The sequence below is a fragment of the Melozone crissalis genome, unplaced genomic scaffold, assembly GCF_028551555.1.
Source record: "Melozone crissalis strain CALT ecotype California unplaced genomic scaffold, PUWL_Pcris_2 ptg000002l_1, whole genome shotgun sequence".
NCBI classification, from domain to species: Eukaryota; Metazoa; Chordata; class Aves; order Passeriformes; family Passerellidae; genus Melozone; species Melozone crissalis.
Window position 1 is genome coordinate 21,590,720 of NW_026535780.1, and position 62,554 is coordinate 21,653,273.

At 38.6% G+C, this 62,554-nt stretch overlaps 1 protein-coding gene across 2 annotated transcripts; it reads left to right on the top strand.

Annotated features, from left to right (window-relative positions):
• The first annotated feature begins 18,108 nt into the window (after positions 1–18,108).
• MTDH (metadherin) lies at positions 18,109–52,435 on the top strand. 2 transcript variants are annotated; one of them, XM_054294495.1, is made up of 13 exons: positions 18,109–18,694; positions 24,489–24,593; positions 28,805–28,886; positions 29,300–29,479; positions 30,856–30,924; positions 33,415–33,666; positions 35,968–36,054; positions 37,846–37,944; positions 40,000–40,124; positions 40,682–40,801; positions 43,165–43,284; positions 46,963–47,119; positions 48,721–52,434. In XM_054294495.1, exons 1-13 carry the CDS (start codon positions 18,290–18,292, stop codon positions 48,789–48,791), a joined length of 1,872 nt encoding a protein of 623 aa, XP_054150470.1. In that variant the 5' UTR covers positions 18,109–18,289; the 3' UTR covers positions 48,792–52,434. The 2 variants fall into 2 exon arrangements, with proteins under 2 accessions (XP_054150470.1, XP_054150550.1); XM_054294575.1 differs by lacking the exon at positions 43,165–43,284 and having other exon boundaries at positions 48,721–52,435.
• Positions 52,436–62,554: the final 10,119 nt, after the last annotated feature.

The window sequence follows — 62,554 nt, forward strand, 5'->3', positions numbered from 1 at the left end:
GGCATTATCTGTTTTTTGCCAAGAGACTTGTTATCATAATAAAGAAATGGAAGACCTGTTTACTTTGAAGTGTTCATGAAGCATTTGAATTTCTATTCAGAGAGCCATATTAAGCAAATAGGTAATATTTCACATTAAGAGTGAAGAGGATCCCTGTCCTGACAGAAGCTGATCATTGTCTAAAGAGTGTTTCACAGAAGAAAAGATAGAAACAGGACAGAGGAAATTTTAAAATAAAATACTGGAAAGAAATGGCTTCCTAATATACCATATAAACAAAATAACCCAGCCAGCTAGGGAAAAAGAAGCCCAAATCCCACGAGACAAAACAAAAAGAAAAAAGGGGGTTACAAAACTCACTAGTGTCCTTTGCAGAACTTTTTTAAGGTACCAAAGAAGAACAGTTTCGATCTTCCCAGCTGAACAGCTAATAAAGAAAATACAAGATGGTACAGCATCTCCTGTGTGGGAGTTTGAGAGATTTGATTCAGAAAGTATCAAAGAAAAATAAGAATGGAATTCAAATGTCATATAATTTATAAGTAAAAAGGTCTTTCATACCAGAGCTCAGATCTGGAAAATAACTCAGGCTGTGACTTTTTGCAATGATCAAGCTATTTCCTACTATTTCCTTTGTCTTGTCTTTTCCCAGTTGGACCATTTTTCTTAAACAGTAGACAAATAATAACAGAATGGAGCACATTGTAGTGAAATTAGAGTTCTCCATCAGCTAGTCTATTTTATGTTTCTTACACCATGAGGTGAACTTTACTGTAACTTCTCTGGCTCTATGAACTTCTATAAAGGAAAGAGGGAGCTAATGAGAACAGTAGGATGAATGGCAGTAAAAATAGAGCAAATGTCAAGATTCATTGTAAAGCATACCATGGCTTTAAATCTATCCCAAATTTTCCAGACTTGGATGAGTTTCTCCTGTTACAAAAGGCCTAAAAGACTTCAACACTGAAAGAAGAATTCTAATTGATTGATTCACATTAGCAGTGGCTATTCATGTGAGACAGTAAAAGGAAATATTAGTACTCAAACATCATAACACTTGCTCAAATTAGACCAGTTTCTGCTATTGTTGAACTGCTAGGTCCCTAACCATTATTTTACTCAATTTTTTTTTCAAAAAATACTCCATAATGAAAGAAAAGCATACACTAGGAATTATGTACTAACGAAATGGGTAAAAAATAAGACAAACTTTAGTAATGCTACCTAAGATTTTTTGAAATGTCTGTGTCTTGAGAATCAGTTATTCAGCTTTTAGCTCCTGCTTTTCTTGATGTTCCCAGTCCCATGGCTGCAGTACTGATCAGGATGACAGGATTACATTGGATAAGCAATACCTGCCATCTGCTGGAAGGATATTTTCTAGCACTGATGAGGCTGGCATTGTTTGGGTAGGTGGCCAAATACAAAGAAATTGAATTAACAGCATTCTAGAAATTGTTGAGAAATTGAAATTCAATCTGCAGTAATAAAGACCTTCACATGTTGTTTACTGTTGGAGAAATGAGTCACAGCAAAAATGATTTCCAGACCAATCTAATGGAACAGGACTAGAGACTTCATCAAAGTACTAATCCCCTTCTCAGTATGGTATCCCACAATTCTACCACTGCTACTACAGAAAAAGAGAAAAAAAAAAGGCAAAAAAAGAGGGGGAGGGAATGTTAGTAAACCCCACTAAACCCTATTTTCTATTCAAAGCATTTCAAAAATGCAATTTTCCTCTATCCACTCTGTAATCATTTGCCAGAAACACAGAATACAGCAGTACTGCATACTTGAACAGAAAAGGGTCTTGGTCTTCTTATTTTACACAAGTAAAGCATTTCAGTTAACCATGACGATGAAACATTTTAGAAAGGGAATCAAACTCAGTGATCCTGTAATCATATTACAGACATGGATGTCTACTGTCACATACATGTATTGCATACAGATAAACCTCCACAATATATATCTTTGGGATTTGACAAAACACTGCTATTTGTCTGTGCTTTTTAATGCCCTTAAAAGTATTCCATTAGGCTTCAAACTGACATTTCCATGATGTGAATGAGTGGAGTGAAATGCTATAATTACCCGAGCTAACAGAAATTGCACACTGCCTTTGCTACTCTTTGGTAGCAGCAGTACATTACCTGTTTAATACATTAGTGTGCTGTAGTAGGACTTGTAGTACTATTATGACAATTATCAATCACTTCTGAACCCAATTCCCTCTTATCAGCAGCATATAATCTTGCCATACATTAATAGCTCAGTCTGGAATTTTCCATGCTGGATGTTTGCCTCAGGACAATTTTGTAGAGAACTTCAGTCAAAAGATTTCAGCTGTTTCTGAAAACACAATTAAGGAGAAAAAAAACCCCCAAAAAAACAAAAACCAAAACCAACACACTGTTTTGAGCATGTTAAAATATCCTGGCAGCCTTTTCTTTTAGTAGCTATTGTACATTCATCCTTTGGTACAGGGACTTCCGGTTTGCAAGGTGGGTGGCCTATTTATCAAAGGTAAACTTCTTGCTATCTTCACAAAATTTTATCAAAGTTATAAACCTTTTTATTAATTTTATCAAAGTTATAAACCTTGAAGCCTTTGTATAACATGTTTCCAGCAGATATGGCAGTACATCCACTCACTCCAGCCTTGGGCTGCACACTACTTTCACAGCCTTTCAGGCTCCAAGCTGACATCATGGCTGGCTGGTCCTGGCCTGTGATCTGAAACCAAGCATACAATTTAAACAGTCTCCACACTGAGTCCTGGTGGTATGGGACAGAAAAAAGGGACCTGGCCAAAACAGAAATGCTATGGTAATTGTGGGTGGCGTGGCATGGCATGGCGTGGTGTGTGGCATGGTGTGGTGTGTGGTGCAGAAGGTGCAGCATGAGAGGAAAGTTGGGATGGATTACCAAGGCACTGAGAGTGGTGGAATGGGAGCAACCAAGAGAAAAGAAAAAGTTGGTGTGGTTGTCTTAGACCTAGTTCAAGGTGGGGTTGAGATGAAGATCTAGAGGAGCGTGAAAGTGAACAAATAGGTTGGTAGGAAGGAGATATGAAAGAGAGATGGATTCAATTAGTGATCAGATACGTTGGAAATAGTGGCAAATGTCTAGGAAAAGACACTAGAACAAGTAGTCAAGAGCAGATGACAATCTAAAGGAGAAGATTGGAAATCATTGTGAATGGGGAAGCTGAGAAAGAAAGACTACAGGAGGAGTTAGGAGAGAAGAAAAAGTATTGGTAAGACAAACATGAAAACATAAACTGAGGAATGAAAGGAGGCCAGTCACTGAGACAGGGGGGAGTAGAGCCGGGATTTAGTTGGAGCAGAGATTAGTACTGGCTTGAGAAGTCTGTCAGACTGAGTATTCTCAGCCATCATTTATTTCAAGACTCCTTGGTCAATATGGGACATATGTCTCAGTGGACTTTCTAAGGCATGCACTGTAGGCTGGGCATCCCCAAGTGATGTCATTACACATTATCTTTTGCTCCTGTTTTATTCACTCATCTGCTCTCATGATGCATTTACTACTAGTATAGTAAAGGAAACAGACTCTTTTTTAGCTAAAATGTGCTTTTAACAGAGATGAATGAAGAATTTAATTCAGTAAACTTACCACCTATCAAAGACAGTCTGTTTTTACCATTGCTATATCCAGGTATTTCCACAGCCCTTAGGAAGGCTCTGCATGTGTGTGTATGCATGCATTTCTCTTAGGTTACCTTTCCTTCACAGAGTAGGAGAGAGGCATGAAGGAAGAGACAGTGATCTATCATCTCAAACTGTTTTTAGACATGCCATCCTCATTATTGCATGGTGCTTTAAAAATGAACCTCAAGTTTTTTCATATTTCTTCTGTTGTGAAGAGAGCTGAAAAGTATAAACTCACATTTGGAGAGCCAGCACATTGAGAAACACAGACTGGAGAGGACAAGATGCATGGGCAGAGCTGTGGGCAGCTGGCAGTGAGCACAGGCTGACTGGAAGTTGCTGCATTTCTTGCACTGGATAATATGAGGAATCCCATTCAGTTCCTGGCCATGCACGTACCTTGCTGAGAAAAGAAATCTGAAGAGCTCCCCCCCTCCCAGTTTACTCATAATTTTTGAAGACTGCATTGGTCTCAGGGACACTCTACTGATAAACCATTAGTAATTAATTATTTTCAGATTTTAATAACAATGATTAGAATATCAGTTATTTTGTGACTGCAGAAATAGAGAGATATAATTTTCTCATGCAGCTGAGGAATGGAGAGAAAGTAATGCAGACACACTGCACAATGCCCCTATCCACTGAAGACTGTAATGAAAACGCTCATCTCCATGAGAGTAAGAGGAGAAAATATACATGAGATTAAAGGATACTTGGTCATGTGTATAACATTATGGATGAGTGGGTTTAGAATAGATAGGTATCCATTGCTCCCTGAAAAGCTGCATATGAAATATTTAATGTCCTATAGAATGTATGTTTTGCCAACTATTTAAAATATTTCAAATACCTAAAATACTTGTATCTAGAGTATAGCTTCTATACTTTTAAGAGAGCCTTATTACCACAACTGATCTTTATAGCCTTTCCACTGGATTCAAAGCAAATGTGAAAGAACAACCAATGTTATTCAGTGACAGACAAGGCAGTATTTTGAGCTATGTGGGTGATGTGTGTACTTAAAGCCTTCCATTGCTTTCTGGTAGCAAAGGTTCCTGGGCATCAAACCTTTCCCAAGTGGTCAAAACCAGAGTTTTATAAATGTCCTCTATGTTCTAAGCTATTTTCTTTCTTCTTTCTTAGTCCATGCATGCCTGTTCCTGTCTTGGGTTCAGGTGAGTGCAGACCCATGTGGTATTGCTGCCTAGTACTCAGAAAGAGCTGTGCTCTGTCTTATGTGCTGCAGCTAATTAGTGTCAAAACAAAAAGAGGAACAAAACCAAAAAGAAAAATAATTACATCCTGAAAATATTCTTACAATTTTTTATTGTTTTTGGTAGGATCAAAAAATAATTCACTCTCCTGGACCAGTGTCAGGAAAACAGAATCCAAATCACACAAATACCCTTCAAATGTGGGGTGATGTATAAAATGCATAAAATTTCTCCCCTTTCACCTCCTAGCTGGCACCATTGAGGCAGAGGAAAAAAAAACCTTTTTAGAGTCACTTGGAACTTGCTGCTTCTTCTCTGTAGCCCAGTTTCTGGATGTTTGAGCTTAAATTCACAGACACATGCCAATACAAAACCCCATATTGAGTTCAATGGGATCATTTGTGACATTTTTCTTCTTGGTATGATTTCATGCTTTTGGCAAGTCTTTTTGCCTCTCTCCCCATTAAGAAGCATTTCAAGTCCCTGGTCTCTGGGTAGTTCATCTTTGTTGTAAACTCCTCCCACTTTTTACAATAAGGCCAAATTTTCAAAGCCACCAAAGTGTTCAAGTTAGGAGAGAGGCACAAAAGGGGTAAGGGCATGGCAAATATATTTCTGGAAGACAGCACCAAGTACCTGTGTAGAGAACTGACTGCATGTGCACAGGATTCAAGATTTCTGAATGTTGTGCCTGGGACCAAGGATAACATGACAAAGGATTATTTGCTCAATAAATATTTCTGAACCAAGCAAAGGTGATAGGAGATATCCACCAATATTCCTCTTAAAGGAAGTATGGTCTCATGGACAGAAACTGTCCCATTTTTTCTGTTTGTACATTACATATACTATTGGGTTTCTCAAGGGAATTCAATCAGCAATACAAAAAATAAGCAGTTGAAGAATTTAGATGATACAAAGTTCATTTAAGTAAATTGTAGCCTCCTTTTTGTTCCTTTTTAAATTCTGCACTTGCAAGGAATGTTCAGCAACACGTAATGTTCAAGATGTGCAAGTCTAACGTGAATTCTACCTAAAGACAACTTGAATTGAAAAGACTACATTTTTAACACTGTCAGATTGTTAGTCCTGAGTAAAAATGCAAATGCAATCAGCACATTCCTCAGAAAACAAAAAGTGTGAAGTCCTGCTATTCTTTTTGTTGGCTTATGACTGAGGGGGTTAATGCAAGGAAGGTGTGATGAACTACACCAGTCCAACACTTGGTCTTTTTTCTCTCGTCTCTTTTCACCTGGTTTTTCTACTTGATTCCACAGTGCAAAGCTTTCTAGGTGACCCATATCATTCTTCAATGCTGGATAAAGCTGCTGACTGTCTTAGAGCAGACAAAATTCATTAAATGGATTCAAGTTGGTAAATCCTATTTTCTAATGCTTTGCTGCAGCATCTTAACAACATATCCAGTGTTCCTAATCAGTTACTTCTTATTAAAATGTCACTTAATTGATTAGGAATCATGATAATAAAAGGAAATAAGCTATTTTTCATGTCATTATTACTCTAAATGCAGGTCTCACTTTTCCCTTATACCCTAGTATATTGCTACCATGGTTGGTGAAGTGTGCCCAAGGGATTAGATCAAAGTTTTTCTTTTTAAGCTATCCCACACAATTTTCCAACACTGCAACTCTCTGACTACTCTTTATTCTCCTGATCGGTCCTTTTCCAGTACCACAGCATCTTCTCCCCACTCCTGAGTATTAAACTACTCTCGTTCTCCACTTCTTCAGAAGACAGTTCCAAAAGCTGCATTTCTGCTGTAATTTTATTGAGGCTTGGATAGTTATCAGTCTAGACAGACTATTTAATCAGGATGGAAATGTGCCAAGTACTCCCTAGGAGCCAAGACTGATATGAGAGCTCTAAAGAGGAGCCAAAAATGGAGTACATTGAGACAATTTTTTTTCCTTATTTCAGGATGTCGTTCTTCTTTAAATCATATAACAGATGGAGCCTCTTTCTTCCTTTCCTCAGCCAGCCTGATCCATTCAAGTGTTTGGGTCCTCTGTACAACTGTAACAAAAAGCAATTTTGCAGTGGTGTCCCAGAAGGGATGCATAAAGGGGATGCCAGTGTACCTAACCCCACCACAAAAAAAATTAAATAATACATCAAAAGAGGTATTGACCTGCCCTGAACACTTTGCACTTGTTCCATTAAGAGTATAGAAATTTGACAGAAAATAAACCCTTTGTGTTCCAGCTGGTTCTCAGAGATCAGGGAGGCTGGGTGTTGCTGGGTTTAATTTCTGATTATAACCAGTTCAGCACTCTACATTTGGTCATGTTCAGTAAGAATTTGATGAGCACAGGTTCACAAGTAGTGCAACTGCAACAGTATGAGTTGAGTCTAATCAATAACAATGTGTGTGAGCAAGATTCAGGAATCGTGTGATTTACCACTCTGATACTGGAGGTCTGGCCAAGTTCAGTAAGAGCTTACTTGATGCAGAGTTACAAATAGAATGGTTTATTGAAGAAACAGGAAAACAAGTTTTGAATTGACAGTGGTAAATGCACTAATTGCAGAGAGTTAGTATGTATAGCAACCAAAGGTACAGTAACAGGGATCTATTATAAATATGTATATGTATATATATATATAGATGTAAATAAATATTCCTGGAACTGCTCCCATACAGATGTTCACCTAAATGCTTCCCTTTGGGAAGGAGGAGAGACACAGTCCATTGACTGATCCCAGACAAGCAGAGGTGTTTTCCCCCCTCTCTTATATTTTTTCCTTTTTTTTTCTGCCTCAAACCCCTCTTCTTTTATACAATAAGTTTTAGCCCAAAAGGAAGGAACAATTGCATGTTACAGGTGAGGATTGGTGACTGTAACAACACATGTAAGGCATGTTCTCTTTTCACTTGCATTCTTACTGGGTGAAAGTTAATAAGCAAACCAGGCTCCATGGCAGTTCTGGCTACTTTCACTCAGAATTCTTAGTTGACAGAAAGAGTAAAATAAACACTTTAGTCTTCCTCCACCTACAAAAGAGGCAGTAAAGGCTGTCTGACATTTTACCAGAGAGCTTTTTCATGAATACTTATTTCCTTAAAGAACCAGATTTGTAGCAAGTCTTGTTTGACACTGTGAAAGGAAAGGTGAAGCCAATGGCTGGTCTGGAGGCACGGGTGTTCTTCTGTGCTTCAGAAGTGAGGTCTCCACTTTGCTCTGAGCATCGTTCAGTTGTTAGGCCTTACTTGAGCCAGGTGCTCAGCTCATGGTTTTCCCAACCAGCCTCAGCAATCCTTCACCAGCTTAAGGCAAGTCTTGTAGCAGGTCTGATGATTTATGATAACACAGGTAGGATGAAAACTAGATGTAACATGCACATGGAGTAACACTAGAAAAGGCTACCAAACTTTCAAACTATCTTATTTAGGGTTTTATTCAGTTATATTATATATTATAGCATTATATCTTTCATAACAAGAAGTAGCTGCGAATGAATTACAGGAGCTATGGAATTAGAAAAGTGCAAGAGTGCAGGCATAACCCTGGAATGAAAAACATGGCAGGGTCATAGGGAACTGAAAGGTCTAGGAGGAAGGTAAGTCAGAGGATAAACAGATGAGGTTGCAGAAACGGCAGTAAAAGAAACAGGACCAACAAGAAAGGAAAAACTCCTACTATCAACTCCAGAGCATGCGGCATGTTATTTGTGCCTTGTAGAATAAATGAACAATCTGTTGGCCTTTTAAAAAAATGTCTCTCCATTATTGTTCAAATGCTACTGCAAGAAATGCAGTATTTCAGGATTTATCAGAGAAAACATTGAGAAAAATGGCCACCATTAATATAACTACTCTAAAAACTGTAACTGTTGGAAGCACTTTGGCACCTGCATAACAACCACCTTGGATTTTAATAGGAATCCATTGTCTTGTAAAGAAATGTTATTTCTTCCCTAATGCACACAGACTGCTGATGTACTGAGAATATTTTCTTACTGTTTCTGAGTGGAATTCCCAAAAGAATATCCTACACTTCATGAGAGGATTTGAGAGTATGTTTTTAATACAGGAAACAGAATGATTATTTTAGACACAGTAAAAAAGGAGAAGCAATTGTTGAATAGTCTGCACAAATGACACATAATAAACCTAATTATCATAAAAGTTATTCCTTAGGTTAGAGGATTACTTTCTTTTTTTATTTACTTCAAAGGGACTTTATAAATAGAATGAAAAGAAAGAAGGAAAGGGGATGAGCAGAATTTTCTTAAGGTCAAAGGCCATAAGGAAGATGTTCTGATGGCACAGAGACAGCACAGCTGCAGGCAGAAAGTTGGAATGCTGCTCAGAAATACAGTGTACAGTCGTCAGTGATTGCATGATCATGGAAATGCCTTGAAAAAATACTGGAATTCAACACTTGTGACTTTTTAGGTCTTCATTTTTTTTAATGAAACATGCCTGTTCATCTTTCAGAAGCTATAAAATGTTTCTTAAAGCTCAACACACAGAAAAATTAATTAATAGTGAATATGGTAAAATGGAACTAAAGGGAAGTGTTTATGAATTTGGGTCAAACTTATGACTAAAGGTTTCAGTTGCAAGACAGGGTGGAAAATCCATATAGATTGAAAAAGTTAAGCTTCTTTGCAATAAAAATATTTCTGTTCAGATATGCGAAAAGTTTGAAAATAAAAACTTTTTTTTCAAAATAAAATTTTCTCTTTTTAAAAACTAGAAGAAGAAAAACACTAAGCAAAAAAAAAATAATTCTAAAAACACATAAATAACACTAAAAATACATAAATTCTAAAATTTCTTTGCAGAAAGGAAGTCTTGCTTTTGTCCAGGTTTAGTTTTCAGCCCCAAGTATCTGTTTTGGTCTCAGCTTTCTTTTCTTTTCTTTCCTTTTTTTTTTTTTTTTTTTTTTTTTTTTGTTTACATGCTGGTTTCAGGCTCTAAAATCTATTTTCTCAGTGTAAAATTTACTGCTTTCTCAATATTTTTCCATACTTACAGGCCTGGGTCATATGCTTTAAAAGAAGAGTCAGTTTTGGTTAGCCTGGAAAAGAGAAGGCTGAGAGGAAATTAACTACCATCTTCAGCTAACTAAAGAGTTGCAGAGAAAATAGCCATAGACTCTTCTCAGATGGGCAAAACATAAGAGGCTGCAAGCCACATCACAGGACATTCCAGCTGGAGATAAAGATAATAATTTTCACATGAACGTGGACAAGTACTGGCACATGAAGCTAGAGAACCTGAAGAATCTCCATTCTTGGAGACTTTCAAAACCTGATTGGGCAAGCCTGAGCACCCTGATCAAACTTCAGAATTAGCCCTACTTCTTGCAGGCAATGGGAATTCATCAATTTAATTTACTCTGTTTTTCTAAAAGTGAATGTTTTGCACAGTAGTGCTCTGGGTTAGATCAAAACAATACACAGAATGATTGAGTAACAGCTACATGACTACCAAAAAGCACTGGTCTGGCAGCTAGTGCACAGATTCCACAGAAATCCAAGTGGTATTTCATGCTCTACTTTAGACTCTCAGGCTGAGCTTGGCCAATTACGAGGAGGAAATTTGCATCCTGAGCTTGGTTTGGACCATACCAGCTAACTTTCCAACCAAAGCTCAGGCAGCATGCTCAGGATATTTTACATTAAGCACTGTTGATGTGGTTTGGACCTACACAACCCTCATACATTGAAATATCTTCATAGACCCTTACATCACACAGCAAAGCGTGCAACCCTCAACCTCATTCTATAAAAACTTCTCTCTGGCAAGCTGCAACACAGGCCTCACATTGTGTCTGACAGCTTGACCTAAGAAAAAACCTACAAAAAAGTAGCAATTATCTCTCAGGGTCATAGGAACATCACATGGTACCCAAATGAAACCCAGAGGCACAACCTATTCAGTATGGACACAGTTCATCAGTTAAAGCAGTGTGAGTGCAAGCCATAGTGTGCCACCCCAGAGTCAGGAACTGAAACAATCCCTGGCATTGTTTTATTCAGCACCATAGACACATATATTATAGACACTACAGTCTTTCAGAGAGTCAGGTTTCAATTAGTTTTAAATGAGGCTGAAGTTTTTAATCTGTAAGGGAATAATGTCTCTCTGAAGCAGATTTTAAAATCAGGAGAACTTTTTTTTCTGTTTGATTTTCTAAAAAGTCTAATTTGTATGCAAATTTTTCAATTAAGAATAATTAAGAATGCCAAATCAAGTGCGCAGAAGTTAGGAAATACCATCTCTAGGATTGACGTTTCAGACTGAATTCACATATGTTCTATGTATTATTCATAGTTTCATTATTGACTGGGGGGTTTTTCCTTCTCCCATTAGACTATACAGCTTTCCATTGACTAAAAAAAGGAATGGAAAATACATGATACTCTACCTCAGGCAATGGGTTTGTTTTTCTGGGTTTCCAAGTTTACAGCTGCCAAGAACAGGTCTTTTCTGTGGTAGACCTCACAGCCAAGGGTGCCCAAGCTTTGCAGCATGCTGCTACATGAGCCATCAGGGAGAACAGGATGAGATTAGGCTTCCTTTGCATGCCTAGGGTGATGCCTCAGGTTTTAGCTTTAATATTTTTCAGATTCTGTACTGCTTTAGTGCATACTTCCCAGCTTCATATAAGGGGATAGTAAGCTCTCTTCACAGAGTAGGTAGGCAAAACAATTCCTTCTCTAGCTGGGGACCAAGAAGAACCTATCCAAATCTCAGGCCCAAGAGCATAAACAACAGTGGACTGAAGAGAGAAAAATAAGAAGGATGGGACTTCATGGGCTAAAGCTGTAACTGGACAATTAACTCCAATATGCTAATGGACCAGAACTTTAAAAAGTGTGAGATCCTGGGACTGGTTGTCCATTTTGTGACCATTTTGGGTTCATCTTGGTTGTAGCCTTGGCTGGGCTCTTGTGCTGCCCAAGGTGGATCTATTGAAGCCTCCTAATGAATATCCACTTTATTCTTTAGCTCCATGTAGTCTCTGTTCTAGGCCAGTCCACAAAAGTCATCAAAGGTGTGCTGCACTGAAAGCTCACTGAAAGAGACACATTTTCCTTTGTAATTGTAATTTCCCTGAGCTGATTTAGTATTTTGGAATATTTCCACCTACCTCTGGGACAGAATGGCAGAAAACAGTCCAAGCCTGTAACAAAATTATTTAGGGCAGGACATACCAAAAGAACTTGAATATGTCTGTACTGACATCTACACTGACATCCCAGCAGTTTTCTGACCCTTGCTAGCTCAGGTACTGACAGCACAGGACAGTGAGCAACACAGACTGCAGTGCTGCTGCAGGCTAAATGTATAAATGAGCCTGCATGCCTGGATTCTGTAACTGTATTGCTAATAAATGAACCACATGGTTTAAAGTTAATTTTAAACTGTGCCACTTCTATGAACAGCAACACTCTTGATTAAAATGCTGTATTAGGAAAACTATCTAGCCTATGGAAAAAAAAAAAAACAAACCTGTGAAAACTCTCCAAACACACATATTACAGGAGACATTTAATGTACACTTAATACAATTTTATACAACCAATGATATGAGCTAATAGGCCTATAATTCAGTGTTTGCTTCCCATTAATTCAAGGAGTTTTTTCTCAGGTGGGTAGCAAGTCTTTGCAATTTATTCTTCTCAGTGTTTAGGGCTGACAGAAATTTGAACATGAATAGTCTGCCAAAGTGTTCTTCACCTCCCAAGGACTGAGCTCTATCAGTCATAATGACAACTTAGCTTTGATGACTAAACACTACTTATGGCAAGGTTTAATGAGAACAGACTTATCCATTGTACAGGGAATTAAGTTTAGTATTTTTAGCAGAATGTTTCTGTATTTGAATTATATGATTATGTACAAGAATGTAAACTAAAATGAAAAATAATGTAAAATTGAGAAAGACTTTGAAGAACACATTACCCCTTAACAGTGAATTTTGATTTAGGATTCTGTCTCAGCTCAAAAAGCTGACCAGACCAACAGGAAAAAAAATAAGGTGAACTTTGAAGGTCAGAGAGGGACATGGTTTACTCATATAATGAGCTCTTCCTTTTCCCTTAGGAAAAAAATCCTTCCAAAAGCACTGCATCAGAAAAAATGTGACTGTTCTAAGTCTTGCTTTGACCACTCTGAGAAGATGATTGAGCACTAGCCCAGGTTCACCGGCCATGTCCCAGGTAAAAAAGCTCTCAGGGGACAAAATTTTTTTGCAACATGCACCTTCCTTCAGCAACCTCCTTCAAGCTTCTCTCCTAACTGAGCTCTGTGCTTTATCTCTCTCCCAACCCCAAATTTATGTGGGGACTTTGCCCCAACTACCCCAGATTCTGTGTTGGATGAGACCATGAGTTCCTAGCTATGACTCAGATAAACACGTCCTCATGTAAATTTAACACAGTTGTCTTGGGGTGATTTTATGATGATTAGTCTATTCCCTGATTGCATGCTTCATGACCAAAAATGGTTGCTCTAGCTTTAAGGTGGGTCTGGCGGGAGAAGGGAGCCTTGAAGCTCTTCAGTGGGCTTTTCCAAAGCCTCACCCCCAGGTGTCCCTGCCATGTGGTCTGGGTTTTTGCTTGCCTAGCGTGGATTTTTTTGTTAGGCCAGGCAAAAGTTTTTTTCTTTGTCCTTCCTGGACTTGGAGAGGCTGCAGCAGCAATTCTTCAGCAGCACTTCGAAGTGAACTGGATGGTTTGGTTTTGGTCTGAGATCAGAGACTAGTGGGAAAGATGAGGGGCCTCTCCATTTCAGGCTCACATCTTGGGAAAAGCTGAGACAGCAAGAGAAATCTCACCTGCTTCCTCTGCTGTGAAGAAGGGACTGATGTCAAAGACTCACCAGGTTTCACATCTGGTTTGCCTGAACTGCTGCTTGAATCTGCTGGAAGTTTTTCTTGTTTGTTTGTTTTCCCTGAAAACCCATGTCATTTTGTCACTAAGGGGCAAACTGTTGTTGGCTTTTTTCTTTCCCTGGCATTTTGGGTTTTTTTCCGATATATGTGTGTGTGTGTGTGTGTGTGTGTGCGTGTGTGCGTGTGTGTGCACGGTGGTGGAGGGGGCTAAGTTCTGACAATTCAATATCTAGCATTTATTTACTTTTTACTGTGCCAAATGAGCACTCTATTTGTCAATAAATGGTTGGGGGTTTCTTCACTTTCATCCACTTAGTATTCATTTCTTACTGACAGAAAGGGATTGTTGGAACCCTTTTGTTTTTTAGAGGAAACACTCATTCCAGAGTGTTTTTCCCCTAAACTTGTCTCTAAACCAAGACAACAGCACAAGACTTCAGGAGAGAATTCTTCTGATACTCTACTGTTCCCTTTGGCAACCTCTTTCCAGGCTTAACTGGACTAAACTGGAGCTTCTATTCTTTGTGTCTCATCCAACTCTAAACGCAAACCTAGGTGTCAGTTGAGATCCAGCTCAACATTCCCAAGCCATAGCCCAGGTGAACATGTCCTCAGGGAACAATTATGTTTGCCACCATCCCTTCCTTTGGAATCCCTTTTCAATCCCTGACCAAATGAAGTGCTAGGCTTTCTCCCTTTTCCCAAAGCTGAAGAGAACCAGATCCCTAATCACAGGTTCAGGCTGAGACAGCCCAAAGCCCCTAACCATCAACCAGATGGAAACTTCTCTCCTGCCCCACTCCAAGTGGGTATTCAAACTTGGCCTGTTTCCTATCCCTAAGCCTAATTGTAGCCACAATTCCAACACCTGGTACGTGCAGAGACCAACCAAAGTCCCCAAGCCACAGTCATGATGAACAAGTTATCCAAAGAGAATTCCTACAGCAGATCTTTTTATCAAAATGGAGCTCTTGGCTCTGCCCTGTAAAAAGTCTGACTTAGTCTGAATGCAAAGGACGGGTTGAGCCTTAGTTCCAGATCCTGACCTAGCACCCAGATTAGAAAGATTTCAGGGAAGAGGTGTTTTGCAGCCTACCCCTTACTCCAGCTGCTCCTTTTCTGCCCCACACCAACTGTAGCCCCAGGTTTTATCTCTCTCCCAACCAGGTATGTAATGTTAACATTAACCCTAATCCCAGGCATCAGCTGAGCCTTCTCCAACATGCCCAGCCACGGCCTGGATGAAAAATGTCACCAGGAAGAATTCTTTTAATGTTCTACCCCTTTTTGGCAGCTCTTGGTTACTCCATACCAAGTGCATTTCCAGGCATGATGAGCCTCATTCTCCTAATCCAGCGTTTAACTCTAAACCCATTCCTCAACCTGGGCTGAGCCCCTACAGACTACTCATCCCTTTTCCAGCTACTTGTTAACATTGCCAAGGATGGTGATTCTTGGATCAGGGATGTTCTTGTTGTTGTTGATCCCTCCTTCCAGAAAAATAATGGGTATTTGACTTAGTATTTTCAGTGAATTATGTACTGAGTTCACCTTATAGCAACTCAGAGTCACAATCCATATAAGACAGCAAAATTGCTTATTGTTCAAGACTTTTTCAATTTCCTGTCACAACAACCTTGAATGTGTTTTTATTGGGACTCTGCTTATTAACCTAATCAGAGGCTTTACCTGCTTCTGCCATATCCATCTGACTTCCAATCTAAAGAATGTCTACAGCTGCAAGACACATGGCTTCAATATTGTTCAAGATAATCATTAAAACCTCTTGAAACAGGTATTTTGAGACTGCAAAGCAATAGTTGGGTTTCCTTCATGCCATGGCAACCAGCCATGGAGCTTTAAATATGGTGGTAAGGTACTGTGTAAGGTATGTCCAATAGCTGTTGTGGTAAAACAAGGAACGTTTGCACAGTCAACAGAGCTGACATTTAAAAAATTAAGTTTACACTTTGTTTCCATTCTTTTTGGTTTTTCCATAATTTTCTCTTTTTTAGTGTGTCATGCGCAATGCGTCAATCTTATGCTGTAATCTTTGGGAGAATGGCATGAGAAAGATGGTATGATAGTTTAAATTGGCACTGATGGAAGAGTCCTTGGGTTAACTTTGATCACATCTATTAATATAGTTGAAAATTAATACTCGACTAATATGTGTCGAAATTAGTTTCAAATAAAATGTAGTATATTTGTTCCCAACTGTTTAAATGACTCACACAGACTTTCTTCAAAATATTTCAATTTGCTACAACTGTACGCCTATTTATGGCTATATGTCATTGCTTCAGAATAAAAATATATTTATTCATTTCAGATTAACTTACTTTACCAGCCGAATCAAACTGAAACTGGCTATTTCCAGGTGCGGAACCGCGCCCTTTGTTCTTTTTTAAGATAGAAATGTTTTTCCGACAAGAGCTCAGCTCTTCACGGTGCTGCCACTTGGTGGTGTCCCGGCGCCGCAGTGAAAACCATGTCAATCGCTTGGATTGTGGCAATCAGCTCCACCAGGTTCTTGCGATGCTTTCTTTAAAATTAACAATATTTACTGTTCTATGGCCTCTGTTTAATATCTATCTCTATATATATATGTACAGGTATATGTATAGGTATAGGTATAGGTATAGGTATGTATATATACACATATCTATATATATACAAAACACAAAATATTCATTGTAGCTGAATGATGCCTTCAAGTTTGTTAGACATATTTCTTTGATGTATTTAAAACTATAACTACATGATCACTGTTCTGTCACCTCTATCTATATAGTGCAACATCTTAAACTTCTTAGAATACTTAAAGAATACATTATTTGGGATGTTAGGGTGGCTCAAATGTGCAACCAGTTGCAACAACAACAGTTAATATTTTCTGGAAAGTGAAAACAGTCCACGCTAAACCATCCTTGACTAACTGCTGTCCTTCTATGACAAGGTGACCCACTTACTGGATGAGAGAAGGAAAGGGTATGGATGTTGCCTACCTGGACTCTGGTAAAGCCTTTGACACTGCACAGCCCTCTCCTGGCTGCTAACAATTTGGGTGAGGGCAGTGTTTGCTGGATGAAATACTGGCTCGATGTCAGGCCCAGAGAGTGGTGGTGAATGGAACTGATGCAGTTGGCAGCTGGTCACTGGCGGCGCTGCTCAGGGATCTGTACTGGCTCCAGTTCTGTTTAACATCTTTATCAATGACCTCGACAAGGGGATCAAGTTGACCCTCAGCAAGTTTGCAGCTGACACCAGGTTGTGTGGGAGTGTTGATCAGCTGGAGGATAAGAAGGCTGTGCAGAGGGATCTGGACAGGCCAGATCGATGGGCTGAGGCCAATTTTAAGAGGTTCAGTGAGACTGAGTGCTGGGTCCTGCACTTGGGTCACAGCAACCCCATGCCACACGCTTAGGGCGCAGTGTCTGGAAAGCTGCCCAGCGGAAAAGGAGCTGAGAGTGCTGGCTGACAGGAACTGAGCATGAGCCAATGTGTGCCCAGGTGGCCGGAGAAGGCTGAGGGCATCCTGGTCTGGATCAGAAATAGCTTGGTCAGTAGGACCACAAAAGTGACTGTCACCCTGCACTCAGCACTGGTGAGGCTGCACCTCAAACCCTGTGTTCAGCTCTGGGCCCCTCACTACAAGAAGGACATTGAGGTGCTGGAGCATGTCCAGAGAAAAGCAATGGAGCTGGTGAAGGGGCTGGTGCACAAGTCCTGTGTTTCTGAGGGAACTGTGGGTGTTTAGCTTGGAAAAAAATGAGGCTCAGGGGTCACTTTATCACCTTTAAGGCGGCTGTAGCCAGGTTGGGAAGGCGGGGGGGGGGGGGGGCCCTTCAAGGAAAACATTGACAGGACGAGAGGACATCAAGCTGCGCCGGAGTTGCTTCACTCTGGAGATTAGGAGGAATTTTTTCACGGAAAGAGTGGTCAGACATTGGAATGGGCTGCCCACTCCTGGAGGTGTCTAAGAAAAGACTGGACGTGGCACTTAGCGCCAAGGTCTAGCTGTTCGGTCATAGGTTGGATTTGATGACCTCAGATTCCAACCCCTCGGCTTCGGCCGCTCCCGCTCCGTTCGCTGCCTGCCACGTCGAGCGCGCAGCCTTCCCCGCCGGCACCGCCCTTGGTTGGGCCGTGCCGGGCCGGGCGCGCCGGGGAGGAGGAGGAGGCTGAGGAGGCGGCGGGAGGCGCGGCCCGCGGCCCCCGCCCCGCGCACGGCGCTGACGGCGCTGATGGCGCGCTGCGGCGGGCGCGCGGCGGGGCGGTGACGTCGCGCGTGAGGCGGAGGGCGGGGAGGAGGAAGAGGAGGAGACCCGGGCGGCCCCGAGGCTGAGGCAGCCGCGTCCAGCGGAGGCTCCGCTCCCGTCCCGTCCCGTCCCGTCCTACCCCCACCCCCGGTGCCTCCGGTTCGGGCGGGCCGGCGCGGCTCTCCCGAGGCCGCGATGCGCTCGGCCTGAGCGCGCCCTCGCCGCCCCGCTCGGTTCGGGCCTCTGCGAGGCCGGGGACCGCGATGGCTGCGGGAAGCTGGCAGGAGGCGGCGGCCGGGTGGGCTGAGGAGGCGGCGGCCCGGGTGCGGGACGCCTTGTCGGGCGGGCTGGGGCTGCTGCGTGCCGAACTGGGCCTCGAACTGGGCCTGGACCCGCAGGCGTTGCCCACCTGGCTCGCCTTGGCGGTCCCGGCCGCGCTGGGGTTCGTGCTGCTGGGGCTGCTGCTGGCCGCGGCCTGCGGGGGCGGCCTCCGCAAGAAGCCGGCGCGGAGCGCGGCCGTGAGGAAGGGTGACGAGGCGGTCGGCGCGGGCCTGGCGGCCGGCGGGGGCCAGGGCAAGTCGGCGGGCCCGGGCCCCGGGCAGCTGAACCTGAAAGGCGATGAGCAGAAGAAGCGAAACAGGAAGAAGCTGCCGGAGAAAGCGGCGCGGGTAAGAGGGGGTGAGGGCCGGGAGGGCAGCGGGGGTGAAACCGAGCTGACAGCGGCGGCACCGGGCGGGCTGTGGCACCCGGCCGGGTCCCGGTGGGGTCGCGTCTGCGAGCGGCCCGAGCCCGGCTGCCGCTCCCCGGGCCCTGCCGCGGTAGGAAGGATCCGGGTGCCGTAGAAGTTCCCCCGAGCCGCCGTGCGATACTTGCCTGTGAAAGGAAGTGTGGGGGTCCTGTCTGCTCTGGAGCCGTCTCAGGTCGCCTGGGTTACTTTGTTACTTTGAAAACCTGGAGGATCAGCGCTGCCACAAGTAAACTGCACGTTAATAACCCTGGGTGATGAGGAAAAGGCTGGCTTTTTGGAAGCGTTTTATTGTAAACAAAAATCGTATGAAAGCTGCTATTACTGTTGTTATTCACTGAATAATAGGGTTAGCAACCAGTAGTGGAGTCCTTAGCATGGCTTAGAGTTTCAAGCCAGGAGTTGTAGTCTAGGCAGGTAAAGACTATTGGAAGCAGCATTCTAAGCTCTGTGAATGCTGTGATGATTCAAACTCGAGTAAGGTTTTTGCTTTGTATTTTCAATGGAACATGTTAGTGTCAAATGTTGCTGTGAGCGTGCCTCAGTAGGAATGTGTCTGATTTAGTTATTACTGTAAGGATCATCTCCTTTAATAAGGAAATCTGTGTCTTAGCAGCCCCTTAAAAAGAGATCATTCCTGTAGTTTATATTTTTTAAATCCTTAATATGTGTGGGAACCTTCCAGCTTTTACAGTATGCATCCATCCACTTAAGAGAAAATTAGTAGAATGCAGAAATTGTCAACTGTCCTTTTAAAGCTTACAGTTGTCACAGTTTTGGGGCTTGAAGGGGATTGCTTCTATAGCTTTTATATTGTTAGGATGTTTGTAATCCTATTTATGTCCAAATAGATTATAGGAATGAAAGTGTAACAGATGTCCCCTGCCTATTACAACTGTGTCGTATAATTATATCTTGCTCTATAAAATCTGAATTGTTTCCCTAATGATGAGAGAAAGGAGACACATTGGGTTTGTATCTTCACTTGAGTCTGTGGCAGCATTAAGATTTGAGAGGTCTGGGAAACTTTTCAATGAGAGTGTATGTCACCAACCTGTCTCTGAACACTGAACTACTGAAGTTGTTTCTGGAAGTTGCAAGAGACTGAATGTTGAGCCCAAGAAGAGGAAACATGATTCAGAATCTTTCCAGTGTAGCTAGGTTCTCCATTTTGGAGAAAGTATGCTAAAGATGTATTTTTTTCCCCATCTTGAGAAGCAGATACTTCAGGGTCAAATAAATACGTTATGCTTTCTTGACAACAGAGACTAACCCTAGAAATTAAATCAAGTTTGCTTCATTTATTTTGTTGAAACTCCACTATGAAAAATAACAAGCTCATGCAAGTCATTGCCAAAGACATTAAAAATGCCTCTACAGAAGATTGAGTGAATAGGTGGATATCTCTCTTGACTTGACAGATTCACAAAAACAAACTTTAGTAATTTTATATAAAAAATAACTGACTTTTTTGTGAATGTAAATAATTGTACTCTATTGAGCTTGGTTTATGTAGGCATAGAATAGAGTTAAGGCAATGTAGGAGCAAATCTTTTTGTAATCAAAAGAGCAAAGTAGTTTTTAAGCTGTCTTTCTGTATCATTAGGATTTTAAAAGTTATTTTTATAGTACTTTGTATTCATTATTTCCATGGTGAGATAGAAAAAAATCCTACCTTCTTCCAAAAGGAAATGCACAAACTGAATCATTAACTGAAGTGCAAATAAGTTTATACCAGTGACAAAGTTTAATAGGCCTGCCTTGTGCTCATTTTCCAAGATAAGTTTAGAGACTAGTATTAGCATGTCCCAGTGTTTTCTGACTTATGTGAAAAATTCTCAAAATAGCATTGGAAACGTAAAGATGCAACAAAAGTTCTTACAGATTGCTGCCTGGTGATTTTCCTCGCGTGGCTTGTGTGCTGTGATTCTAATACTGAGGGCTGGGGGGAAAAGCCTATTACCAGTAGATTTACTACAGCCTTGCTATGCCAGGGTCTAGATTTCCATTGCAGGCAGTTCAGAAAGCTTAGAGCAGCTGCTCTGTGGCTTTAAGAACACACTACAGATGTCTAATTAAAAGCTGTAGGGTTACTTTAATACAGAATTCCTGAGCTCACTGTATGGCAGGTGATGTGTAACACTCATCAGTCAGGATCAGAAGTCTTCCTCACTGTGGCTTTTCTGAGGAGGAGTGTTGATTGTTTTTTTCCTTGCATGTGGCTTTATTCAGTACCTGTATAAGTAGGGTACAACTTACCCTATGTGTTCTTAGTAAAATAGGTTTCTTTGAATAGCACTGTGTTGACTGAATACAGTAGTACCTATGAGATTTTGTTTATTTACTCACTATGAACAGACTGAAAAAAATGGAGCTGAAACTGTGTAGCATTCATGAAGATTAAAGTTTACAGAGCCAGTTCTGGCTTTCAGGCTGCTTGGAGCAGGGTATCATGGTGTCTTTACATCTGATTCTGTGCAGTAAACCTGAAGCTGCTTTTTTTTTTTTTTTTTTGTTTTTATTTTAACTCCTGCAAGAGGCAAAGGTCTTTAGCCTCATTAAGAATTTTTTTTTTCTGTCCATAAAACTTTATAGTTAATTTTGATTCTTCCCCCTTCTGAATAATTACTGTGCCTCTCCTACTTCAGCAGAAAAAAAGTGAAGCTGTTCTTTATATGGTTTCTGTGCAATCTGCCAAGCACCACAGAAACTTGAGAGTAGCCATCTTCTGTGCTCTGCAACCACCAAAGGAAGCCATTCACACCATCCATTTGTAGATGTGGAAAATACCAAATTGACTTTGTACTTCCTGTTGTTTCTCATGCACCTGGAGAATAAATGTTACACATTCTAGTAAAAGTATTTGCATTCATTTGAGGAAGTTTCATATTTGAGCTTTTTGGGCTTATGGCTGTTTATTGCTTATTTGCACTTAGATTGTGTGAAGACTTTATACTTTCAGCTGATACTCAGGTGTTGGCTTGTGTATGTGTTAGTGCTCATATGGCAAAAGTAGGGCTGTAGGATTCTTTGGGCCTCATAGAGAAAATTGCTTCGTTTCTTTCTGAAGAGAAGCTTGCAGAAAACATTGGTTATCAGATTCTTTCTTTGGCCAAGATATTCTAAGCAGAGGTATCTTTCTAATGGGTAACTGAGATTTTGGCTAATACAGCATTGTAGATTGAGGTGATAGCAGTTTCATTAATACTGTTTGAAGCATGAAACTGAGCTATCCTTTGCCACTACCATGTTTAAAGAGTACTTTTTGTTTGTTTTGAAAGTCTAAGCAAAACCTTTTCTACATTTGGTATATCTTAACACCCTCAAATGAAGTGTGTGTGGAAAAAGGTTTATTTAAATGTTGGAATTTTAAGGTCCTTAGGCAAGAGAAGCATTCAGTAATCAATGCTGTTACTGACAGCATTACTTCTGCCTTGCTGCATCTTGCCTGGCAGCTTTAAGATGAGGGTAGAAAAGATGGCAAATAATAAATTGCACAATTTTGAGTTAATTTTGCCAGTGTGTGTTTAATTTATTACCCATAAAATTTTAAACTTTGGGCTGTGGTTGTCTTTTTAAAATTAAACATTTCTGAACACAGTAGAAAAACTTTCTTGTTTCTTGCTTCTGTTGCTTTCTTTGGTATGTCCAAAAATGGTCACATGGATTTTGGTTAAAATTCTATGATTCATCTATGGGCAGAAAATAAATGTGGAAAGCTTCCACTGAAAAGGAGGGTATTACAATTAAGGGATGTATTTCTCCCAAATGTATCAAAGTCCAAGTTTTCTAACATTTTTCTAAAGATTGTTGTTTACATGATCAGATGATCAGACAGCATTTTGAACAGTCATGTGGATGAATTTTTCCAGAGGGTTTTTAATGGATATGAATTCGTTTATTAGTTCAGAGAAAGAGCTGAAGTTCTTTTAAACTAAAAAATAAAACTTCTATTTATTGAATAGTTGGAAGGGATTAATAAAGTACTTTTCAATTTAAGGTACATATGTAATAGCTAAGAAGCAAGCTACAGAATTTAACAAGTTAGTTGGCTGTAAATTTTTTGGTACACACCCAATACAAGATGCATCAAATATGTTATCTAACTTTACTTCTAAGCAGTCCCTGGAGAAAGTAGAGAGGCACAAGAACTGACTTTTGACAATGAGTTATTTTCAAGATGAAATATCAGTTCTTTGGTGTCCCTGTGGAATATACCAATAAGGTGAACTTGGTTTAGAAGAACTTTTAGAGAGAGTTCCTAGGTCAGACTTGTAAAATATACTTTGTTTTCAGAATGCTGAGGGAAATGCACTGCATGTTAGATATGAGAAGTCTAGGTTAAAGCTGGTTGTTGAAGGAGAAGAGGGGTAGGTGACCTGATCTTTCAATTTCTATTTATAGTTACTTTGAAGAAGTTGGCATGCTTGCTGACTACAGTAAGCAATATTGTGTTATGCACTAGTGAAATCATGCTGGGGTGATTTGCAGGCATAGTACAATGTGGCAAGACTTAAATGCCTCTAACAGTTAAATTGAGGATCAGATCTAATATTTGAAGGAATAGGCCAAGCTAAGTTGTGATATGGCTTTTGTTTTATTTGGAGACAATTAGGTTTGTGTGAAGCAGAGTTATAATAGCTTTGTGTTTTTAATAGCAAAAAAAAAATAACTAAAAGTAATGGAGCTTGAAATTTCTTTTGAGAGAATTGCAGGATTTAAAGCAGCTTTGAAGTAGCTATTTATGCTTATTTAGTTTTCAGTCATTCATTTATCTGAGTCATTCTGAATGTGAACCAGTGATATTTGTGTGGACTCTATCAATTACTACTCTTAACAATTGTTTTCCATGTAGTGAAATTAATGTCTGACTGGTATAATATTTAGATCTTTTTTGCAGTTAAGCAGAGTAACTTCAGTCATAGCCTTTTGTTAGAAGTAAATGATTTCTAAATTACTACATTTCTGTAAGGGGAATATGTAGACTAAGGTGTATGCTTTTGCTGTCAAAAGTAATGTAAAGACTCATTTAATGATTGTCCAGAGTTTTAATTTTATATATTGAATAATACATGCTCATTTTCTTTCCTTCATTGTTTGAGGGAGAAATGGTAGAGTAGTGTAACACCTGTAATCAAGTCTGTCTGAAAAGAACAATGGGCTACCATGCTTAGTCATGCTTCATGTTTGATTTCTAATTTCTGTTCTACTATGAAGTTTAACTTGTGAAGGAAGTGAGCTGGGAGGGAACTTGCATAGAGAGAAATTGCAGATGTTTGGTCAATGTAGAAATTACTTTTTAAAGTTAGTCCTCTTGCTGAACTGCTACAAAGTGGTAATTGTGTTAATTTAATTAGATAATTTATGGCACGTACAACTGTAGCTGTTCTGCATCAGTTTTCAGAACAGCTACAGGTAATTTCAAAAGCTGGTAATTTCAAAATTTCTGAAATTTACCTTCTGCTATGAAATTCCTGGATTGAATATGAGTGAGATGAAATTATAAGACCTGTTCTCTTTCCTTTTTCATTTCTTTGTTTGGTAGATACAGAATTGCTGTAGATCCTTTGAACAACAATCTACAATTTGGTCTGCTCTATTCAATAATCTTACAGGCATTTTTCCATCAACAATTACATTTCAGTAATAGTGTAATTTGAGCTTTGTTTCATCTGCTTTCTCTAATTTTTTATTATTTATGCTCATTGTTTACACAGCCCAATGGACGGTCTTTCCTTGATGTATCTGAAGATGAAGTAATACAAACTGTCCATAAAGACAATATAAAGCAGCCTGTGGACACAGAAAAGAAGAATGAAAAGGTTAGTTATGGATACACAGCAAAAATGTTGAAGTTTGATTTATAATATTTCAATATCTAATAACTGGTTTTGGTTTGAAATCCTGTTACTTATATGAATGAAGAGGCAGATTTCTTACTGTGAAGAGTACTAATCTAATTTGAAAAGAGCTAAAGTAGTATTTTCTTAACTTCTGAGACATTCCTTATCACAGAATGTTTGTCAAGAAAACCCCACTCCCAGCCCCCCACTAAACACTGATATCTCTGTTCATCATGTGACAGCGTTAAGCCTACAGAAATAAAGTTTGTTTCATCTTGATGGCTTCATGGGGATGCAGCATAATGATAGTATTGTTAAGTGCCTTGTAAATGGTCTACCAATTGGGGGACTACTATTCAAAGGATTTAGACCATGTGCCTGCTTATTTCTTTTGCCAGATGTATCCATTACTGATTAGAGTTCTTGATTTTTGATTATAAACGTGTGCTTTGAAGTCTGGTGTGGGTTTTTTTGTTATGCAAATTAAACAGCTGCATTAAAATATATTTTAAAACATCCATCTGCAATGTCTAATCTAAAAGGTAACCTTACTACTGGCAGTGTTCTTTTTTGAACCGTGAGGACTAATCTTCTTCTTTTGTTATGTATGCTGTTATTTATGGGCAACATGGATATGCTTGAGCCTTTGATAATTTTTTTTGCTTGATTCTTTTACTAACATTGTGCATGAAGTTTTCCCACTGTCGTTGTTTTCTGACTTATTTTCTTCAATAAAGCGCTTTTGTTGTAACTATACTGAGGAAAAATAGAAGGTTGTGTATAAACAGTCAGAAACACTTTGCTGTGAGGGTGGTGATACACTGGAACAGGTTGCCCAGGGAAGTTGTGGATGCCCCATCCCTGGAAGCGTTCAAGGCCAGGCTGGACGGGGCTTTGAGCAACCTGGTCTAGTGAAAGGTGTGCCTGCCCATGGCAGGGCTTGGAACTGGATGATCTTTAAGGTCCCTTCCAATCCCAGCTTTAATAAATACACTTGCTTTCCCTCTTTTGTGGTTAGTATTTTGGCTAAAAGACTGTATCCTTTTAGTTTGCTGTAGGACTTTAAATGTTTTTGCAATTTGCAAATTGATTGACTTTTCTGTGAAATAGGTTTGCCTTAAAGTTCCATGCTGTGTGGCTCTTCCTCTTCTCCATGTTTTGCATATCAGATTGACTTTGCTGAGGTTTTTTTTTCCCAAGAACATACCACAATTTGAACCTGAATGAACAACTCTATTTGCAGGTTTTCAAGTAGAGTAGGTGTTTAGATTCTAAACTCAACTTCACGTTTAAATTGCAAACACAGTGACATGAATTTTAAAATGTGAAGCTGAAACTGCAGCTATAGGAAGTGAGTACCACTAAATGAATGAGGATGATTATTCAAATTGTGGTTTCATATCACTTTGGGGGATCCTGGGCAGAAAATGATTGGGTCAGGAGTAAATTGTTACCCTTCAATTAAAAGCATGCTTAAGAACTTCCTTTGAATTATGGTAACTGTACAGGCTTTTAATTATTTGGTAAGGCTTCTCAGGGCATCCATAACATTTGTAACATTACAAACCTGCTGAGGTTGTAGGGGGTCCTGTGTAAGTGTCTTTGTGAACCATCTTTGGGATGGATGGTGTAAGAGAATGACTGTGATTGAAGTTGTATGTGCATGTGTGTTACATATATGAATGCATATAACATGGTCTGAAGGGCATGGTTATTTTTTTGTGCTTCAGTATATGTGTTCAGTGAAAATCACACATCCTTTGTGTTTCTGTATTTCTTGGCTGCTTCAGGGCTGTGAATTTCGTGTGTGTTTTTCTGCTTTGTGGGAGGGGAAGCTTTGGGTAATGTCTGGACTCTGGCTGTTCACCAGGTTTTTATTCTGCAATTAGTGACTTGCCACAGTACAGGGGTTTCTTTAGTGTTTAGTGTCAGGGACTGTTCCCTAAGAAATTACTCTGGATGAGATTGTGAGAAGTTAAAATGTCATCGTCCATTCTGTTTGCAAGCACATAACTGCTTTGTCTTGAATTCTAGAAATGATTACTCAGCTAGGGATCAAGAAGAAAGGTTTATTTTTCTATTGTTCTTGCATGGGGCACAATGCATCCTAAAGACTTAAAAAATTTTGGCAGGCCTGCAGTATTCCTCATGTGCTCCTTGGCTGTTGGCAGAGCCAACACTGGCATCTTTGTGTGTTGCAGAAGGTGACACTCTGAATGCATAGATTTCTGCAGAATGACTGGCTGGCTTGCTCTGGCTTTAGCATCTCTTGCTGTTTCTTTCCATCAGTTTGGTACTGAGATAGCAACTGGTGCAGTACAAAGTTTAGCAGGTGATGGGTTGATTGGATAAAAGAGGATGGTTCTGGTTTTTCAGAACAGGGTAACACAGTTTAGGAAAGTAAACACGTTTTCAAGATTTGCATTCTTGATCCTTTTAAAAACAGTGTTTGTTAATCACAAACTTCTTTTTCAGCTGTTAAACTTCGATGTTTTCCTGAAAAGTATAAAATTTGATGGCAATACTACCATAGGAGCTAGTTATTTAACAAAACTGAAGTCACAATTTGGAAGAGTAGTCATCTTGAACTGTTGTCAGGGAGCCTTCTGAAGTGATTTCAGGTGTTCTCTTAGTGCCAAAGGACAGTTGGGTAGTTATGGCTTTGTGGATAGAAAGTTTAGTATCTCAAGTTCCAGTCTGAGTGTAGCTGCAAATGGTAGACAAAGGTATAAACTTATTCTGTTTGTAATCTTTCTCTATTTGAGCTTGAAGAGGCAATATATAACTAATTTTAATGCTAATTCTCACTTTCCTTTTTAATTCTTTCATTAGAAGATACCCTAGCAAATAATTTGACTTGTTCATATTTTTAGAACCAATTCTCTTCAGGTTCCTTTTGAAACCAGCCCTTCTCTTTTGGAGGCTTTTCAGAAGTTAGTTAGCTGGTATGTGGGCAAAGATAGTCTGCTGAGCAAATGAAAATTCAGCTTGGGTCCCCATGTACATTAAACCATGAGCTAACTGTTCAAATCAGTTCCCAAATGTTATAGGTGTGGTGATGCAGCATTGATGTAAGCAGTGAGTTTTTTATCATCTCTGCTGCACTAACAAGCTGTACTGCTCTCAGCACCTGTATTGAAGATACAGATTACTCTGGGGATGCGGTAACTCTAAGGTACACGAGCTGCATGCCATTGTGGGGCCCATAGCATATCTGCAGCAGATGTAGTAATAATTTAGGTGTTACCAATTCTGAATTCCAGAGAGATTGTTAGACAGTTCTTGGACATTTAAGACTAGAAAACCAAATTGTGGGAACTCAGGTATACAGCTGGCAATTACTAGTCTGACTCTGGCAGATGTATTCCAGAAAGATATCCAGCATTCTTGAAATATTTTGGAGACAGTGAATAAGTGAATAGTTCCCCTTGTAACATTTGAGGGGAAAACCATATTTCTTTTTAAAGTCTTGTTGTTTTTCATTCATGTTTATCTGGTAGTTCTTATACCTTTCTTCACTAGGTTGAAAAGCTTTTCCATACTGTGTTTTCCTTCTAAGAAGGTAGTCAAGTCAATTTGCTCCAAGACTTTCTGCAGTATATTTTCTCCCAATATCTTGGGTTTTTTTTCCTCAATACTATATTTTCAACACTCTATATTGCTACCTGTTGCACCGAAACTATTTGCAGAAGCAGTCATGTCTGTTCCTATTTGTTTAGCTTAGCTCTTACATCCAAGAAGCCATAACTGGTGAAACCTTGAGGAAAAGAGAGTTTGGAATGTATGGGCTCTAATCACAGCTTGTGTTTTGAAGTAATTCACAAGCTAGATTTTTTAACCTTTTTTTTTTTTAAAGGAGTTGCTGACATTGTTTATTTCTTCATGTATAACTTTATACTTCTGCACAAAACAAATTTTGACAGAGTGGCATCTGCCTGCTGAACAGCTCATTACTCCTCTGTGACTATGATGCTGCCAGCGTAGCTTCTTCTACCTGGCTTTGTACTCTGCAGCATAAGTAATGTTCCCCCCACCTGCCAATTCTGTGCTGCATAAGTCTTTCACAGAGAGTTGTTCTGGAGAATCTCTTTTAAATTTATTCCTGTATTTTAGGAGGAGAGTGAGTTCTGAATCACTATACCAAGTGATCAGTAAGTAATCATTAAGAAAATGTTTTCTTTTTATTCTAGTCAAAGAAAAAAAAGAAATCAAAGGGAGATTCCAAAACAGTTCAGGATACATCTCGTCTGGATGGAAAGGAAGTTGATGAAGGTACTGAACACAAACTTAACACCAAGTGCAAACATTGTGGTTTAAATGCTGTTGAAGATTTACTCGTGTTTGGTTCATAAAGAAACACAAGAAACTCATCACTCCATAGTCATGTATTATATATGGAAATATGATCTTTGAAACAACAGTAATTAGTAACTTCAACTGATTTTTTTAAAGTAATTTATAAAAACTGAGGAACTATGGATAGTAAGGTGTTCATGCTATTCATGTTTTGCTCTGTGAAGCCAAGTATTATCGCAGAAAAACTTGCCTTTAATCATTTGTGTTTTCAATCTAAAGTTGAAGCTGACTGGTTAAAATGCCCTCAGACTTCTGTTTTATATGATACAAGCTAAAAATCTTTTCTTCCTCTCTGGCTTAGTGAATTTTTTGTTTGGGTGATGTTTTAGGAGCCTGGGAAACAAAAATCAGTAACAGAGAGAAGCGCCAGCAGCGTAAACGAGACAAGGTGCTGACCGACAGTGGCTCAGGAGAATCCAATCTCCAGGGCGTAGAAAACACGGTTACTGTATCCATTGAACAGCTGATGCCTACACCATCACTTCCAGTTGGTCTCAGAAAAAATAAAGGTATGATGCTTGCTAGATCTGTGAATGTGTCCTAGAAAGATAACTTTACTTGAATGCTTAAATAGTGACTCTGTTTTGGATGTATGTTAGGTATATTTGGAGGTGAAACTCTTGAGGAAATTATTGCAAGCTGTGTGAAAGTACTTTGTCATTGTGCATAACTCCCCCTTTTCTAGCCATATTTTTGGAGAAAACCAAGAGTGCTTTGGAGCAAGTGGCTAAGGCACCGGCCTCCATCCACGCTGGTGCGCTGTTGGTTGCTGCACAGCTGCACAGGCCTGTCCCTGTTCCTTCACTTGTGCTCTGTGACCCTGCCCTTAGTTTTCAGAAACTTCAAAGGCATCCTCAGCACTGCTGCAGGCAGCACCAACTCCTTAACTTTTTGAGTGCTTCCTTGTGCGAAGGTCATGCCTCTGAAGTTCTCTTAAAATATCATTCACTGCTTAACATGTAGGCATTTTTTTCCAACATAGATTTAGTAGCATCATGTACTAAAGCTGTTCATAATAGGTAAGGCACATGTGGCTGAGATTTACTAGTCAATTACTGTAGCTGAAGATTCAGTCGATGCAGCTGCTGCTGTTACAGAAGCAAAAGATTGTGTGGGCACAGGAATTCCTATTTGGGTAAAACTGAGAAATAGGTGCTTTAATTAAAGGAAAATCGGTGTTCTAGCAAAGCGACAAAAAGACTGAGCTGAACAATTGTCTGGTACCTTGAAACAGTTCATTGAAATTGGTATGCCTCACCCTCCTGTCCTGCTTCATTGACACTCATTTGCACCTTGACTGAGTGCATCATTGTTGCCTGGAGGACTAGATCAGTTGTTTCCTGTTGTCTTTTTTTTTCCCTCAGTTTGCAGAGTTTCAAGAAATGGTAGTTCCAACTGTCTTGATGCACTGTTACTTACTGTAACTACTGTAACCTCTCATACTTTTTTTGTATCTTGTGTATCACCATGTACAAGACTAATCCAAAAAGAATTTAGCTGTATCTAGTGTTTTTATGGTGAGGTAGATGTTAGAAAGAGTTACAGGTCTGAAATACTTAGAGCCACTCTTTGCTTGTAAATAACAACCTGTGTTTTAGATTTATGCTTTTTGTTCATTGGGAAAGTAGTTTAAGTTCTTTGAAATCTGTAGTTATTTGGTATATAGTTCCCAAGTCACTTTGAGAGCATTCTGTCTGCAACATAAACACAAATAATAAAAAATAGAGCGTTTTAATTTTATCCTTAAGTTTTCTGGAAGTGTCTGAATTTACTGTAAGGTACTAATATATTATTTTCTTAAAATATTAGTAATGGATTGTTAGAAGATTTTTACAGGTGTTGTTTTTTAAAAAAGCTTAATCTACCTTTGTTTGCTCTTAATCAGGTGATTCGCTTTTGAATGCACAGATTAACAGTTCTAAACCTGTGAAGGGGGAGTCATCAGTTCCACAAGGTAAAGTTTCTGTTATTGGTCATCCTAAGTAACTAGAGGAGTATTTTACAGAAGTGAGAACAGCAACTGTCCGTGCAGGGTTTTGAGTTACTGGCCTGGAAGTTTATTGTACATCTGGCTCTTTTGGCTATGCAAATATTATACTTCTAAGTTCCAGCTATTTCTTAAGAAGTTGAAAACAGTCTGTTACATGTAGAAATACAATTCAGTATTTTGAATTTTCAGGTAGATTACCTGTTATAAAAATCTTTATGTGCAGAACAGTAACATTTATTTTTAAGCTCTGCTGAAAAATTCTTTATGCTAGCTTTTCAGACTTACTCACGTATTTGTGTTAATGAATTGTTTTGTCAAAGAAACCCTGGTATAGATAACTGCAGAGAGCTCACAAGTCCTGATTATTGTTTGCACTTGTTCCAGGTTGAATATACAAGTTACTCAGTTCTTTACATTCTCCTTTGAGATGCATAAATACATAAGTTTTGAAAGTTCTTACTTATAAATACATGTTTATAAAAAGAATATACTTGACATATGTCATACACAAAACTTAAAATATTTGACTAGTAAATCTTAACAGTTTTCTAATAACAAATACTGCTATAGTAATACTTGAAGTGAATTAGTTTGACCTAATGAAATCAAGATGGTTGTTACTTACATATAGCCAACATTAGCTGTGTTGGTGTAATCAAAAATAACTAGTATAAATAAGCAAATCAAAAAATGAATTAATAAAAGCACACAGATCCAGAAAGTGAATTCCTTTCTGCTTGTTTTTGAGAGCTTTTACTTCACACACAAGTGTCCTATACCATGGCTGAGAAGGAGGGTGCTGTATTCTTCAGAGATGCCTAATGGGAGCACAGGAGAAAATAACCGAGTTTCAGTAAGGGGAAGGTCATGAGGAAAAAAGCTTTTCATGAGATAGTTCAAAGCCTCTCTGAACAATCAGCCTTTATGGTTTCCAGAACTTCAATAATGTAGTATAATTTTGAAGTTACCTCTGCATTGAACAAAAGGTGGGACTAGGTGACTTCGAGAGATCCTTTTCAATCTTTGGTTTTCTGTGATTCAGTGAGAATTGGCTGGTCATTTAGAAGTTGAAGTTTTTGACAAGAGAGAAGTATAATGAAGAGGAAAAAAAAGAGTAAAACAGAGAATAATCAAGCTCCTTCTTCAGAACCTCAGCTGCCTTTTTGCAAAGTTGCAGAAAAGTTTTTCTAGCAACTGCAGTTTGGTTTCTGTCTCTTCAGTATTCTTTTGTTGCCTTTCCCTAAGACTTCATATGATGCTGGGAGAACATTGACTGACAGGAGCAATGCTGGTGCTGTAGACAAAGGGCAGTGGTTTTTGTACAGCAATGGTGACCTTACAGATGTCTGTGTTTGGAATTGATTTGTCTAGGAAAATCTAGGCATATCTCACCTAATTCATTCTATGTCAGTGAGGCCAGCTTGAATTGGGCATGTTGATGCTGCCTCAGTTACAAGTTCATTTGACAGATAAAATGTTTGGTCTGTGTTTTTTGTTGGCATATGATACTGACTTGTGCATAAGGGTTTGGATTACTGTTTAAGTGTTACACATGTAATATGCAAATATTTCTTAAATGCTTGTGGAAGAGCAGTTTTTCTGGTTTTTTTCCACTGCATATATAAAAAGAGAAAGGGGATTTGATATACAAAGCACTTTGAGAAAGGTTTGTGATATATAGGAAGGGAGGCTGGATGCACTAGCCCTTATATTTTATAGGGACATAAATGTAAAAATCTTCTATTATGATCTTTGTCTCAGTGTACTGCTGACTTCCTCGAGAATGCATTAAACTTGCAGTGGCTAGTAATTTCTCATGAGGGTAACATCTAACAGATTCTTGCAGTGTTGTGGTCTTTTACCTTAGTGAAACATAAAATATGTTACAAATTGAGTGTAACTATGATTTCTGTCTCTCGCTGTGAGGGACTCTATGATCAGTATGATATCTATGCATTTTGTAAGTCCTGTGTAGTGTTTAGGAAGTATTTTCTAGTACTTGGTAATTTTGTCAACATCCTGCTTGGAGAACTGCTGCACGCAGTTATGAAACAGGAAATACTCTCCGTTTAGTGTGTGGGTTTTTTCCACAAGTCATTCCCATACTGTCTAAGAGAAATTAGCTGACAGTTTTGAAAGTACCCTCCCCACCCTTTTTCTAATCTAGAGACACCACCAGGTCACCAATACTGGGTTCAAGCCCTATAAAGAAAGGGATGAGGAAAGAGAGTGCAGTTGGTCCTGTTTATTCCTCCCTCTTCAAGTTGGTAGACAGATGGTGCATATCATCTGAACTGGAAAATCAGCTGAGACAGAGCAGCAGCCCTGTCTGTATCACACTGGTGTAGCAAAGCTGCCATTCATTCGGGGTTTTTTATTAAGTGAATGTGCAAATATGTGATATTTTAATTCTCCATCCAGTTAAATAATCCTTTTGTTATTGTTGTATTTAAGTTTCGCCAGGATTGAGTGAAAGCCATACAGTAAATGGAGGAAGCTGGAATGAGAAGCCTGTAAAAATCTCCTCACAGATTGGCGTAGGGGAGGAGAAATGGACATCTGTTCCTTCAAGTGCAGCTGGGAAGAGGAAGACTGAGACATTGGCGTGGGGCCAAGACACTGGAGATGCTAATGGAAATGGAAAGGACTGGGGAGTAAGCCTGGTGGGCAGGCCCTGGAAAGAGCGTTCTTTGTTCACTCCTATTGGTAAGCTATTTCCAAGAACTTGCTTCATGTAAGCAATTTTACATAAATGTATTTTTTAGTAGTCTCTGAAATATTTTTATGTTTATATATTAAAAAATCTTGACATGGTCTAGTGAAATATTAACAGAACAATTTATGTTTACTGCAAGTGCTGATGGCTTAAACTGTGTACAGTTACACTGGTTTTTTTGAGTTTATCCGACATAAAATTATTTCTGTGAAGGAACGCAATGTTGTATATCACTTTCATAAAGTTCTGGAGATGATAACTAAGCCATTTTGAAGCGTAATTTCTTTTAAATAATATCTTAAAACCCAGGTTGTAAGGCTATTCTGTTGATCCAACATGATGAAATCAATTGTGTATCATTTTGGCAGGTGTTTTTTTTTAGGCCCCAGGAGTAAACATTGTTTAACTCTTGTGGCACTTAGTGTTACACTGTTTTTCTCATTAGAAACTGGTTTTTTTAGTGCTCAGTACAGTTCTCTGCCGTTTTTCTTGTGCTGTCCATAGTAATAATGGAGAAGAGATATCTTGATTTCTCTCTGGGCACCAGTCATCAAGTTATTAGTAAATGCTGTAACATGGCCCTCCCCACTGTTCAGTCTAAGTATCGTCATCTCTTCTGGAAAGCAGTGTTACTTCAGACTTGTGGAGTCTTAACCCCAGCCAGCAGGCAAGCCCCATCCAGCTGATTGCTCACTGTCTCACCAGCAGGGGAGACATCAGGAGGAGAAAAGCTGGAAAACTCCAGGGTTGACATAAGGACAGTTTAATAGGGAAAGCAAAACCTGTTCATGCAAACAAAGCAAGAATATCATTCTCTACTTCCCATGGGCTGGTGGGTGTTCAGCTATCTTCAGGAGAGCGGTGCTTCATCACATCTAACAGTGACTTGTGGAGACAAACACCATAACTCCAAATGTCCTTCCTTTTCTCCTTCTTCCCCACTTTCTATACTGAGCATGGTGCCACATGGTAGGGAATATTCCTTTGGCCAGTCGGGGTCACTTGTCCGGGCTGTGTCTCTTTCAACTTCTTGTTGGGTAGACAAGCTCCAGCCACCTTGCTGCCAGCGATACAAGAAGTGGAAAATACCTTGACTCTGTGTGAGCACTGCTCAGCAACATCCCTGTATTACCAACCCTGTTTTCAACACAAATCCAAAACACAGCCCTACCCCAGCCATAATCTGCAGAAGTCTAGACCTTCTTTTATTTCTCTGACATATTTTGAAATGAAGTTCCTGAGGCTAGATCTGATATATGGTCAGTAAGTCCTACTCTCTCTGGAGGCTGGACAAGGGGGATGTCACAGGGCTGTGCTTAGAACTGTCCTGTTTATCATCTTTGTAAGTGACCTGGAGGAGGCAACCATATCATTCACATCCAGTTTCCAGATTATATCAAACTTCAATATAGGGGCAGGAATCAGTTGAAACAGTCCAGGTCAGGGATCCCATCCAGAAGGACCTGAACCTGATGGGAGTAATGGGCCAAGGAACCCGAGGAAGTTCAGTGAGGACAAACAGCAAGTGCTGAATCTGGTTGGAAGCAACCCTGGCTGGATATTGACTGCCTGGATTGCAGCTTTGTGGATAAGGGGTCTTGGTGGGCCCCAAGGTGGATGTGAGCCAGCTGTAGATCCTAGTAGCAAAGGACACAAACAGTATGCTGGCATGCATTAACACAGGAGTCAGTAAATTGAGGGTTAGTGGCTGTGTACTTTTTGGACAACATCTGGAATACCTGTCTGGTTTTTAGTCCCTTCTCCCCCAATTAAGTAAATGTAATTCTAAATCAAAGCCACTAGTAGTTTTTACTGGCTATTTCTGCTTATTTTCTGCCTTGCATATGTAACAGTCTAGTATGTCTTCATTTTTAAGCAGTATCTCCTATTCATCAAAAATTGTTCTGAATTTTATTCCCTGCTTAACGTATATGTATAATATATTCCAAGCTGTGCTCCATCTGCGTGTACTTTTCAAAATTTAGTGATTGCAGTAGTGGGAGGAATAATAGTATGGGCCTCAAAAAACAATTGACTTCTCTTTTGTGAGAAGCTTATATATAGAAAAAGCTGTAAAGGGAAGATGGTCTTGGAAAGCTTGACAATTGTTTCAAGCTGTGTGTTCATCAAGTCACAACTCTATCAGCACTAATTAATGTCCTCAGTTATGTGAAATGTCATCATGGCTGGACTAGCCAGTGTTTTTCTGATCCAATTCTTAATTAAATAGCTACATTTTCAACATTGCCAGCAGTGTGTGATGCTCTTTTTTTTTCTCCCTTTCCCCACAGCTGCTTGGAATGTGGATGCAAGGATTAATACCTCTGAACAGAATTCTACTTCTTTCTCCTCATTTGGATTAACTCCTGGAGTTTCTGGTATGTGTGCCTTTCAAAAGATTTGTCCACTCTCTTCCACTCCGCTAGGTGGAATAGAGTTTGCCAAGTGATACAAATATGCATTTTCTGTTTTTTCTTTGAAAATAGTACTGCAAAGGGGTCAAAGACACTTAATAAGCTATTTTCTTATGCTAAAATTATGCAGTAATATAACTGTATTAAATTGATAATCAAAAGCTAGATCAATCACAGAATATTAGTAAGAAGGTTGGAACTAGAGGGAGTTGGAATGGGGTGAACTTTGTATGTTCTAACCCAAATAATTTAATGATTCTGTGATTTCTTATTTAGCCGCCTTGGTTGTGTGTTAAGTCTAAATAATGGGCATAAGAGGTTTCTCAGCCTTGCAATATCTCAAGTTAGAGATCTGAAGATTTCTTTCTGGGAAAGCCCATTTACCCTAGTCCTGTGAGAGAGTTTGTTATTTGATGATTGAGTTCTTCCCCATCAAGGAACTAAATCATTACTTTGAAAATATGTTCCATAGGCAGGATTTGAAGTCTTGAGTCTTTCTCTGTGTGATGAATGGAAATGCTGAAGCTTTGGGGTTTTCTTTTTTGAAGGGCTGTGTGCTATAGAGTATAAACCTGTCTTCATAATAAATCTTGTGTGTTAAACAACTAACATAAGTCCTACAATGATTTATTATGCAATAAAGGGATCATATGTCAGGTTTTTTGCTCTTGCTTGCTTACACCATGAGCTCGGCATGGCAGTTTCCTTTTCGGAGATAGCTGGCCAAGTGCTTATGCACTTAGGCTACATTTGCTTCTGTTGCAGTGTCCAGGCTTCTAACTGCTGAACTTAGGCTCAGTGTCCAGCATCTTAATTGTACAGAGAGTTTTAATAAAAAAAAAAAAATCCCAAGCAGCCACCTGGAACCAAGTTCGGTTTCTAAGCTAAAACTTATGACAGTTTATTAAATAAACTTGGATACTAGGATGACACACTGAGCTAAGATTCAGCTGCAATACCACCATTTCAACTTCAAGAGAAATAGTTTTCTTTGCTGCACCTTAGCCAACAATGTTGTAATGCAAAGTGACCACAAAAGAAATGAGAACATGCCCATATTTCTGTCACCTGAGGTATCTTTTGCAGAGGTGTATGTAAAATAGAGACCCACATTCTATTCAAACTGAATTTCAGAAGTTTCATCATACAGTAAAATATTAATTTATTTAATTCTTACAATTAGTTTTTGTTTGTTTTACTTCTTTGTGAAATTGTTTTATTTGTTTGTTTTTCTGAAAATTGTTATGTTGGAAATGTGACACCTTCTGTTATCATGACTGGTATTGGCCTTACTGTTGTTTGTCCTGCTGCTTTTATGTTCTTTAAACCTTTGCTTTAAATGAGAAGTGGATTCTTAGTAATGTATAATTTGTTTGATCTGCAATGTAATTAATGAGGTTTCTTTCTAGTGATATTTTAAGCTTTTCACTGTAAGAGATCTTATTGATACAGGGTAACAGTTTTATTACCCATAAAATTTCTTGGTGTTTTTCAGATTGAGGAGACTGCTTTTACTCACTCTTCTTATCTCTGAGTTCTTCTCATGGCTTTATTTTGTCTTCCTTCTTCAGCTTCCTTGTTTTCTGAATATACCTTATGCACAAGACCCTGCTAGTTCTCCTGTCTTCTGCAGTCCTTAAAATCTGACATTTTTCTTTGAGCCTTTTGTCTTCCTTTCCTACTTTGATTGGACTTCCTTCCCCAAGAAAACTTCAGGAAGCTTGCTAACTTACAATTTTATTTATTCCCTTTCAGGTTCCAACAGTGAATCAGTTTCTCAGGCTGGTACTTCTGATTTTCAGTGGGATTTAAGTCATGCTCAACCCCCTGTTGATGACGAATGGTCTGGGTTAAGTATGTTCCTCTAAAATGTTCATTTAAAAAGTGTTAATTACTGTTAAAGTGTAGTTATTTATATTAGCTACTCAGATTAGACAGTGGTGGGTATCTGAGGAAAAACCTGAAATACTTGAATTCTGTAAGCTAATAGACAGTTTGAAGGAATTAAAAAGAAGTATTTTAATAAATTCTGATAGAAAATGGTAAATTTTTAGGAAAAATACTTGGATATTCAAACTCAAAAGTGAGAGAGCTCATGCATTTTAAGGTAGAAAAATCTTTGTAATGAAAGACTCTTGCTGCAAGTGATGAGAAAAATTTTCTGCAAGTCTGCAAAATATGTTTTTAGTAGATAGAATTTGAGTCAGTTTGTTTTTACATGTTTGTACCTTACTGGAAAGTTAAGGCAACATCAGACTCTTTTATTTAATCTTACTTGCTTTCTCATTTAGCAAACATTAGGAAGTTCTTTCATATATAGGAAGCATATACAGGACAGAAATAACTGAAATTACTTGGGAGTTGTAGAACAGTGGTTGTTTATTCCCCACTTTCTCCTCACTGTTTATGAAAAAGCATAGTGCATCTCATTAAGAGTTGACCTGAAGAATTGTTCCAGAAGTTGACAGAAGCAGCCTTGCATGCTACCTTCTCCCTAAGAACAACTTAGTGCAGTTAAATAACTGGAATAGATTGATGCAGTCCTTGATGCAGACTCCACCACTGTTGGCATGATTGCTCTGTTACCAGATAATTTTGAAAGTTACCTTTTGTGCTTTACCTAGTTTAAGGATAAGGAAAGCACATTTCAGTTAATCCTTTGAAAGTAATCAGTTTTATGTTTTATCAAAAGCATAATTGATTCACATATCTGAGCATAGAATGTTTATGGCTCAAGCTTCTGTTAATAAATTTTGTCATAGTTGTCAACTAAGAGTACACTAGCAGAAGTGGGCAAATGCAAGTTTAGGCCAAAGTGATACACAGATACACCCTGCTGCTTTATCAGGATTAGAAAACTAACTGTACATACAAATACTACTAGTTTTTATTACTACTAAGAATGGAATTTTTTTTCTTAAGCAGCTACTGAGAGGGCAGTCGGTAAACTGAAAAGTATTGAGTAATATTTTTCGAATCAGTAAATTTTAGCATCTGAAGTAGGTGTCATTAAGATAATATTTTTATTAGGAAAGTTTCTAACTATTTTAAATGTTCTAACTAATCTTAAGATCTCAATGTGGTTTTGGCTTCATAATGTTTGCCAAAAAGATTAATTGGATTTATTACTGCTTTTTATTTTGACTTTATTTTCATTGTTTAAATTGAATGCCATAGTTGGCAGACCAAATCTAGCTGTTCTTCAGTTTGGTATGGACTGAGGGGAAGAAATATTTGTGATGTTAATATAAATGTGAAATGAAAATGCAGTCTTTCACAATGTGTTCTGTTTTACAATCAGCTTGCTGCAACTTTCTACTAAACAGACAGTCTAAGGCTTAGTTCTTCCCTTCTGATATTTTTAGTTTTTATGACCCTTTAATCCTATCATTCCATTATAAATGAATAATAACAAAATAGAGTATGGACTTAAGAGTCTTAGGGGAAAAAAAAGACTATTAAAAATGGCCAAGTTACAAGATGACTTGAATCAGTAAGATTTAGTTTCAGATCTATCACTTGTAAAGGAATCTTACTAAGGCAAGATTGATCAGTGTTACAGTTCATCCTAATTTTTTCACTAACTAGAAAGAAAATTCAGAGAACACCTTAAGATAGATAACAATTCTTAAATTTGTTCCTCTTCAAATAGTTTAGAAAAATGTCTTGAAGCAACTGTGTCTAGCTAGCTGCTGCTGTGATTAGGCTCTGTAAAATCACTGTCATACTCATTACTTTTAAAAGTCCTCCACTTATTGATAAAGTCTTTACCATTTTTTCAGAAAGACAGGGAATTACTATTTATATCTTGATATCAAGAAGTGGATATATGTGTAGGGGTTTTTAAATTGGAAATGAGCACCTGTAGAGTAAGGCAATATTCCTGAAAAAACCTTTTCATCTTTGTAGATGGACTTTCTTCAGCTGATCCAAGCTCTGATTGGAATGCACCAGCAGAAGAGTGGGGAAACTGGGTAGATGAAGAAAAAGTTGCTTCTGTTCCTCAGCGTGAAGAGAGATCTGATACTCAGAAGGTAAAAGGTGGTATTTTTCTCCTTAGCTCCAGGACTTTGGCCTTACCACTGCCATTTCTTAAAGTAACTACAAGGGTAATGCTAAAGGTAATCTCTCATCACAGTTACACTGATAAGAGTAGCACGACTGTGTTTGCTCTGTACACAGAGAAGGAAAACACTGAATGTTATTGAGAAGAGAAAAATCAGTTAGCTCCAACTTAAACCTTTCTGTCTTGCCATAATTACAAGGACTACATTATCAGTATAGAGTGGGAGGGTTTAGATCTGTTTTTATAAATATTTCTTGACAATATTTAATTCTCAGCATGAAAAACAGCATTTCCGTGCCACTATTTCCTGGTGGTCTGCTGCCTTTTCCATTCCCGGCTCCTCTACCTGTATTACCAGATAGCATGTAAGAATGTGGTCTTTCTAGAATGAACTAAATAGATAACACTGTGCTCATTTCCACTTGTATATGTATATTCCTTTTAGCTATTGATTTATGCTTAGTCTATACAAGGTATATTTCATTGTCATTTTAAATGCTAAATACCTTCTGTTCCCATATGAAGATTTCAGATAATGATAGAGAAAAAGCAGAGCCAATTCTTCAGAGTTCTACAAGTGGCAAATCCAAGAAAAAGAAGAAGAAAAAGAAGAAGCAGGGTGAAGATGCTAACTCTCCTGCACAGGTAAAATCTTAATGATTTAAAAGGCAATTGCAAGGAATTAATTCACAAAATTGCCTTATCGGCATCTTGAACAAAAATTATTTTTAGGAAATTAATTTCTTTATGGGATTGGATTGTCTACAATTGTTTCTCAAGAGTTAAAGTAATTCTTATTTTACTAGTATTTCCTTAATTTGTTGTATTCACAAGTTGAACATGGGATAATTTGTAGTTTTGCTGAATTTATGAAAAGCACTAAGTGCATGGAAAGTATTTATCCTGAATTACTTATTTTCTGTCAAATCTGGATTCTGTACTGTAGGGATGTTTCCAGGTAGAATTGTCTTCTGCATGGGAAGCCTTTTCCTCATGTCCTTTGAAAGATATCTGCTTTGGTGAATATAGCTAGTTAGGAGAATAAAAGAAATTGACGTTTTCTCTTAAGCTGTCTTCCAGTACAGTTGTGTGAGAATATAATGGTTTTCTGAAGTACTGTTTTAATTTGATTTATGAGAAATGGTAAGTGCCAATGTTTCAAGCTCAGTTGGTGGAACTACTCTGTGAGTCAGATTTCAATGAGGGAAAGAATATTTTCAGACTGAGGATGGTTGGAGTTTCCTGTGTTTCTTAAATAACTTTTGAAGAATTGCATTGAAACAGATTTGTAAAGCTAGGAAAAGCAGATTGCACTTCACATGGCAATTGAATCATGTTTGAATAGATGAAGCAAGTACTTTTAGAGGGAGAAAGCTTTTAATAGCTAATGATCAGAATGCATCCTGCTTGTGTTTATTGTGACAGCCATTCATAGTTTACATTCTTTACAGTTACAGAATTACCAATGTTCAGTGGAATCTGACTAGATTAGACAGAATTAGAGAGGGAAAGCAAATCTTCAGTCATACTTGCTTTGGATTAGCTTTTATGGTTATCACATAGTCAGTTTATTAAAGTTGTAAAACATTAAATTCCTGTTACAAGGAAATTTTATTTTCAAGTTGTCTGTGTGGAGGTGGAGCTTGTGTTGATTTCCCTTGTTTCTTTTGAGGCAAATTCAGTCTGGGAGCACTAGGGCTGCAGCTTTTTTTTTAATTGAAATTTGTTCTGGACTGTGCTATGACTCTATAAGTCAAGATTAATAAGTTGTGGTTAACAGGTGTTTGTGAGTGTCCTACATGAAACTTAAGGTCAGTGAGGGCATTCTGAATTTCTTCCCATTGCTTGTGAGCTGTCTTTTAAATTATATGTGTCGAGTCCTACTTTCTATATTAACATAATCAGATTTGTTATTCTACTCATTGTTCTCCAACTGGTCCAATTTTGTTACTTTTTCTTGCAGTCCATCAGTCTATGAAGTCATCATTTTACAGATAAGAACTTATCTGTATTAAATTTTTATGTAGAATTGGGAGTTTTGCTTGATAGGAGCAGACTGAACTGCTCACAGAAACTACCCTTGTTATAACAGTTTAGTAATTTAACTTGCCAGCCCTACTTCAAACTCATTTAAAATTTGTGTACTTATCCTCTAAAAATGGAACACGTTCATTTAAACATCTTCATCTCTCTCATTGATTATACTTTAATGTTCACACTCATTTCTTGACTTCAGTGTTTGTTAAGGCAGTAGAAGCCAGCTGAAGAGCTTGGAGTAAGCCAATATGTGTTCCTTACTGTCAGGAGTCAGGCTGTGGCTGCATTTTCATAAGGAAATAAGTGAAGGAACAGTGTTTGCAGTTTAAACTCAGAGACCTCTTCACAACCACAGGATTCTTCTAGTGCCACTAACGAGTGTAATTATTCTAATTGCACATTAAAAATGAAAACTTTCCACTTTAGATTGTTTGAGGAGTAAAGGTTGAGGCTTTTGGGTACTTTGGATCTTCTGTACTGAGGGTTACTTTACAAGCGTTATGGTAAACTAAACTGGGTTGCAAAAATATTAAAGCATAGTAAGGATAGAAAACTATACAGCTTGCATTTAAAACTCGTAACAAAGCATAGAACCAAGAGCAGTCAAGTGTCATTGTAATACTTCTGCTAAGTGTGTAGAGTAAATTCATTTTAATTTCACATTCTTATAATTTAACAGGAGTGTGAAGTGCGGTTCATTCTGAGATTGGGATTTTTGTTAGTATGCGTGAAGCATTCTGCTTTCTGGGCTTTATTGGATTCTATGGGTATTTCTTTATTATGTTATTCTATACATTTTGAGTGTTAGCATATGCTAGTGTGAGCCCATTACTTCAATTATTCTTTTTGATGAATTTTCTGAGTTATAGAAGCTGATTATGGCAACAAAACTCATTGACAGGGGAGAAGAGTCAGCACTTGACTGCAAACACAGGCTCTTCTTTTTTCCCCTCCCACTCCCCTTTTTGTAGGATGCTGAAGAACTGGATAGAGAAGCTGGAGAGCGATTTCAGGCGGATACCTCAAAAGTTCAAGCACAGCAGGAAAGAGCTTTTTCTTTGAAGACCATAAGTACTAGTGAACCAGCTAAGGTAGGGATGCAAAATTTGCTTTATGTTACAATTTGATTTGGAAGTGCTCAAGTCATTTGACAAATTCATTTGTGTAGATAAGGTCACAGTTGAATTTTAGGGAGAGGTCAGCTATGAGTTTTAAAAAGTATGTCTACTCTGTAAAGCAGTATTTTCCCAATCAGTAGTGACTTTCTTTACTGGCAAGTTACTTTCTTGTTTGAATATTCCAGCAATGGTTAAAAACTTGAAAATGTAGAAACCTAAGAACTAAGAGATCTGAGCACGAGACTAGTGGCATATTCTACTCTTATGTTGCAACAGAATGAAGTGTTACTAACTTATATATTCTGATTTAAATGCAATCTAAAATTGATTTTTGATAGCTCTACTGAGCTTAATGGCTGAGTAAGAAAAGGTTTGATTTGAACCAATTCACAAACTGTTTGCTTCAGCTCACAGTTAAAACATATTCTAGACAATACAAATTCTCTTTCATCTTTCTCCAAACAGCAGCTTTCTTAGGTACTGCTACCCCATAAAGCATCTCATTCTAGGAAGGTGTAAAATATTTAATATTTCTAGTGGCTTTGATTTTTGTTTTTAATTTCTATAAAGAGTGAACGACACTAGTGACACAGCAGTTTGGTACCAGAGAGTATATATCAGAATACTGAGATTTAATTTTTAATTGCTAAGTATTAGTTTCATAAAAATGAGTTCTTAAGAGTCAAATGAAAACATCAGAATGAAAACTTTTACAAGGGACTGCAAGTCACCAAATAAAAAGCACATTCAGACATACTTAGGCTTATCAAAGTAGAGCTTTACTACAGTTATTTAGTACAACTGGTTAGTTTAGATCAGTTCAGCCTTTAGTCAAGGTTGGCAACAGCTGCCTATTCTATCCTGACTAGTGTATTGTTTGGTGTTGGGGATGGTTTTTTTGAAGCTGTATTTGAAAAGACATCTGCCTGTGTATCTGCAAACGCCTGGAAGTGTGAGGTTTTGTTTTATTTTAGAGGCTTAATTGAAAATGTGTAGACAGAAAACTTGGATTATGACATCAAGGTGGCATAATAGTGCATCCTGGAAGACTGTAGATTCTGTTGTTCAGAAATCTAAATTGATTTGGAAAATATCTGCAGTTTTTTTTTTTCTCACAAGCTGTCAGCACTGCCAAAATACAAGCGCAGTTTCAGTAGATTTTGCTAAGTGCTTTACTGTTTAAAATCACACCCAGCTTCCTAGGTGATTTGATGGCATCAGCATCTCATGTAGACCTACACTATACCCTTTTTGAGAGGCTTGAGAGCTTCTGTTACTCTTGAACCTTAAATTCAATCTGTTGATGTATGTGTCTGTGCATAGCTGTGTAAGCGGTAACTGTGAAACAAGACATGTTCTGTATTAAAATTAGTTTGGGGCAAAGGACAAACAAAATTATTACTAATATTCTCTGAAACTAGAGTTGATAAGGGGAAACTTGTGAATTGTCTCTGACAGTGCAGATGGTCTGTCAGTCTTTATCAAGTCTCCTTGATAAAGGGGATTGGCTATCAGATTTGGCTTCGTTGTAATTTCACACATGCGAAGATGCCTTCCAATACTGTTTGACTTGGCTGTTGTAAAAAGTTGTAGAAACTGTCTGTGAGTGATGTGTGGAACAGATGACTTAAGTTTCCAAGGTAAGGTAGTTTAGCCTAAAGTAATGCTCCAAAACATGAGAATGAAATATAGGGTACAAACCAGTTGTTATTCAGTGTATCCACATAAACATCAGAAACAGCTGAATGTTAAACCTTGTGTTTCACATCACAGTATCTGGTGATGGTATTTCCCCCATGCTGTACATAGGGCTGCATTGAAACCTTTTGCATTTTATCAGCAGGCACAAGTTTTAAATGAAAAGAGATACTTGGAAAAAGAAGTAACAGTTTGACAAGTCACAACTTCATTATTCAATCATAGAATTATGCACATAACTATTTATATTATCTAATAGGCTTTATTTGTTGTTTACGGTTCTCCTTTCTGAATTAGCAGAGAGCATATCTTGCTAAGAGTAGTATCCATTTTTTAATGTCTTCATCACTACCCACTTTCCTGTATTCAAAACATGGACAGAACTATTTGGAAAAATTTCCAGATAGTGCTCTATGTATTTGTATCATTATATTTGCAGTAATACTTCATGCTGTAACACTCAAGCTGCAACATGTTTCTTAGTCAACCTGAGGCAGCTGAGCTATTAAAATCCTAATTGAGTTGATTTACCTGCTGGTCAAGTGTGACTGTCCTAACAATACTGTCATGCCAAACCTGAATTGATTACCTTGCACTAGAAGCTTTATGTCCTCCTTTTGTTTTAGAAATCACAGTTTGTTAAGTTCGTTTATTTATGTAACTGATGATTGCTAACTATTAGACAACATTAGAATTGGCTAAGCTTGGAATTCCTGTAGGCTGGGAGTTCATTTTATCAGCATGGTCAATCTATAAAAAGATTTGAGATTACTAATTTTTCAGTAGATTGAGAGAAATGCTGCAATTATAGATATTAAAAAACTTGTTTCAGTTGATCTGTAAGAGCACAGCAAACTATTCATGCAAGGTCAGAGAACTGCTATCCTTTGAATTCGTGTATTGGGTTTTTTTCAACTAAAGCTGTTTAATTTCTTGCTTAGTATGATACGATTAAAAATAAATTTGTATTTTATTGCTCTTGAATGTTCTGACTGAATTTTTGAGATGGTTACATTATAGTGATGGAAGCAGTAAAAACAGTGACTATGATGTAGGATCTGTACATCTGCATCCAGGGATGTAGACTTCAGTATTTTGTTTTGATAGTTCCAGGTCTCAGCTGTTGTGACACAACTACAGCTATGGTTTCTTAATAACACCTTAATGTTTGGGGTTTGTTGCTTGGTGAGATGCTGTGTTCTAATACATTCTTTATTGAAGCTTTCTGTCATTGGTGACTTGGTGTGAGATCTTATATTTTTTTATATTTTGACTTTCCTGTTGGAATGTTAAAATGTTTTTTTTTCTGTTTTCCTATAATTTTAATTGCAATAAGTACTACGCACTAGGGTACAGTTACATTTTGTCTCCATAGTGGAAACCTTCAAAATCAACTAGATAATTGAAAAATACCACAAGTACCTTTTACTTGGCAGTTATTTCTGCAGTAAATTGCACTGAAATACTTGCTGACTGCTTTTGCCAATATTTGTTATTCTGTAAGCATATACAGAGTGTTTTGAGCAGTTTATAGGAATGACTAGAGGTGTGATTTGTTTTGGATTTGAGTTATCTTTGATCCTATTTAACTTGCCTGCTTACCTTGCAACCAAATGCATATCTGTCACTGTTTCACATCTCTGTTGAATATTCTAGAATCCTTTTAGGGTCTTGGTGATTTATAGATTGGTCTCCCTTTCTTTACATGTGCTGTCTTTTAAGAATTAGTGTTGTTTATCTTTGTTTGTATGCGATTAAAAATGTTGGCACTAGATGGCAGTCATAGTATTACAGCCTCAATTCAAAATTTTTCAGGATTTTAATATTGGCTTAATTTTTCAATGCCATCTTCTCAGCAGCTGCTAAGTATACTGCCAGAATAACACCATTTAAGAGTGTTTGCTTTTGCATTACTTAAACTTTTGGAAACTTTTATTTATGTTTCTCAAATAGTCTGAGGAGGCTCCTTCGCTTGCTGTTTCTACTGAGCCATCTGTAATTGTATCAGAGGGCAATTCTGACAAGATCGCTTCCCAAGTGCCACAGATGCTGCAAGAGACAGATGTTTCTAGTCCCAATATTAAGCAAAACAGTGTGCCTCCTCCACAGAGTAAGTATCTCTCAATGCAGTTTGTTTGTCTGAAGTTAGAATGTGCTTTTTCCCCTAGAGTGTAGTCAGAATGTTTTGCTCTGGGGTTTAAGTGCCATATCAGATCATTGTGTCTTATTTATACATCTTGCCATCTTTTTTTCTTCCTTAAAGTTAACAGCACCTTGATATTTTTGTTTTCATTGTGATGAAAAATTGGCTTCATATGCTTGGATGACTGAAAATGTCTGTTGGGCTTGTCCTGTCCTTAATAGACATTTGGATTTGGATTTGGACTCGTCACCATTGGGACTGGAGCTCCGTGCTGTGACTAAGGAGTTCTGCCAACATTGTTTCAAAGGGCTGCTTGCAACTCTTCAGTGAAGAACAGATGGTTACTAACATTGCAGTTGACAGAATATTTAGCTACCAGAAATTTGGGAAAAAATACAAATAATTCCATTTTCAGCCTACTGAGGTCTTTTGATTTCTCAATTTAGCACATTAGCATCTTTTTCCATATGCTTCCATGTAATCATAGAGGGAAGCAGTTGGTTATTTGGGAGTAGAAAGGTATTGGGTAGAGTTTTTTTTTTTTTTGTAGTCTATCAGCACATAGATCTGGCTAAATTGCTGCAGGTATATTGTTTTTTGAAAACATGCTGTGCCCAGGAATGTCAAATGTACCCTCTGTTGTACTTGACAGAAGTGTTCGTACTCAAAAGCATTTGAGGTACTCACACAGTAAAACAGGAAATTTAGAAGGGAAGTGAGGATGTGAAAGGTATTGCTTGGGGAAAAAAAAGATGTTTTGATTCAGATTCTTTAAGAAAATTAATAAATACTGACAATCTGTAATAAGTTGCTGGCTAAGTGTTGAAGTACAAAATGAGATTTTAATGACTTCAGAAGAAACATGATGACTTTATAATTACAAAATCTCATTCTGCTGCCTTAATTGGCTTCTTGGCTTTGAACACATGAAACAATGGAATATTTCAGGTCAATGTATCAACTTAGAACTTTTCTGGTTCTAAAATATGAAATCTTTTGTGATTGATTCATGTCTCAGCAATTGAAAGAACATCTCTTAGGTTCAGTATGTACAATACTTAATGTTTTTTACTACTTTTGGCAGCCAGCATGTTTTAAGGCAGTCTGTTTTATTAAGAACGTAGTGCTTCTTTATTGGATTATGGATTCCATGTAACCACATCTTTACATAGTTCAATACTTTTAAAAACTACTCAGATATAGTGGTTAAGAGCAGTGTAATCTGGTAAGAGTGAGCATTTAATGTCAGTTGTGTACATGTATGTTATTTCTAGGCCAGAAAATAACAATGACTCTACTGTAAGTAATATATTTGCAAAATGAATGGCCTTTCACATTTATCACTAAGTATTTGTGGGATTAAAAAGTAGGATGAAATTGGCATGTGTTGTGTTAGATGCATGCCAATTTCATCCTACTTTTTAATCAGAATAAAAATTCTAGTTGATTATTCTGGATCACTTCCTAATAATACTGTGTGTATTATCCAGGATTTTAAAAGCCAATTCTGTGTAAATGGTCTTAGTCCTAACACTATAATTGTTTGTTTGGTTTTTTTTTTTTTTTAGCAAAGTCTGAAGAAAGCTGGGAATCTCCCAAACAAGTTAAAAAGAAGAAAAAAGCAAGAAGGGAAACGTGAACTTCTAAGATGGACATTTGTTGCTGAATATTATCATGAAGATTATGCTGTTTATGCAATAATTTGTGAACATGTACAGAATTTTATATAAATTTCAAACAATTTTTAAAAACAGAACTGCTGTGAACACAAACATCTTTAAAAAGGAATCAAATGAAAGTAACTATGATATAGCAAACAGAACATGCTACATTTGAAAGACATTCTGAAGAGTTTGTTTTTCCAACTTTTGGAGAGAGATCTTAATTTAAAAAAAACTGGTTTTACAACACAGTGCCCTGTTTACAACAGATTATACTCTCATCTACAGCTGCGGATAAAAGATTAATTTCAAGGAAGGGTTTTCTGTAAAAATAATCGTCTACAATAATGGGTGTTTCTTGCCTCTCTTATGAGTGATGCATTAGAAGCACAGAATGTCAACCATTTGAATTTGTTTTATGCCTAAATCAAAGTGCTTTGATTCAATACATAATCTGCCATATCTTTACAGTAAGTTGGTTAGCAAGTCTGCTAGCTATCACAGGAATCTCAAGTGCAAATCATTAACCATTCGTACAGTCAGACCTTCATGGTTTATTATATGAAGTTAACACAATAAAACTGCTTTGGGTTAAAAGTTTGAGAATGTGATTTGAAACTTGAGTATGGTTCATGAAGTTATTTTTTATAATGTCTATTACCTTACTTGAATTATTGAAGATAACAGTATATTTTTAAGAATGCAGTAATGTGCATAAAATTGGTTATCTTTTTCATTCCCTACAGTTCTTGGTTGATTCAGGATCCCATCTAAAATCTATTCTCTCAACTTCTAAACTCATGAAATGAACTGAAATCAAACTTTTCCTTCTCCTAACACTTGTTGACTTACCACACCCAATTCTGTTGTCTATATTACTAAAACTCTGAAGAAATCAAAGTGAATTTTTCACTCACAAATGATTTGGATTTCAAAGATCTGTTGGAGAACTGGAGTAGCTTCAGACAGCTTTAATTGACATTGTCAAAAACAGTTATCAGGAACACATTTTTTTACTGCCTTAACCTGTAGTATGTAGAATGTGTCTAGACTTCTGGACAGGAGTTAGTGTTTTTATATAAAAAAAATTATGCAAGTAAAGCAGTTGTAAAATAAAGACCATTTCCCGCTTGAAACTGTTAATTAAAATGGCATTGAAGATGTGTTGTCATTTTCAGGCACTGTAATGAGGTGGTATTGAAGTGGAGATATGTTTGTGTCTGTAAGGTACATGCTCAGCCATGTGCACTGTAAATAGCCTTTACGAAATTTGGTTTGCTAAGGATGGTATTTAACATCACCTGGTAAGTTCAGTTGAAGAGTCAGGATTCTTTTCAAATGATTGACTTCTGGTTTTGTGGCACAAATAGAATTGTTAACAGCTGTAACATGTGGTACTGATCAACAATCTTGTGCTCTTACTGTACTCAACTGCAGTTTGACAGTATTGCAAGGCAAGAGCAGATAATGCAGCAAGCTGGGTTTACTTGTACTGAAAATGCACCTGCTAATGGAGAGCTTTCCTAATAAATGGATACTAACTTGCACAGGTATTAACTCCTGTATGTCAGGAACATGACACTCTAAATTGATCTGTTAAAATAAATTGAGCAAATTGATGGTATTGATTTATTTACTGGGAGGGAATAATGTTTATGAGTGATATTTGTCATTATTCATGTGAAATAAATTTAGAACTGAAGTACAGCTTTTCAAGGAGTATCTTAAGGTAAACATGAAAAATAGGATATTATGGAATCATGCAGAGTCCTTTGCATGTAAATAATATTATAATTTTACTTGACTTCATAGTAAAGGTTAAAAAATACCCTTTGAATTCGGGTTTTTAATGTATGTCTGAAATCTGTTTCCAATCTGTATGTTATGCTACGAGCCTCTTATAGAAAATACAAAGATTTTATGTCATGAAAGAGACTGCCCCCAAGGACTTTCGTTGCATAAACTCTTTTTTTTTCTCTTGAAAATAAAATCTGTGATATTTCTGGATTAGTCAAATAACTTGTCATCCTGGAAAAAGAAACAAACTAGCTAAAACATAGGAACCCTGCTAACTAACTGCTGCTGCTAAGCAGGGTCATATAAATGCATAGCCTTTCTTTCAAAATGTTGTGACCTATTTAGCAGCACCTCTTACTGTTTTCTTAATATGCAGTTTCAATGTCTTAGAAAGCGAAACTTGCTTTATTTGACATTCATTGGAGAGGTAGTAACTCTATATCATATTGTCTATAAATAGAAACTTGGTTATCTATGTACTGTCATGTTTCTATGATTCAAGCAGTGGTTAGTCTTAATGATACACTGAATCCAGACTTTGGTACTTGGATAGAGCAAAAAGCCACCATTTTAAAGAAACTTAATTTTTTTTTCCTTTGTTTTTTTTTGTTGTTGAATGCATGGAATGATTTCATAAATCCAATATGTTGTTTTTTTCTAAATACTCTGGAATTATTTGTATGTGTAATTTAAACTTGTGATGATGTGTAATTGGATAGCCATGGCATATTTTTATTTCCTTTGTGGGGAGGGGAAGGTGTACAGAATTCATATGTGCTTGTTACAAAGGTAACTGCATTTGTTTGGAGGGGGGTGAAAACTGTATTTCTGATACCCTTTTAGAAGTCTAAAGAAAAAAGTGCAAGTGAAGAGCACTACTTTAATATTTACTAAGAAAGAATGTACATATTAAAAGCATTTCAAAAATTTATAGAAATATTGCTAGTACTGTTGTGTTGTAACTGAATTGTATCTCATTTGAAACTGCCCTATTAATAGTTCCTAGCCATGGGATTATCCTGTGAATAAGGCTTTTGGAAAGTGCAGACATCAGAGTACATGGTTTAAGCAGACTTTCATCTATTACTTGTTGTGCCTTTAACTCAACTAGGTTGCCAGTCAAGATTTCAGTTGTTAAAAATTGCAGGCCCCTCACAGACACTTGTACCTGTGAGTCTCCTCCTGATGACCACTGAGTAAAAATGAGCAGTTGTGATTTTTCAGGCCAGTACTAAAAGATTTCTTCATTGTTCTCTGTAACTGGAAGGAGACAGCAGGAGAAAGCCTGATAATTTTAATTGCTTCTTAAAATACTTTTCTAAAAATATTTTACTGTTAAAATTCTGAGTGAATTCCTTCATTAAAGAACAAGGAATATCAGCCAAATTAATTTGGGGAAGAAGGAGCAGGAAGGGCTGTGTGACTGATAAGTCTTAACTTGAAAGTAATGTGGCAACACAATGGATTTTGCTCACTGCAGGACTAACAGAACTGCTGTTAGTTGGGATGGATGTTGGGAGCAAGGTGGGATGATTTCTGTTTCTTCATGGGTGGGGGGTGGAAATTATTGTTGATTGTGTTCTGTATCATGTTATTAATGATTCATGGGTTGTCCTGTTGAAACTTAATTGCATGACAAAAATTGTCTGATTTCCATAGTGGGTCCTTCATTGAGGAAACTCTTGAACTTCTGCTCTTTTCATTTCTGGCTATTTGTACCAAGCTGAAGGTTTCTGGTTCACTGAAAATTGTTTTTTTTAACTGAAACTGTGATGTCTTTAATAGAGGTGTATTCTGAAAAGTTCATTTAAAACTCTTAACATGAAACTCATGGTTTCAGGAATTCATACAATACTCTTTAAAAAAACATGCTTAGGAACATCTGCAACTATAAAACACATTTGCTGTCTTATTTGTAGCATTAAGTGATCCCTTAACTTGGCTTAGTTTTTTTAATTCAGTCCATGGCAGAGGGTAAGCCATGGATCACTCAGAACCAGATTGCCACAATGGGCTCAAAACTGACTAGGTATGAGGTGGTTCCCTGTTTCCTCACAGTCCTGTACTAACAGTATTTCCACTTAGCTCTTCAATAGACTCTGACTTCAAGTGATTCCGTATTTCAAATACCTGGTGAAGTATAAATCAAATATGTTGTTACTGAGGTGGGTTTTTTCAGAGGCTGTTCTGACAAGGGCTGCCACAGTTTTTCATATTTCCTTGGCCAGCCTTACCTATATAGCTAACAAATAAAGTCATGCCTGGAGCTATGTCTGCAAACAAAGCTCCAGATGGGAGAGAATTCCTCTCTCATGTGATTCTGTAACTTGGACTTGCTCTCAGGCAGCTGGGCTTTAATGTGTCTTTTGAAGAGGCTTGGGACCTGGGAGAGCAGCACCTTCCTGAGCTGTGGCCAGTTAGCTAAAAGAGTAGGAGCTGTATCAACTGCTGTCCCTCTGCTGCTGAGGCGCTGAGGGGTTGGGCATATGTAAGGACAGGTGCAAGCTTTGCTTCTGCTCTCAGAAGTCTTCAAAGGCACTGTAGAAGATCAATAACCTCGCATTTTCACCTGTTCACAGAGGCAGCCAGTGAATGTGGAAAATACCTGCAGCCATGTCTGAAATCACTGCGGTGTTAATTTTTTTCAAAAAGGGACAGATTCCAGGAAGAGCTTCCCTGGAGAGTAAAGAAGCTAATGATTGCTGGGACTTTCTTAAGAATGCTCTTTTTTTCTGAAAGCACAAAAACAGTTCATCCCCCTTAAAGATAAGGGATGTAGGAGGAGCAAGTACCCCCTTGGCTTAACTGTGAGGTTCTGAGTCTACTCAAAAGCAAAGCATACCAGAGATGTAAATATGGATCCATAACTATTGAGAACTATGTGGACATTGCCAAGGTGTGCAAAGTGGAGTTAGAAAAGAAAAAGCTCAGCTCCAGTTGAATTTGGCCAAGATGTCAAAAAATACAAGAATGGGTTCTTTGGGTATAAAAACATCAAGCAGAAACAGAAGGCAACTACTGTCTCGCTGCTAAACAGGACAGGAGAATTAGTCACTGGTAATGCTGAAAAGGCTGAGGCTCTCAACAGTTCCTTCACCTCTGTCTGCACCAGCACTGCTGGGCCCCTGGCCTTGGGACCAAAAATCCAGGCTGCACAAACACAGAGCCAGCAGTGGGGCTGAGCTATTACAGGAGCTGACATTGCAAGGCTGCTCTCCATCATCTTGGGATGATGTGGACTTGGGGGTATGGCAGAAGACTGAAAAAGGCTAATGTACCCCCATCCACAAGAAAGCCTTAAAGGAGGATCCAGGGAATTTTACACCCATCAGTCTTGCTTCAGTCCCTGGGAAAATTATGGAACAAAACCTTCTGGTAGCTATCATAAGTCAGTTGAGGCACAGGATCACCGACATAGATTGACGAAGGACAAATTGAGCTTGACAAACCTGGTCACCCTCTGTGACAAAGCAAGCTGCTTGGTTGGTGGGGCTGGGTGGATATTGCCTCCTGGATTTCTCCAAGGCTTCAGAATGGTTTCCCACAGCCTCCCTCTGAAAAGCAGATGGGCTATGGTGTGGATGGATGCTCCATGTGGTGGTGGGAACCAGCTGAGAGGCAGCACCCAGCGGGTGCTGGTCAATGGCTCCTCCTCAAATGGGCAGCGTGGCACGAGTGGGGTCCCCTGGGATTGGTGTCAGGCCCAGCTCTGCTTAATATCCTCAGAAAGTGATTGGGAAGATGGGATCAAGTGCACCATGATGAAATTTCCCAGCAACACCAAACTGAGTGGGAAAGTGGATGCTTTGGAAGAGAGAGCCACCCTGCAGGAAGATTTGGATAGGCTGGAGAGTGGCTAACAAGAATCTGATGAAGTCCAGCAAGGGCAACCATCAGGTCTTGCACCTGGGAAAACATAACCCAGGTGTGCAGCACCATAGGGCTGGCATCCACCCAGCTGGGGAGCATCTCTGTGGAAAGGGATCTGGGGATCCAGGTGGACAATCAGATCAGCATGAGCAAACAGTGCTGTGCTGGCACAGAGAGCCAACGGGGTGCTGGGCTGCATCCACAAGGGCATCACCAGCAGAGATCCAGAAGTCATTGTCCCACTCTGCTCAGAGCTCATCAGGCCACACTGGAATGCTGTGCTCAGTTTTGGTCCCTGCTGTGCAGAAAAGATGTGGACAGGCTGGAGAGGGTCCAGGGAAGAGCCACAAACTGGGAAGCCTGTGACAGAGGAAAAGGCTGAGAGAACTGGGTTTGTTCAGCCTTGAGAAAAGAGGACTTAGGGGAGACCTTATCACCATGTTCCACTATTTAAAGAAAAAGTAGACTCCCTTTATACAAGAAGCCACATGGAAAAGTCCAGGGATAATGGGTACAAGTTATTCCTGAGGAGGTTCCAATTGGACACATGGGGAAATTTTTTCACAAAGAGAACAATCAGCCTTTGCAATAATCTCCCCAGGGAAGTTGTGGATTTCCCTAACATTGAAGACTTTTGAGATCCAGATGAATAGATTGCTGGGCCATCTTGTCTCAACTGTGCTTTTGCCTACAAAGATTGGATCAGATGATCCTTGTACTGTACTTTAAAACAAATAAGAAACAAAAAAAAAAAAAAAAAGCCAATGCCACCACCAAAGCCATAAAGCTCAATAAAGATACTTTATTGTTTGAACGCAGTAAAATTATGAACAGAAAACAGACTGCAATAAAATTCTTTATCACTGCTACCTGTCTTTCCATAAGTGGTTTGGGTTTTTTCCTGCGGTATACATAAAATGCATCTCAAGAATTGTATTTCTATCAATCAAATTCTGCAGTTACCAGGGTGATTTTCTCCAGAAGTTTGAGACTTTGTCAGGTCCATGTGTTCTTCAAAGACTCTACTGCTTTAGGTTGCTGCAGTGTTAAACAGTATCCTTTTCATAACCACCACCATATGGCTTCTGAATCATGGAAGAATGTAATCCATCAGTGATAGTGAGGGGGAATAATGCCTATAAATTCAGGGGTAAAAAAGCCTGCAGTCTTGGCCCAACTGAGTTTTGTCAGGGGCAGTTTAGGACAGGGCAGCTGCCTCAGGTGCCTGTTTCAAGTCATCGGTTACAAGTAACCCTGCTGTGCCAGCATCATGTTTCGTTTGACTTTTGAAGTATGTTGTTCCAGTTTTGTGCCTTAGTTACACTGCCTTTTAGCCTGGCTGCAAAGTTGGAGTCTTTCAATTGCTTTGAAACTTTTTCAGGTTAAACTCTTTCTCCCTGAACTCTTGCCTGCATGGTCTGAGTAGCCACTTCAAGAAAAACCAAATCTGAGACTGCATGGTGGCTCTTGCAGAGCAGTGGCCAGCACCCAGCAGCAGCAGTGCCAGCTCAGCCTAACCCTGCCCTGCCCCTCAGCCTTGCCTCCAGCAGGGCCAAAGGCAGCTGTTAAATCAGGGGAGGGCTGTGATGATACTTGAGAGTTATTCTTGCTCCAGAATTATTCTGGCTCTCTGGTGTTTCTGCTATAAGTCAAGTCTGTGGCCTGTGTAGAGTGGGGTTAATATTGGTGTTGCATTAAGCATGAGACTCACACAATTGTATTTAACAGTTGAGGTCCACCTTGAGGCATGATGGTCTGTCACCTTCATGCCTGGCTGGTTATTTTAAAACACTTTAAAATCTTCATCAGCAGATATTTTCAATATTTTTTTTCATTTTTGTTGGAATTCTTTTCTGCATTTTCCAAGGATGGAATTGCAAACAGCAGTCTGCTCTTAACAAATGTGTTTATTTAATTTTAAAAAAACAGGCAAACCTATCTTTTTAATAAACAAAAATAATGATACTTGGACTTCACCTGTGTATTGAACACTTCTGAACAGCAGTACTAGTAGTAAGAAGTACTTAAGTGCTTTTCTGGAGTGGGATCAGCACTTGATAGAATTGAGCTGGCAAATCAATACTGTTCTATTTTATATTCATATGCTACAGACATGCAGTTCAAAGTCATCCAACTCATGCAGCAGCCTGCTGTTAACCATGGAAATCCTTCATGATGTTTTAGGACATGTCTTTTTCTGTGAGCCCTTAGCAGGCATGCAGAATAGAAAATTTAGTGACTGTTTTTGTAATTATTAAAACACTTTAACTTGTACTACCTTGAATACAAAAAATATTTTATGGAGATGCATAATTGAAGGGTTCCAAAGCCTCACACATGACTGAGAGAGGCAGGTTTTACATACCCAAAGATTGCCATATGTTTTGGATTTCTGCAATCACATCATGTGAATGCTAAACTATGGTCAAACTTAGAAGTCATATGTGTCACATTAGAAAATAACTTTTTATCTGTTTCATTTTGAGGAAGAACATCTTGTGCAGAGCAAGATCACTATGGGAAAGCAGGACTGCAAGTGCTTCGCTTTACATGAAGAATTCTATCTCTAAAAGTCTTGAATTTGCACTAGTATGCCACTGGAATTTGTGCTGCCAGAGAGCATTGTGCTGGAACACATTTTCTTATGTGAACATTTAATGTAATGTTAACATCCACGCTGTTATCTTTCACACAGTGTTTCACTTCTGCTTTGTGTTGCTGCTGTATGGAGGACAGGACATGATACTGTTGGAGGCTTTAAACTCTTTACAGCCAAATATTCCTAATATTTCTTGAGCAGTCTGCCTCAAAAAAGGTAATTTAACTGAAGTTTAACTGAAGAAAGAATTCCTAACTGCATTTTTTTCTTTTTTTTTTTCTTATGTCAAATCAGCAGCTCAGCCCTGCTCCAAATGAAGTGAGCTATCAAGAGGGTGTTCTGTCAGGGCTTTAAGGATGTCTCCATCAGCATCAGCATCAGCATCAGCATGGTAAAACTCACAGTGAGGAGTCTTTTGTCTTACAAATACAAAACTGCCCCACGTGGCAGTTAAGTGGGTTAAAGGCTCATATACATTAAACATCAAAAGAGAAGGGGAAATATGTACAGATTTGCATTTTCAAACTATGTTTGAGTTTGGAGAATGTCATGTTAGTGATCAGTGATTTTTACATTAAAAATGAAAAGAAAGTTCTCTCCAAAGTGGCAAATGTGTGTTGTTCTAGTCTGCAGAGATGGGGTTTCTGAAAGCTAAGACTAAACCTCCGGTATTCCAAAGGTTTATTCATAGATGTTTGACACTAAATGAGTTGCACTGCAGATGGTGAGTTACAATTGTGTCTTACTGCAATTACACTTTCTCTGAGCCTTGACTAGTCCATTACTGAATACCACTGTGAGCTGGGACAGCTCTGCAATGTTGACTCAGTCAGGATTTCCCAAAGTTGCCTAAGGCTATAATCAAACATATTCAGACATGTGCATGCCTATAAAATGCTTTACAGTCCCAGTATAGTAATATACATTGATAACCTATATTGGGACACAGCAGAAAGCTGTGTGATTGTGAGATGTGCTTTTGAAACAATGTTTATACTGCACCTGGAGGTCAGCTGGCAAGTAATGCTATTTCACTGGAATTGTATTGGCATTTATTATGTGATTTGCTATACAAAAGATGAAAAATTAGAGATATGATTTAAACTATCACTGTTACTTCTGGCATTAGGTATCTTAGGAGGATGTTTAGGAGACTGTGATGAAGAGAAGCCAAGAGTATCTTTGGTTTTTATAATTAGGAGAATGTTAGCAGCCTTGATCTTTCTTTTCTTTAGAAGAAACAATACAAAATATACGGTATTAGCTTCAGTCTCATCCCACACACACATATACATGGTACTGGTGGCTCCATCTTATGTAGCTTTAAATCTAGATTTCCTAGTTGCATTTCCTAATACATACAAATGATTTATAAATTGGAACAAACTTAATCCAATTAAACTTTCTGCACCATCAGCATTGTTCAGAAGTGTTTCCCTTGCTCTTGAAGCAGTAATATCATCAGTGCTGTATCTCTGCACTTCATGAAGGACATATCCTCAACCTGTAATTACTTATAGTGCATATAAAAGGTTACATTGCATGTACAGTACTTGCAGTCTGCCTCTGCAGAAAAAGGCACATATTGGCTAACTGGGTTTGCCTTGCTATCGTGTGCTCAGCAAATCAATCACCAAGGGGATTCAGGACAGACAGCTGAAGGGGACCAACCCAGCTGATATTTTCACAGCACAAAGCCACCAGCTCCTATGGCATGCTCTGCAGGCTTGGCTGGAAAGCAATTGAACTCCATTGGTGACTCCCTAATAAGCAGTGGATGGGTAAACAAGCAGAGGATGTGACACTATGAGGAAGTTAAGTGCTTTTTTTAGCATAGAAAAAAAATACACGTGAGACTGAAAGTTTCTGTAAGGTTCTGTAGCAAACCTCTGCCTGCAGTGAGCACTGCTGAGAAGAACTGGATGGCATTCCCTGGAGTTTGTTTGAGACTACAGCAGACTTGGAAGAGAGCAGGAAAAGTGGGATAACTCCACAGATATTCAAAGTAATGATGTTGATGCTTTTCAGTTGCTTTAAAGTTGGTGGTAGCTCAAAACTCCAGGTTTTGGCACATTTGGCTTAATATTCAGAAGACTAAAGTGCATCTGGAGCAAAGTCTAAGCAGGTCCCCAGGTGAAGTGATGAGTTACTGCATGAAGCCTGACTGACATCTAAAAATCTGAAACTGAGAAGTGCTTCCTGTGTAAGTTACAGGCAGTAATAAATCTCAGTTATGGAAGATGTGTTGTTTCAATTCTTCTTGACTGTACTTAAAATCAGTATTGGTTCTCACTAGAATGTAAGGACATGATTTATCACTAGACTGAGATTGCTGATAGAAGACAAAATGATCATGAGTTCTACTAGATATAACAAAAAAAAAATCCAAACAGGTATGTAAACAAAACATGTTTGATGGGAATGTCTACATCTTTTTATATTAAAACAGAAAAAAGGTGGTCTTTTAAAAGAAGGGGGAAACCCATAATGGCATAATGAAGAAGGGAATTAAATTTGGAAACATTCCCAGTGTTGAACCATACTCAAATGAATCTATAAATTAAACATTAACTAATCTAACTAATGGAACTAAAAGGAAGTAAATGCTGTTTGATGTATATTAGCTTTTCTTAGAAGGCTTGCCTCTCCTATCAATCAAAGACCTGTGACCTCTCTGCAAACTCAACACAGTATTAAAAACTGTCACAGAGATTTCCTTTGCTCAAGCAATCTGGTAAGCAGTGAGGCTGCTGGCAACACAACAACCAATTTATCCAACCGCCCTGTCTCATCCTTGCATGCAGTACTTTATGTTCTATAACTGGCTACAGATTATGGATAAAATGTCCCAGTCTGTTTAATGCTGTGTCCAGCATAAGCATTCAGGCCAAAAGACCAAAAAGCTCCAAGCATGACCTTCCACTGGGCTGGTGTAGTAAAAGATCAAGTGTAAATCAGGTGATGTTTTAATCACAGAATCACAGAATCACAGAAATTCTAGGTTGGATGAGACCTTTAAGATCATCGAGTCCAACCCATGTTCTAACACCTCAACTAGATCATGGCACCAAGTGCCACATCCAGTCTTTTTTTAAACTCTTGGAGGGATGGTGACTCTACCACCTCCCTGGGTAGATGATTCCAGTGTTTGACCACTCTTTCTGTGAAAAACTTCCTCCTTAATTCTAGCCTGTATCTCCCTTGGCGCAGCTTGAGGCTGTGTCCTCTTGTTCTGTCTGTTGTTGCCCGGAGAAAGAGACCGACCCCCAGCTCACCACAGCCACCCTTCAGGAAGCTGAAGAGAGTGATAAAGAGTGATAATCCAAGTAGTGGAGAGGAATGGGGGTACAATCCCAATCCTGTGTGCAGTGAATAAATGAATACTGTTATGCCTGATACCTGCAGTTTTAAAAGCTTGTACAAAACTGCCTAGATCCCCACACTGGTGAGGGAAGCAATAAACATGCTTAAAGGACTGAAAGCAGTGTCTGATAAGCAGAAAGTTAATTTATCAAAAAAATTGGAGAAGAGTTTGTGTAGAGTAGAAATTATTCGGATATTAAGTGGTAAAGGGCTCATTAGCCTGGTGGAGAAGAGTTGAGTTTTAGTTGGATACAGGACACCTGCACCTTCCAATTTTGTTGATAACAGTTGCAAACAGTGGTGATGTCTGCACTTCTCAGTATCTTCAGGTATGCTGAGCCAGCAGGGGAAAACCAGAACTGAAAAATTACAGAAATTTACAGACTTCAAGGGCAAAAGGAGAGAGTTCTGTTTTGTTAAGGTACTGGCAGAGCCAGGCTATAAGTCCAGTGTAAATATCTTCTCCAAGGAAAACGTGAGCCTCTGGCAGCCCTGTGCAAAAGTGATGGAGAAAGAACAGCACGGGCAGGGGAGAGGAGAGCAGGGGTGGACACAAAAGAGCCACATGCCTTGGTATGCAGGCATTCCCTGTGGAGAGATCTCTGAGGAGATGCAGCCCAGGGAAAGCAAACTGTATCTGAGGGAACATGTCACCAAATTGCAAATCTGCTGCCAAGCAAATAATTAGATAACTGCCCAGCTTATTTTTGAAGTTTCTTGCAAATGCAGCACAGATGATTTCATCTCATCCAAAATGTTACAATTAATCTGTGAGGCTGGCATGAATGAGAAGGCCAGAAGAAAAAAGAGCTGAATGTCAGTGTACTCTAGACTCATTTCTTGTGAGTCCTATATTTTCAGAGCAAAATTGAGAGGCTTTCAAGTAAGAAAAGGGAGAAAAGAAGCATGCAGTGAAGCAAGCTTTTCCTTGGAGAACATTTCAGCTCTTGGCAGGGCAATATATCAAAATGTTTTAATAACATATTTCTTAAAACCACCACCTTCAAGTAGAATTATGAAGCTGTGGCCCAAGGAACCTGGAGTTACAAGTACACTTTACCATCAGGTAAACGGGCACATATATAAATTTCCTAAGATATTAGAATCACTATCTTCTATAAGACAAATCATGAGAAAATATCCCAGTAGTGAGCTAAAAAGTTCCAGGCATTTCTCTCAACAAATTTTAATGATTTAAACTGAAATTTTAAAAGAAAGAAGAAATTTAAAAAAACCAACCCAAACACCAACCATTTGTTGTCCATTGTTTGGTGCTGAAACACAAGAATTTTGCTTTGCAAGCACATCAAGCTGTGTCATTGCAATGGCTTTCTTACAGGCTCTGTGTTCTGAGTTGTATCATGCTGGAGAAAAATACTGTTCTCTGGTCCTTTTTAGGCAAACCAGGGGAATGAATGACCTCTTGAACCCAATCTGGATCCTAGCAGCAGCCCTATCTGATTGCATGTTGGGCAGTCTTTGTGTCAGACTTTTACTGGAGGCTTACTTCTTTTAGAAAGTACAGGTATTTTTTAAACTTCATTACATTAAGTATTCCTACAGCTCTGAATACTTGAATCACTTGCAGCCATCCTGAAACACAGGTTCTAAAGCAGGCTAAACAAAAGGATTCTTAAAATGGCTCTTTACTACGACAAGAGTCTTTTCCTCAAAGTCGTCACCTCCGTGTGCCTGAGGACAATGCCCAGACCTTGGTTTCTGAGCAATGTTTAACCCTTTTCTTATCTTAATTTGCCAAATACAAAACAATTAAGAATACCTTTGTTCACTCTGGAGCACGTGGCTAATCCTGCAAGCAGGAGATGCGATTCTCTTGAGCTGCCCTTTTGTTTAAGTGCTGTAGGCAATGCTGGGCAGCAGTGTAATTGAATTATTCAAAGCAGTTGAACCATGATGCACCACCTCTGTGGGGGCAGATAGAAGGTGGGAGTCACAAGCAGTTCCTAAGCCACCTGTCCTCTTCCAGCAATCTTGTTCAGACAGGTATTAACAGCGTTGGGAAGTAGCAGTAGCCAATTTTAGTGAGCACTAGAAAGCGCAAGAAAATGCTGAATGGGCCAGAGCATCCTCTGGCAGGAGGGAGAAGTTGTC

Excerpts from the sequence above, each read along its gene's own strand:
- MTDH (XM_054294495.1), top strand. The coding sequence starts at position 18,290 with ATGGCTGCGGGAAGCTGGCAGGAGGCGGCGGCCGGGTGGGCTGAGGAG. Across the intron at positions 33,667-35,967 it reads TTCTTTGTTCACTCCTATTG|CTGCTTGGAATGTGGATGCA; the intron begins GTAAGCTATTTC and ends CTTTCCCCACAG. Across the intron at positions 37,945-39,999 it reads TGACGAATGGTCTGGGTTAA|ATGGACTTTCTTCAGCTGAT; the intron begins GTATGTTCCTCT and ends TCATCTTTGTAG.